This window comes from Pecten maximus, chromosome 7, assembly GCF_902652985.1.
Source record: "Pecten maximus chromosome 7, xPecMax1.1, whole genome shotgun sequence".
Classification (NCBI taxonomy): Eukaryota; Metazoa; Mollusca; class Bivalvia; order Pectinida; family Pectinidae; genus Pecten; species Pecten maximus.
This window is the reverse complement of record NC_047021.1, coordinates 21627048-21699136: the sequence shown is the minus strand read 5'-3', so window position 1 is coordinate 21699136 and position 72089 is coordinate 21627048. Positions and strand designations below refer to the sequence as shown.

Below are 72089 nucleotides of genomic sequence, written 5' to 3'. Positions count from 1 at the left end.
TAAGCGATTTCCAACGTTGTCGGAAACAGAAATCCAAAAATTACGATTCTGTTGCTGCGAATACCAGTAAAGCTACCGAGACAGCCGTAAACTATTTTCGTCAATATTTAAAGGACAAAGATATCCAAATAGACTTTGAAACATTTTCAAATCAACGACTTGAAATTTTATTTGGAGCTTCGAAACAGAAAAAGGAGAATTAAACAAAAAGTCCACTTTGATCGCATACAGACATGGTATTCAACGACACCTGGAGAGTGAGGGCCGGACTGTTGATATTTGTAAAGGTGATGAGTTTAAGCTTTCTTCCAAGTGTTTCAAATCAATGTCTTGAAATAAAAAGGCAGGGTGTAGGAAGTGTTGATCTCCATCCATCCATTGACGATGACGACATGGAACGCGCCTTATATCTGTTTTATTATTATTGTTATTTTGTGTGTGTGGATGGGATGGGGGGTTCGGTAATTGGCTTTGTCATGAGATTTATATTTATTTTCGATATCTTGCTATATCAATAGATTCATGTTTGTTTTCGGTATCTTACTATATCAATAGATTCGTGTTTATTTTCGGTATTTGGCTATGTCAATAGATTCATTTATAAGTCATATCGTTTGTGTGTTTACTGTACAGTCAATAGATGGTGCCACTATTGAACACCAAGGGTGAACAGCCTCATATTAAACTAAATCCATGAAACCACATGCAAAGTTATAAACAAAAAAGTTTTCGGATCTGTAACGTATTATCGGCGACACCCGTCATGTAAACCTCGGTCAAACACGTGCTATAAACGGGTAAAAGTGAGAACCTGGATGATTAATAAATACAGGAAAAATGAAAACATTAGACATGTATTACTGACATATAAATCAGGAACTTGTTAGATTATACCATAGAAATGATTCATACAAATATACAGTATATATAGCTTGCTCTTCTTGCTTTCCAAATAAAGAGACAGCTGCACGCATATCTGTATTGCGCGATATATAAATCATTATTTGATGGATGAGTGATTCTTATATTTTAACAACGTAATGTTTTACCAGTATGTGACCTTTATTGACAACACAAATCATAAAAAATAACTATTAACTTTTTGCGAAATGGTCACTCTTTTATTATTAATGTTTCAGCTGAAACTACTCCTATACGTATATGAGGTCTTATTCCACCTGATTACATTGGTGGATATTGCGACCTCATATCCCCTCAGCGTGTTTTTCTTGTAGCTGCCAGCGCCCTGATTCTGGGGCGCGACAAAAAAGTGTCATAAACCATCTAAAACAATAATTCATGTTAACAAATATGTGTACGCTTACTTGTTGATGAAGTATCAATCCATTTATGCACAAACTGTTGATGGACACCTCTTAAATATAATTATATCCACAATAATTCACTTGCAACCTACTGTGTTCAAATACTGGGTCACTAAAACAACTTTGCTGTTCCGGTTATTATAAAATACGGAATACAAATAAAACGGAAAGCGTAACGTAATATTTTCACAGCGTTTCGTTTGTTTCGTCTATTTCAACTCCAAATTTGGATAAACCGGAAATAACCTCGAGAGGTCACAATCAAAACAAGTATGGCGGTATATACAAATGGGACCTACGCTTAAACGACAAAAGAGGCTAATAATCACTGGTCTTGGATATAGATATGGACACACGTTGTGTAACTTTGTGTATTTATGATAGATAAATAGAATAAGGTAGGTCAGATCATATGAAATGTGAGTAAAGATAACTTTTAAACGACTTTAATTAGGTGGGTCACAGCAACAGGTTTTATGTGCGGTGGTGATTAGAGGTTACATGACAGCCTGTCAAAAGTTTCCTGTCGTGTAAACCTCTAATATTATTGGAGTAAGCTGAAACATGTTCAGATTGTTGATCCTAGAAGAATTTGAGTAGAGTTACCTCCCGTTGCACATAGTCAAACGTTCACTGTTGAAAAATTGATATATTGATGCATAACACAATGTTTCACTAGACGTTGGACAATGTTCCATATACAGTTTTAAAAGACAATCTTCAATGCAAAGTTGTGCTAGACATACTTCATAAAAAGTTACACTAGACGCTGGACATTGCATGTTCCATACAACGTTAAACTGAACACTGAACAATAATTTATATAAATTACACTGGACGCTGAAAAATGATTTATACAAGTTAAACTGGACGCTGAACAATAATTTATACCAGTTACACTGGACGCTGAATAATGATTTATACAAGTTATACTGGACGCTGAATAATGATTTATACAAGTTACACTGGACGCTGAATAATGATTTATACAAGTTACACTGGACGCTGAATATTTAGCTTATACAAGTTACACTGGACCCAGAATAATGATTTATACAAGTTACACTGGACGCCGAATAATGATTTAAACAAGTTACACTGGACGCTGAATAATGATTTATACAAGTTACACTGGACGCTGAATAATGATTTATACAAGTTACACTGGACCCAGAATAATGATTTATACAAGTTACACTGGACGCCGAATAATGATTTATACAAGTTACACTGGACGCTGAATATTTAGCTTATACAAGTTACACTGGACGCCGAATAATGATTTATACAAGTTACACTGGACGCCGAATAATGATTTATACAAGTTACACTGGACGCTGAATAATGATTTATACAAGTTACACTGGACGCCGAATAATGATTTATATAAGTTACACTGGACGCTGAATAATGATTTTAACAAGTTACACTGGACGCTGAATAATGATTTATACAAGTTACACTGAAAACTGAACAATGATTTATACCAGTAACACTGGACGCTGAATAATGATTTATACAAGTTATACTGGACGCTGAATAATGATTTATACAAGTTACACTGGACGCTGAATAATGATTTATACAAGTTACACTGAAAACTGAATAATGATTTATACAAGTTACACTGGACGCCGAATAATGATTTATACAAGTTACACTGGACGCTGAATATTTAGTTGATACAAGTTACACTGGACGCCGAATAATGATTTATACAAGTTACACTGGACGCCGAATAATGATTTATACAAGTTACACTGGACGCTGAATAATGATTTATGCAAGTTACACTGGACGCTGAATAATGATTGATACAAAGTTACACTGGACGCTGAATAATGATTTATACAAGTTACACTGAAAACTGAACAATGAATTATACCAGTTACACTGGACGCTGAATAATGATTTATACAAGTTACACTGGACGCTGAATAATGATTTATACAAGTTACACTGGACGCCGAATAATGATTTATACAAGTTACACTGGACGCTGAATAATGATTTATACAACTTACACTGAAAACTGAACAATGATTTATACCAGTAACACTGGACGCTGAATAATGATTTATACAAGTTACACTCGACGCTGAATAATGATTTATACAAGTTACACTGGACGCTGAATATTTAGCTTATACAAGTTACACTGGACGCCGAATAATGATTTATACAAGTTACACTGGACCCCGAATAATGATTTAAACAAGTTACACTGGACGCTGAATAATGATTTATACAAGTTACACTGAAAACTGAACAATGATTTATAACAGTAACACTGGACGCTGACAAATGATTTATACAAGTTATACTGGATGCTGAATAATGATTTATACAAGTTACACTGAAAACTGAACAATGATTTATACAAGTTACACTGAAAACTGAATAATGATTTATACAAGTTACACTGGACGCTGAATAATGATTTAAACAAGTTACACTGAACGCTGAATAATGATTTATACAAGTTACACTGGACCCAGAATAATGATTTATACAAGTTACACTGGACGCCGAATAATGATTTATACAAGTTACACTGAAAACTGAACAATGATTTATACCAGTAACACTGGACGCTGAATAATGATTTATACAAGTTACACTGGACGCTGACAAATGATTTATACAAGTTACACTGGACGCTGAATAATGATTTATACAAGTTAACTGGACGCTGAATAATGATTTATACAAGTTATACTCGACGCTGAATAATGATTTATACAAGTTACACTGGACGCTGAATAATGATTTATACAAGTTACACTGGACGCTGAATAATGATTTATACAAGTTACACTGGACGCTGAATATTTAGCTTATACAAGTTACACTGGACCCAGAATAATGATTTATACAAGTTACACTGGACGCTGAATAATGATTTAAACAAGTTACACTGAACGCTGAATAATGATTTATACAAGTTACACTGGACGCCGAATAATGATTTATACAAGTTACACTGGACGCCGAATAATGATTTATACAAGTTACACTGGACGCTGAATATTTAGCTTATACAAGTTACACTGGACGCCGAATAATGATTTATACAAGTTACACTGAAAACTGAACAATGATTTATACCAGTAACACTGGACGCTGAATAATGATTTATACAAGTTACACTGGACGCTGACAAATGATTTATACAAGTTACACTGGACGCTGAATAATGATTTATACAAGTTAACTGGACGCTGAATAATGATTTATACAAGTTATACTCGACGCTGAATAATGATTTATACAAGTTAACTGGACGCTGAATAATGATTTATACAAGTTACACTGGACGCTGAATAACGATTTATACAAGTTACACTGGACGCTGAATATTTAGCTGATACAAGTTACACTGGACGCTGAATAATGATTTATACAAGTTACACTGAAAACTGAATAATGATTTATACAAGTTACACTGGACGCCGAATAATGATTTATACAAGTTACACTGGACGCTGAATATTTAGTTGATACAAGTTACACTGGACGCCGAATAATGATTTATACAAGTTACACTGGACGCCGAATAATGATTTATACAAGTTACACTGGACGCTGAATAATGATTTATGCAAGTTACACTGGACGCTGAATAATGATTGATACAAAGTTACACTGGACGCTGAATAATGATTTATACAAGTTACACTGAAAACTGAACAATGAATTATACCAGTTACACTGGACGCTGAATAATGATTTATACAAGTTACACTGGACGCTGAATAATGATTTATACAAGTTACACTGGACGCCGAATAATGATTTATACAAGTTACACTGGACGCTGAATAATGATTTATACAACTTACACTGAAAACTGAACAATGATTTATACCAGTAACACTGGACGCTGAATAATGATTTATACAAGTTACACTCGACGCTGAATATTTAGTTGATACAAGTTACACTGGACGCTGAATATTTAGCTTATACAAGTTACACTGGACGCCGAATAATGATTTATACAAGTTACACTGGACCCCGAATAATGATTTAAACAAGTTACACTGAACGCTGAATAATGATTCATACAAGTTACACTGGACCCAGAATAATGATTTATACAAGTTACACTGGACGCCGAATAATGATTTATACAAGTTACACTGGACGCTGAATATTTAGCTTATACAAGTTACACTGGACGCCGAATAATGATTTATACAAGTTACACTGGACGCCGAATAATGATTTATACAAGTTACACTGGACGCTGAATATTTAGCTTCTACAAGTTACACTGGACGCCGAATAATGATTTATACAAGTTACACTGGACGCCGAATAATGATTTATACAAGTTATACTGGACGCTGACAAATGATTTATACAAGTTACACTGGACACTGAATAATGATTTATACAAGTTACACTGGACGCTGAATAATGATTTATACAAGTTATACTGGACGCTGAATAATGATTAATACAAGTTACACTGGACGCTGAATAATGATTTATACAAGTTACACTGGACGCTGACAAATGATTTATACAAGTTACACTGGACGCTGAATAATGATTTATACAAGTTAACTGGACGCTGAATAATGATTTATACAAGTTATACTCGACGCTGAATAATGATTTATACAAGTTAACTGGACGCTGAATAATGATTTATACAAGTTACACTGGACGCTGAATAACGATTTATACAAGTTACACTGGACGCTGAATATTTAGCTGATACAAGTTACACTGGACGCTGAATAATGATTTATACAAGTTACACTGGACGCCGAATAATGATTGATACAAGTACACTGGACGCTGAATAATGATTTATACAAGTTACACTGGACGCCGAATAATGATTTATATCAGTTACACTGGACGCTGAATAATGATTTATACAAGTTACACTGGACGCTGAATAATGATTTATACAAGTTACACTGAAAACTGAACAATGATTTATACCAGTAACACTGGACGCTGAATAATGATTTATACAAGTTATACTGGACGCTGAATTATGATTTATACAAGTTACACTGAAAACTGAACAATGATTTATACAAGTTACACTGAAAACTGAATAATGATTTATACAAGTTACACTGGACGCTGAATAATGATTGAAACAAGTTACACTGAACGCTGAATAATGATTTATACAAGTTACACTGATCCCAGAATAATGATTGATACAAGTTACACTGGACGCCGAATAATGATTTATACAAGTTACACTGGACGCTGAATATTTAGTTGATACAAGTTACACTGGACGCCGAATAATGATTTATACAAGTTACACTGGACGCCGAATAATGATTTATACAAGTTACACTGGACGCTGAATAATGATTTATGCAAGTTACACTGGACGCTGAATAATGATTGATATAAAGTTACACTGGACGCTGAATAATGATTTATACAAGTTACACTGGACGCTGAACAATAATTTATACCAGTTACACTGGACGCTGAATAATGATTGATACAAAGTTACACTGAAAACTGAACAATGATTTATACAAGTTACACTGGACGCTGAACAATAATTTATACCAGTTACACTGGACGCTGAATAATGATTTATACAAGTTACACTGGACGCTGAATAATGATTTATACAAGTTACACTGAACGCCGAATAATGATTTAAACAAGTTACACTGGACGCTGAATAATGATTTATACAAGTTACACTGGACGCTGAATAATGATTTAAACAAGTTACACTGAACGCTGAATAATGATTCATACAAGTTACACTGGACCCAGAATAATGATTTATACAAGTTACACTGGACGCCGAATAATGATTTATACAAGTTACACTGGACGCTGAATATTTAGCTTATACAAGTTACACTGGACGCCGAATAATGATTTATACAAGTTACACTGGACGCCGAATAATGATTTATACAAGTTACACTGGACGCTGAATATTTAGCTTCTACAAGTTACACTGGACGCCGAATAATGATTTATACAAGTTACACTGGACGCCGAATAATGATTTATACAAGTTATACTGGACGCTGACAAATGATTTATACAAGTTACACTGGACACTGAATAATGATTTATACAAGTTACACTGGACGCTGAATAATGATTTATACAAGTTATACTGGACGCTGAATAATGATTTATACAAGTTACACTGGACGCTGAATAATGATTTATACAAGTTACACTGGAAGCTGAATAATGATTTATGCAAGTTACACCGGACGCTGAATAATGATTTATACAAGTTATACTGGACGCTGAATAATGATTGATACAAGTTATACTGGACGCTGAATAATGATTTATACAAGTTACACTGAACGCTGAATATTTAAGTTATACAAGTTATACTGGACGCTGAATAATGATTTATACAAGTTACACTGGACGCTGAATAATGATTTATACAAGTTACACTGGACTCTGAATAATGATTTATACAAGTTACACTGGACGCTGAATAATGATTTATACAAGTTACACTGGACGCTGAACAATGATTTATACAAGTTACACTGGACACTGAATAATAATTTATACCAGTTACACTGGACGCTGAATATTTAACTTATACAAATTACACTGGAAGCTGAATAATGACTGATACAAAGTTACACTGGACGCTGAACAATGGTTTATACAAGTTACACTGGACGCTGAATAATGATTTATACAAGTTACACTGGACTCTGAACAATAATGTATACAAGTTACACTGGAAGCTGAATAATGATTTATACAAGTTACACTAGACGCTGAACTATGGTCTATAGAAAGTTGATGTCCGACACATTTCACACAAGTGACATGTACTGTAGACGCCGGGTACAGCTCCACACAAAGTTACAGTAGATATCAGACACATTCTACACAAGTTTGTGTTTCTTTAGAGAAGTACGCAAGCATGAAATAACATGTTAGTTAGTGGGGACATTGGTGATTTCCTTCAATATTACTGACAATTTCTTACCAATGCCTGATTAATTTTTCTTTCACTTTTTATGCGTCAAGTATTTAGCCTTCGCCTTACACCCTGCAAATATTTACAAAGCAGGTATTGAATTATAAACCCGTATGTCTGGAACACTGATTGGTATTCCTTGTGTTAAGTTAAAATCAATGAAACCAAATATTGATATAGTGTAGGTAAGACTATCATGCAACATGTTTTTAATTAAATTGTTTATTAATTTAATTTGAAAAAAAACCTCGAACACGTGAATACCGCTCTTAAATATAGATTTAGTAATAGACTTAACAGTTTTTGTCGAACTATGACTTGTTTACTGGTGTTGGTGGTGATATGGCACCACCTAAAGTATACACATATGTAACTCTGTTAGAAACATTCTTCCGTTTAACTTGTTTTGGTTTTGATAGGAAAGCTGCATGAACAACTAAGATCCGACTGATATCTTATGAAGGTACTCCATAGTATAAACATCAATAAACAAGGACATTTTGATTAATATCAAGGACCTTGGTTATCAAGAAAACATTTCATCGAGAAAAAACAAGAGATAAACTTCCATCAGCAGCAGAAATAAAACCAGCAGCAGGCAGGCCAGAAACGTCATAAAGTCCGGCCAGCACTTCGTTATCACATTCTTATCTTAATTGCTAAAATCTGATAACCGAAAATATACAGGAGTGATGATGTACGTTCCTTAACACGTGTTTTAACGAGACGTGTTGTTATAGGTACCGACTTGGTTACCATGGATATATGAACAGCGGGAGATCAACATCAAATAATTACATAAGTATTTATAAGTGAGAAACGTTATATACAAACGTACATGAAGGGTTAGCAATGCTGATGTGAGCTATTTATTCAGAAAGGTACGAAAAGCTGAAAGACTATACTGTCGGAAATGAAAGGTAATCGACCACATCATTTTCTATTTCTGTTGGTGTGTTTGACATCTTGTGTGGTAAGTTGAGGTAAATATCCCCCTTTCTGTGAGTGTGTTTTGTTTTGACATCTTGTGTGGTAAGTTGTGGTAAATATCCCCCTTTCTGTCAGTGTTTTATTTTGAAATCTCGTGTGGTAAGTTGTGGTAAATATCCCCCTTTCTGTCAGTGTTTTGTTTTGACATCTCGTGTGGTGGGTTGAGGTAAATATCTCCCTTTCTGTAAGTGTGTTTTGTTTTGACATCTCGTGTGGTAAGTTGTGGTAAATATCCCCCTTTCTGTCAGTGTTTTATTTTGACATCTCGTGTGGTGGGTTGAGGTAAATATCCCCCTTTCTGTAAGTGTGTTTTGTTTTGACATCTCGTGTGGTAAGTTGTGGTAAATATCCCCCTTTCTGTCAGTGTTTTATTTTGACATCTCGTGTGGTGGGTTGAGGTAAATATCCCCCTATCTGTAAGTGTGTTTTGTTTTGACATCTCGTGTGGTGGGTTGAGGTAAATATCCCCCTTTCTGTAAGTGCGTTTTGTTTTGACATCTCGTGTGGTGGGTTTGATTTAAATATCCCCTTTCTGTAAGTGTGTTTTGTTTTGACATCTCGTGTGGTGGGTTGAGGTAAATATCCCCCTTTCTGTCAGTGTTTTATTTTGACATCTCGTGTGGTGGGTTGAGGTAAATATCCCCCTTTCTGTCAGTGTTTTGTTTTGACATCTCGTGTGGTGGGTTGAGGTAAATATCCCCCTTTCTGTCAGTGTTTTGTTTTGACATCTCGTGTGGTGGGTTGAGGTAAATATCCCCCTTTCTGTGAGTGTATTTTATTTTGACATCTCGTGTGGTGGGTTGAGGTAAATATCCCCCTTTCTGTAAGTGTGTTTTGTTTTGACATCTCGTGTGGTGGGTTGAGGTAAATATCCCCCTTTCTGTCAGTGTTTTGTTTTGACATCTCGTGTGGTAAGTTGTGGTAAATATCCCCCTTTCTGTCAGTGTTTTATTTTGACATCTCCTGTGGTGGGTTGAGGTAAATATCTCCCTTTCTGTCAGTGTTTTATTTTGACATCTCGTCTGGTAAGTTGTGGTAAATATCCCCCTTTCTATCACTGTTTTATTTTGAAATCTCGTGTGGTGGGTTGTGGTAAATATCCCCCTTTCTGTCAGTGTTTTATTTTGACATCTCGTGTGGTGGGTTGAGGTAAATATCCCCCTTTCTGTAAGTGTGTTTTGTTTTGACATCTCGTGTGGTGGGTTGAGGTAAATATCCCCCTTTCTGTCAGTGTTTTATTTTGAAATCTCGTGTGGTGGGTTGTGGTAAATATCCCCCTTTCTGTCAGTGTTTTATTTTGACATCTCGTGTGGTAAGTTGTGGTAAATATCCCCCTTTCTGTCAGTGTTTTATTTTGAAATCTCGTGTGGTGGGTTGTGGTAAATATCCCCCTTTCTGTCAGTGTTTTATTTTGACATCTCGTGTGGTGGGTTGAGGTAAATATCCCCCTTTCTGTAAGTGTGTTTTGTTTTGACATCTCGTGTGGTAAGTTGTGGTAAATATCCCCCTTTCTGTCAATGTTTTATTTTGACATCTCGTGTGGTGGGTTGAGGTAAATATCCCCCTTTCTGTCAGTGTTTTGTCTTGACATCTCGTGTGGTGGGTTGAGGTAAATATCCCCCTTTCTGTCAGTGTTTTGTTTTGACATCTCGTGTGGTGGGTTGAGGTAAATATCCCCCTTTCTGTCAGTGTTTTATTTTGACATCTCGTGTGGTGGGTTGAGGTAAATATCCCCCTTTCTGTCAGTGTTTTGTTTTGACATCTCGTGTGGTGGGTTGTGGTAAATATCCCCCTTTCTGTAAGTGTGTTTTGTTTTGACATCTCGTGTGGTGGGTTGTGGTAAATATCCCCCTTTCTGTCAGTGTTTTATTTTGACATCTCGTGTGGTGGGTTGAGGTAAATATCCCCCTTTCTGTAATTGTGTTTTGTTTTGACATCTCGTGTGGTGGGTTGAGTTAAATATCCCCCTTTCTGTCAGTGTTTTGTTTTGACATCTCGTGTGGTGGGTTGTGGTAAATATCCCCCTTTCTGTAAGTGTGTTTTGTTTTGACATCTCGTGTGGTGGGTTGTGGTAAATATCCCCCTTTCTGTCAGTGTTTTATTTTGACATCTCGTGTGGTGGGTTGAGGTAAATATCCCCCTTTCTGTAAGTGTGTTTTGCTTTGACATCTCGTGTGGTGGGTTGAGGTAAATATCCCCCTTTCTGTCAGTGTTTTATTTTGACATCTCGTGTGGTGGGTTGAGGTAAATATCCCCATTTCTGTCAGTGTTTTGTTTTGACATCTCGTGTGGTGGGTTGAGGTAAATATCCCCCTTTCTGTAAGTGTGTTTTGTTTTGACATCTCGTGTGGTAAGTTGTGGTAAATATCCCCCTTTCTGTCAGTGTTTTGTTTTGACATCTCGTGTGGTGGGTTGAGGTAAATATCCCCCTTTCTGTCAGTGTTTTGTTTTGACATCTCGTGTGGTAAGTTGTGGTAAATATCCCCCTTTCTGTCAGTGCTTTATTTTAACATCTCGTGTGGTGGGTTGAGGTAAATATCCCCCTTTCTGTAAGTGTGTTTTGTTTTGACATCTCGTGTGGTGGTTTGAGGTAAATATCCCCCTTTCTGTAAGTGTGTTTTGTTTTGACATCTCGTGTGGTGGGTTGAGGTAAATATCCCCCTTTCTGTAAGTGTGTTTTGTTTTGACATCTCGTGTGGTGGGTTGAGGTAAATATCCCCCTTTCTGTAAGTGTGTTTTGTTTTGACATGTCGTGTGGTGGGTTGAGGTAAATATCCCCCTTTCTGTCAGTGTTTTATTTTGAAATCTCGTGTGGTGGGTTGTGGTAAATATCCCCCTTTCTGTCAGTGTTTTATTTTGACATCTCGTGTGGTAAGTTGTGGTAAATATCCCCCTTTCTGTCAGTGTTTTATTTTGAAATCTCGTGTGGTGGGTTGTGGTAAATATCCCCCTTTCTGTCAGTGTTTTATTTTGACATCTCGTGTGGTGGGTTGAGGTAAATATCCCCCTTTCTGTAAGTGTGTTTTGTTTTGACATCTCGTGTGGTAAGTTGTGGTAAATATCCCCCTTTCTGTCAGTGTTTTATTTTGACATCTCGTGTGGTGGGTTGAGGTAAATATCCCCCTTTCTGTCAGTGTTTTGTCTTGACATCTCGTGTGGTGGGTTGAGGTAAATATCCCCCTTTCTGTAAGTGTGTTTTGTTTTGACATCTCGTGTGGTGGGTTGTGGTAAATATCCCCCTTTCTGTAAGTGTGTTTTGTTTTGACATCTCGTGTGGTGGGTTGAGGTAAATATCCCCCTTTCTGTCAGTGTTTTGTTTTGACATGTCGTGTGGTGGGTTGAGGTAAATATCCCCCTTTCTGTCAGTGTTTTGTTTTGACATGTCGTGTGGTGGGTTGAGGTAAATATCCCCCTTTCTGTCAGTGTTTTGTTTTGACATCTCGTGTGGTGGGTTGAGGTAAATATCCCCCTTTCTGTCAGTGTTTTGTTTTGACATCTCGTGTGGTGGGTTGAGGTAAATATCCCCCTTTCTGTAAGTGTGTTTTTTTTTGACATCTCGTGTGGTAAGTTGTGGTAAATATCCCCCTTTCTGTCAGTGTTTTGTTTTGACATCTCGTGTGGTGGGTTGAGGTAAATATCCCCCTTTCTGTAAGTGTGTTTTGTTTTGACATCTCGTGTGGTAAGTTGTGGTAAATATCCCCCTTTCTGTCAGTGTTTTGTTTTGACATCTCGTGTGGTGGGTTGAGGTAAATATCCCCCTTTCTGTAAGTGTGTTTTGTTTTGACATCTCGTGTGGTAAGTTGTGGTAAATATCCCCCTTTCTGTAAGTGTGTTTTGTTTTGACATCTCGTGTGGTGGGTTGAGGTAAATATCCCCCTATCTGTAAGTGTGTTTTGTTTTGACATCTCGTGTGGTGGGTTGAGGTAAATATCCCCCTTTCTGTAAGTGTGTTTTGTTTTGACATCTCGTGTGGTGGGTTGAGGTAAATATCCCCCTTTCTGTCAGTGTTTTGTTTTGACATCTCGTGTGGTGGGTTGAGGTAAATATCCCCCTTTCTGTAAGTGTGTTTTGTTTTGACATCTCGTGTGGTGGGTTGAGGTAAATATCCCCCTATCTGTAAGTGTGTTTTGTTTTGACATCTCGTGTGGTGGGTTGAGGTAAATATCCCCCTTTCTGTAAGTGTGTTTTATTTTGACATCTCGTGTGGTGGGTTGAGGTAAATATCCCCCTTTCTGTAAGTGTGTTTTATTTTGACATCTCGTGTGGTGGGTTGAGGTAAATATCCCCCTTTCTGTAAGTGTGTTTTATTTTGACATCTCGTGTGGTGGGTTGAGGTAAATATCCCCCTTTCTGTAAGTGTGTTTTGTTTTGACATCTCGTGTGGTAATTTGTGGTAAATATTTCACCTTTCTGTCAGTGTGTTTTGTTTTGACATCTCGTGTGGTAATTTTTAGTAAATATTCCCCTTTCTGTGATTGTGTTTTGTTTTGACATCTCGTGTGGTAAGTTGTGGTAAATATTTCACCTTTCTGTCAGTGTGTTTTGTTTTGACATCTCGTGTGGTAATTTTTGGTAAATATTCCCCTTTCTGTGATTGTGTTTTGTTTTGACATCTCGTGTGGTAAGTTTGTGGTAAATATTCCCCTTTCTGTGATTGTGTTTTGTTTTGACATCTCGTGTGGTAATTTTTAGTAAATATTCCCCTTTCTGTGATTGTGTTTTGTTTTGACATCTCGTGTGGTAAGTTGTGGTAAATATTCCCCTTTCTGTAAGTGTGTTTTGTTTTGACATCTCGTGTGGTAAGTTGTGGTAAATATTCCCCCTTTCTGTAAGTGTGTTTTGTTTTGACATCTCGTGTGGTAAGTTGTGGTAAATATCCCCCTTTCTGTAAGTGTGTTTTGTTTTGACATCTCGTGTGGTGGGTTGAGGTAAATATCCCCCTTTCTGTAAGTGTGTTTTGTTTTGACATCTCGTGTGGTGGGTTGTGGTAAATATCCCCCTTTCTGTAAGTGTGTTTTGTTTTGACATCTCGTGTGGTGGGTTGTGGTAAATATCCCCCTTTCTGTAAGTGTGTTTTGTTTTGACATCTCGTGTGGTAAGTTGTGGTAAATATCCCCCTTTCTGTAAGTGTGTTTTGTTTTGACATCTCGTGTGGTGGGTTGAGGTAAATATCCCCCTTTCTGTAAGTGTGTTTTGTTTTGACATCTCGTGTGGTGGGTTGTGGTAAATATCCCCCTTTCTGTAAGTGTGTTTTGTTTTGACATCTCGTGTGGTGGGTTGTGGTAAATATCCCCCTTTCTGTAAGTGTGTTTTGTTTTGACATCTCGTGTGGTAAGTTGTGGTAAATATCCCCCTTTCTGTCAGTGTTTTGTTTTGACATCTCGTGTGGTGGGTTGAGGTAAATATCCCCCTTTCTGTAAGTGTGTTTTGTTTTGACATCTCGTGTGGTGGGTTGAGGTAAATATCCCCCTTTCTGTAAGTGTGTTTTGTTTTGACATCTCGTGTGGTAAGTTGTGGTAAATATCCCCCTTTCTGTAAGTGTGTTTTGTTTTGACATCTCGTGTGGTGGGTTGAGGTAAATATCCCCCTTTCTGTAAGTGTGTTTTGTTTTGACATCTCGTGTGGTGGGTTGTGGTAAATATCCCCCTTTCTGTAAGTGTGTTTTGTTTTGACATCTCGTGTGGTGGGTTGTGGTAAATATCCCCCTTTCTGTAAGTGTGTTTTGTTTTGACATCTCGTGTGGTAAGTTGTGGTAAATATCCCCCTTTCTGTCAGTGTTTTGTTTTGACATCTCGTGTGGTGGGTTGAGGTAAATATCCCCCTTTCTGTAAGTGTGTTTTGTTTTGACATCTCGTGTGGTGGGTTGAGGTAAATATCCCCCTTTCTGTAAGTGTGTTTTGTTTTGACATCTCGTGTGGTGGGTTGAGGTAAATATCCCCCTTTCTTTTGTCGTAATAGTTACCTTACTTTTACTATGTATTGTTTTTAATAGATATGAATATTTTTTAAACTTATGTTGAAGTAAATAACATACAGCCAAACCCCCGCACCCCGCCCAACCCCAACATTCAACTTCGTCATCTTTGTTATGGATTTTTCCTTTTTTTCTGTTCCCTTTTTTCTGTTTGAGATTCATCCTATTATTTTGTCCTTGGTAATGTTGTTGTTCCCTTGGTAATGTTGTTGTTCCCTTGGTAATATTGTTGTTCCCTTGGTAATATTGATGTTCCCTTGCCTTTCACTCGGTTAGATATCTCCTTGATTCCTGTTGTCGGCATTAATTAAAACTTTAAAAAGAACTTAAAATGCGTCATTTGCTATACACTTCCCCCGTAGATATGGCGCGGGAAGGATGTCATAATTAAATATTTTTGCCTAGGCAGAAATAATTTTGCCTACGCAAAAATAAAATATTGCCTAGGCAAAATTCGAATATTGCCAAGGCAAAAATATTTCAGCCTAGGCAATATTCGATTTTTGCCTAGGAAAACTTATTTCTGCCTAGGCAAAATTCTATATTCTACTTTTGCCTAGGCAAAATTGGAATTCTGATCAATCTATTAGCCAATCAGAAATAACCTTACATCTTTGTAAATACTTATCATTTTTTTTCATCTTAATTATGATGTATACAAGGTCCATGCCTATTATCATGACGAACATATTAATATGTAATTACCGTGACGTAAAATTGCAAAGAATATTGCGAGCATGTTCATGGCGTTTCTTCAGTGATTGATCTTCTGCATCATGGTAAGTATTATTCACATAAAAACAAAAGCTTTTCAATATCCCGCAACATTTTACGTCACGGTAATATGCTCGTCACGATAATAGGCATGGATCCTGTACATACGTGTAATAATATTATTAAGGACTGTTCTTGTAACTTGTGCCCAATCCTTCTGCTTTTAGTGGCATAAAATAGTTTAAACTAAACTGTTTACATATATTCTCGCGGTGTTCAACTGAGGTCCGACAAGCTGACGGAGGTAATGCCCGACAACCGAACTCGCATTCTGATTGGCTAGATTTATTTAGCAACCGCGTTGCTAGCAACGACGTGGTTGACTCGTGCTCACATCTTCTGCAAGCTAACTGTTAGAAACACTGTGCTGAAATATTGGAGATAAAGTTGTGACGTTGATTAGTCAAGGTTTAGTCGAAATATAAATTTGTGTTTTTTTTTAAATATAATTCGATTTTAATTTAAATACATTTAAAACTGAATTTATTTAGGGTAACAAATCTTACCTTTTGATATCAACGATATCTCTTCGCACCGATTGAACCAGGTCCATGCTATACTCTCTATATTAATGGCTCATTCGTCCTACATGAATGACGAGATTGTCCAGACGATGTATAGAAGAATCGATGTAGTCCTGGTAGTTGCAATCGGTGGTGACCAACCTAACAGCAGTCTGGACAATCTGGTCACACTGACCAAGATAACGGTCGTGACCAGCTGACATTTTGTCAGGAACATGATTCACTACGCTTTGAAATATAGATTTCCTGATCCGCAGAATAAACTAGTTCCCTATTTGCAAAAGTTGTTTTCATTGGTTGAAGCATTATGAATTATGCCTAGGCAAAAATAATTTTGTTTCGATTATTGCCTAGGCAATAATAATTTTGCATAGGCAGAAATCGAAGTTTGCCTAGGCAATACTTTATTTTTGCCTAGGCAAAAATATTTAATTATGACATCCTTCCCGCGCCATACGTAGAAGAATTTTGATGTGAAGTAGACAAACAGTTTTAGATCAAGACGAACCCACAATGTTCAAAAACGGCCAAAGAGGAGTGTGGAATACCTTTGGCACAAACAGGACCTGTTGACGTGTAACTGTTGTGTATGACAGTGCTGTTAATTGGGAATGTAGTCGTTACGCATGTTGTTGTATTGACGTTTGTCGTGTAGTGCATGCAAATGACAGGTAATTAAACCAATGAAATCGATTTTCTTATAAAGCCAGGCTCGGAATCAATAACCTTTCTTAATTTAAGAAGGACCATATCTATCAACAATACAGATAAGGTTATAATCTGTTGATCTATTGAACCTATTGAACAATTTAATGCAACATGTGACAAAAGGTTTCAGTAAAAATAATTACGTTGTTTAACATTCTATTTTGAATTGATGCGTTTTTAGTTATAATATTTATCCTGCTTCGCATCATTATAAATCTGTAACCGAATGTTCTATCATCATTATATAGCTGTAACCGAATGTTCTATCATCATTATATATCTGTAACCGAATGTTCTATCATCATTATATAGCTGTAACCGAATGTTCTATCATCATTATATAGCTGTAACCGAATGTTCTATCATCATTATATAGCTGTAACCGAATGTTCTATCATCATTATATAGCTGTAACCGAATGTTCTATCATCATTATATAGCTGTAACCGAATGTTCTATCATCATTATATATCTGTAACCGAATGTTCTATCATCATTATATAGCTGTAACCGAATGTTCTATCATCATTATATAGCTGTAACCGAATGTTCTATCATCATTATATAGCTGTAACCGAATGTTCTATCATCATTATATATCTGTAACCGAATGTTCTATCATCATTATATATCTGTAACCGAATGTTCTATCATCATTATATATCTGTAACCGAATGTTCTATCATCATTATATATCTGTAACCGAATGTTCTATCATCATTATAAATCTGTAACCGAATGTTCTATCATCATTATAAATCTGTAACCGAATGTTCTATCATCATTATATATCTGTAACCGAATGTTCTATCATCATTATATATCTGTAACCGAATGTTCAATCATCATTATATAGCTGTAACCGAATGTTCTATCATCATTATATATCTGTAACCGAATGTTCTATCATCATTATATAGCTGTAACCGAATGTTCTATCATCATTATATATCTGTAACCGAATGTTCTATCATCATTATATATCTGTAACCGAATGTTCTATCATCATTATATATCTGTAACCGAATGTTCTATCATCATTATATATCTGTAACCGAATGTTCTATCATCATTATATATATGTAACCGAATGTTCTATCATCATTATATATCTGTAACCGAATGTTCTATCATCATTATATATCTGTAACCGAATGTTCTATCATCATTATATATCTGTAACCGAATGTTCTATCATCATTATATATCTGTAACCGAATGTTCTATCATCATTATATATCTGTAACCGAATGTTCTATCATGAAAGTCTAGTAGATTATCTAGAATAAAGACATTAATTAGATCCCCCGTGGGAATGTTTAGAAAATCGTCTTTAACATTGCTTTGATCACTGGTGAACAGTCTAGAAAATCGTCTTTAACACTGCTTTGATCGCTGGTGAACAGTCTAGAAAATCGTCTTTAACATGGCTTTGATCTCTGGTGAACTGTCTAGTAATTCGTCTTAAACATTGCTTTGATCGCTGGTGAACTGTCTAGAAAACCGCCTCGAACAAAGCCTTTATTCCTTTTGTCTTCTGTGTAAAATGTCATTTCAACGATTTTGTTTCCACAAGTGTGTCTTTAAAAGTTATCCGGACATACCTCTATTTCCCATTATTCTGGATGGAATTGCATACTGTTACACATCATTTTCCCCAAGTATCCTTCGTGGAAAACGCGTTGGAATATAGCCTTGAATTCTGCCACTTTGTCTGGAAGAACTTACCTTAACTGTAACTTATTTTTATAACGTGGGATCTTGCCTGGTGCGTCTACGATTATCATCCGAAATTTTGTAGGGTGGATAGTTGAAATAAAAAATAAAAATACTCAAATATAAGTCTCATTTTATTAACAAACCAACAAACAACGTCATATTTATCCTCGCCAATGTTTGCATCGATGTCCAAATCAATGATTTAACAACCAAATACAACCAAACCTATTGCGGCGTACTCAAATTTTAGCTCATAACCGAATTTAAACATATTAGTGCAATAATAAATTAGCGAACTGACAACAGTTGTCATAGAAAACAATAAAAGAAACTTCAATTAGCGAACTGACAACAGTTGTCATAGAAAACAACAAAAGAAACTTCAATTAGCGAACTGACAACAGTTGTCATAGAAAACAATAAAAGAAAAATCAATTAGCGCACTGATAACAGTTGTCATAGAAAACAATACAAGAAACTTCAATTAGCGAACAGACAACAGTTGTCATAGAAAACAATAAAAGAAACTTCAATTAGCGAACTGACAACAGTTGTCATAGAAAACAATAAAAGAAACTTCAATTAGCGTAATCATAAATTAGCGAAGGCTTTCAACGCTAAACTCGCTAAAATAAGATTATCGCTGAAATGAATATATTACAATAACAAAGGAACGTTCAAAACAATGACACTTTCCTTTAAACCTCCATGAAATACATTGATATCTCGTCATTCATATTAGGTATGACCAAATTCATTAATATCTCGTCATTCATATTAAGTATGACCAAATACATTAATATCTCGTCATTCATATTAAGTATGACCAAATACATTGATACTTCATTGTTAACACAATCGTAACAGAACACATTTAATACCAATATATCTATACGTACAAACACATATATCCATGACCATCTGTGCATAACTATGGAACCGGATATCACTATGAGGCATCACTACGTCATTATCAATAGTGTTTAATTTAAACCATACAATTATTTCGGATTTCTAGAAACCTGGAAATCGTGTATCAATCTTCGCATGAACATGGAGGTGAAAAACAACTTCAGTTAAGGGTAATCTATATAGGAGAATAATGTTGAATTTAAAGTCAACGAATACATATTTGTCAGGACATGTAATTTCTCAAAATCATTCATAATTTCCTGTAGATTCTAACAGTTTCTTCTGCAGAGTTACTTTGTGGTAAGATGTAGCAGGCAATAATTCAAATCATGCAAATTATCAAATCCAAAAACTACCCATGTTGGTATACTCACAAGCACATATAGTACACAATAGGAGCAATTGTTTGAACGAATTTTATTTTATATACGTATTAATACTTATTTTGTTTTGACCTTTAAATGCAAATGGCGGCAGTGAATTATGGCATATAGGGCCTGTATCATATTATTAAGACATATGATCATATTAAGATGGGTGTTTACAAGACAAATAGATAAACTGTGGAATAAGCCAGGCCTTTTTCACAAATATGCATCTTTTACCTCAAACTCAGCTGTCGATTTTTTTCTAGAACTAGTCTTCTTGCCAATTCCAGAGTTCTTCATTGTGTCTATTTAGAGCATTTTAGATGGTTGACAAACCGATATACCATATTTGTGTGATATTATTCGCAACCGCCATTTGCATTTCAAGGTCAAAATAGAATCAGTATCTATACATACATAAATTCAAATCTAGCCATATCAATTTTCTATTGTGTGTTATGGACACTTGTGATTAAAACGGCATGGCTATTTTGTGTAATATATGTGATACCGATGAGCTAATTATGTTCCCCTGAAACATGCATTTATCGCATGTTTTGTTGAAATTTACGAACAACTTAACAAATGACATGTCACCAGCAAGGCACATGGCTAGCCACGATACACTCTAACAATTGATCAAGTTACTTCTGTTAAATTGCACCCTACTAGGGGTTTATAGGCTTTATGTATTACTGATATCACTGAATTTTCTATTTAGATGACCCTTAATTGTATCACACACATATATATCTGACACAATTACGCTCGTTCATGGGCAGATTAATTTATAGTTTATGTAAAAATGATTTCTAAAAATATTTTACATTCTGTACATAGAAGATAACGAAGGAAAAGTCAGCATCACTTTAATTGGTCCATCTGACAATGAATGTATCGAAATGGAAACCCTATAATGAATCAATAACATTTAAAAATGATAATTCAACATCGCAGCATATTCCATGTTAAAAACAGTTTCCAATACCTTCCCCTCCTGTATCTCGGCATTGGTAGACATCTCTGTAATATAGGGCTATACTTCCCTCGCGTCTAATACCTACCATAGGGGACATTGAATGATTGCTTGTGTCTTCATTCCTCTAAATACATTTTCACCAAATATTTAACATACGATTCTCAAAGAGTGTCAGTCCGACACGCACACGCACACGCACACGCATCAAGTCTCATAATATAGCATTATTCCGACCACGTTCAGATATGTTCGATACACTAACAAATATTTCTGGATGCATGCCCACATATAGACATAGAAAACAAACCGAATATATGCATGTACATGCCAGTTTATCAAGCTTATTTATAATAAGTTTAACGCATGAAAATAAAGAATGGCTTTGACGAGTTGGAGCTGTTAGTGCGAGTCTGCTGCAATCATGTATTACATATACCGATATCATACATTTGTGTTGTTAATGACAACAGTAGGTTGTGATGTCAGTATGCTGTATGTTTAGTACCTTTAAAGTGTAATGAAGGAGTAATTGACAATACCCTGCCTGTGCCAGGCTTCGAACTAGCGACCTCTCGCTCTCAGGGTAAACATCCTACCATTATGTCTGAGCTACTAAGGTGACCTTATACTCTCTACTTTACAACATAAGCAAACCTCATAGGACGCTTTGTTTGCTGATGTTGTGTGTTTAACAATACAGAATGGCCCAACCCTCTGACCATCGTCGTCCCTACGGAGTCTCTCTGTTTCACTCGTTTGACCCGTTGGAGCATTGGCCTGAAAACTTCCATTTTAACATGAATATTCATATTTTTATCAAAAAAATCAAAATGCTTCTTATTATTGGAGCTATGGTGTTACTGACATCACAAAAGTAATATCAGCATCATTAAGATGATACTAAATTCACCAAAGTCATACCGACATCACTATGGTTTAAAGTGAAGCCGATATCACTATGATGATACTGACATGAATATGGTGATATGGACTTCACCATGGTGATACTGACATGACTATGGTGATATGGACTTCACTATGGTGATACTGACATGACTATGGCGATATGGACTTCACCATGGTGATACTGACATGAGTATGGTGATATCGACTTCACTATGATGATACTGACATGACTATGGCGATATGGACTTCACCATGGTGATACTGACATGAGTATGGTGATATGGACTTCACTATGATGATACTGACATGACTATGGTGATATGGACTTCACCATGGTGATACTGACATGACTATGGTGATATGGACTTCACTATGGTGATACTGACATGACTATGGTGATACTGACATGACTATGGTGATATGGACTTCACCATGGTGATACTGACATGACTATGGTGATATGGACTTCACTATGGTGATACTGACATGACTATGGCGATATGGACTTCACCATGGTGATACTGACATGAGTATGGTGATATGGACTTCACTATGATGATACTGACATGACTATGGTGATATGGACTTCACCATGGTGATACTGACATGACTATGGTGATATGGACTTCACTATGGTGATATGGACTTCACTATGGTGATACTGACATGACTATGGTGATATGGACTTCACTATGGTGATACTGACATGACTATGGCGATATGGACTTCACCATGGTGATACTGACATGACTATGGTGATATGGACTTCACTATGGTGATACTGACATGACTATGGTGATATGGACTTCACCATGGTGATACTGACATGACAAAAGTGATACCGACATCATTACGGTGATACTGACATAACTGCTGATACTGACATCACTAATGTGAAACCGGCATCACTATGGTGATGCAGACGTAACTATGGTGGACAATTAAGTTAGCTGTCCTCTGACAATGTACCATCGACAAGTTTCCTCTTACCTCGAATCCCTATTGATAGAGATAATTTGATATCTTCTTTGAGTTCACCGCTGACCCCCCTGGTGTTACTCCCTTTAACACTTGGTATTTTGTCTAGATGCATGTGCGTCTGTCGACAACAAATTCGATATTTTAGAGATTTCAACATTAGACGAAGGCTACTCTGGAAATGTTTGCCATATAAAGCATATAAAAAGAAATTGACACTAAATGTTGAATAGTACAACAGCTGCGTGATTTCCTGTAGAAGATAGTGGTACATTTCAGTGTGTTGTTGAGTTGTCGTGTAAATAATGAGCGTATACAACCGTCGCACGTGACTTGGTAAATTGAGCACCAGGAATGTTGTCGATACTAGAATAAGTGTTCTTGTCACACGCATTTGAGGCTTGCTGCGTAATGTTCTACTTTTGTTTCTGGAATGCTCCCCATTAAATGAGTCAGTTGGTTTTAAACAATGTTTCCGTTTCCTGTGAAAGGCAGCGGCTTTACAGACGACTTTAACATTCATTAGTAGAATAAGCAGGAACGGTATGATCATTGTTATAACTGTGTCGATCCAAGTCACTTTCTCTAACAAACTTATATACTTGAACTTATGACCACAGCGATATACACCATGAACCTCAACAACAGATGTGGTCCAAAGGGCATAGTTATACAAAACACCCGCGATTACAGCCAGAAATATCACATAGATCTTCTCTCGAAATCTTGAGCATACAATTACAGATCGGAACGGATGGCAGATAGCAATGTATCTCTCAGCTGTAAAACCAACCACATACCAGATGGACAGAAAGCTCGTCACATACGTCACATACACCAGTATCTGGCATAGACTCTCGGTCTTAATGATGTTTGAAACACTACCGTCGAACCATGTTGTGAACAAGGCTACTAAGAAAACGTTGTCAACGAACGCTAGCGTAGCTAGAAAGGTTGTTGCTGAGGACTTCTTCATATGTGTGGATACGAATACGAGCATGGTAACGGTATTCCCAGTGAGACCTACGATAACTATTATTGGGAGAAAGACGTTCCGAAGTGTCCTAGCTGTGTGGTATAAACCATTGTTGTCAGTAGTCAAAAGTGCATCTGCTTCATCAGAGAAATTGTCCCACAATGGTTCCATGTAATGCTCGTAGTCTAAGTATCTGATACTATGGTTGTCACCCGTCGTATCCATCTGGAAAATAAACAATTAAAATTTTGTTAATAACGCAGACTAATGCCACATATATTATTTTACCTATAAGATAATCTTATTTCGCACAAAAACGATTTCCTGTTCCGGTAAACCACGTGTTATCTTACTCCCGCTCTTAGATCTAATTACGTATTGAACCTTGTGCAGTATTATATACTTGAAAATGTTTATATTGAAAAGCATTGTGAAGTAACATCGAAAAATAGTTTGCATAAACAATCGCGCATGGAGTTTGAAACAATAGAAATAATAAAAAAAAATATCTCAAATGTCCAGTTTTCAGTAGTCCTGTCATACATTTGTTGGAGAATAAGGCTTGATAAACAGGGTAAAATACTGGACTAGCTATAATTCATATCCCGAGAGAATTTCCTGTGATGGAATTTTCTCGCTCTAGTTCGTAACGGATACTGACGAAGTATGAGGGACTATAATCAATCACTGTTCTGAAAATAATACCACTGATACAAAAAACAACAAGAAAGCGCGCAGATGTGTAACACAGATAACTCATTCCTTCCAAAGACGTCATCCACTGAAGCGCTTACACGGATACATGTTACTGTTATAGGTTTCATAGCATCGCAATATATCATGGAATTTACTGTCTACACTAGGCATACCAGCTTACAATTCAGAGCTAACGACTCCAAATTACAAGTATTTTCGTCCCCTGCGCATGCTCTTTACACATTACATTATGACTTCCGGTACACACATTCTCTGCAAGTTAATTAAGAAATAATTAACGATGATTCGTGTATTGTTGCAGGATATACAACTCGGACGAGGATATATTTTGCAATTAAATTAATAACTCAGGCCTGCGGCCTTCGTTATTAAATAAAATTGCAAAATATCCGAGTCCGAGTTGTATATCCTGCAACAATACACGAGTCAAAGTTGATTATTTCTATTCTACCATGTACTGTTTAATTCAGAGATCGACCTCTTTCTAATAGAAAAACAGCAAAGAAACCCCGAGAAAACCTTGTAATTTATTTCTTGAGTATTGCATTATTTGTTGATGAAATATTCAGGCAAGCACGATCAAGAGCATCGATCATATGGCATTGATTTTGAAAATTAAAAAAAAAGGATAAAAAAAAAAAAAAAAAAAAGAACAAAAGGGGGGAGGGGGGGGCCTCCGTAGGATTCGAACTAGCGTCGTGATAAAAAAAAAATTATTGAAAGACTAACCCCATTAGCCCACTCGGCTATAGTAACCTTTTATAAAACGGGTGAATATTAGATATATAAAATTGTAACAGCCGTGACTCGCGATCGCGTATTATTGGCACGAGCGTGTATTATTGGCACGAGCGTGGGTTATTGGAAAATAATACATGGTTTTAAACCAATCAGAACTGGCGTTGCATAGCAAACATGGTAGAATATGGTACATAACGCAGGTGCACATACAGTATTATTAGCTTCTTCTGGTCACGGTCGTGCAAAATCAAGGATCGTTCCGATGTTTTATTGCGCCTTGATTATCAATAAATAGTTAGATACAACCATTATAAAACTATTTGATTTAGACACATATGATTTTCTCTGACATTTGACTGTAAGTACCGTTTTTACCGCCATCGAGTGTCGTAGTGTATTAATTCGATGGGTTAGAAAGCACAACAGCATCAAATCTGGAGGAAGGAATGCAATAACAAGAGGGGAAAATGCAAAAGTATTTGAAAGATTAACAACTCATTACCCCTGCTGGAGGAAATGGCAGAGAAATTTTCTCTCGAGGAGGAGATTGTTTGATGCTTGAGACAGTGAAGTGTCTTCTGTTTTGGGTGATCTGTCCATGTCCTCCTCACATTGCTTTGCATCCCATTTCCCCAACAAATTCAATTTCATTTTCAATAAATTTTATTGACATAGAAAGAAAGTCAATCTAAGTCTTCTAACAAATATAAACAATATCCTCTATGTCTGCTAGGAAACCAATGGAGTGATGGAATAAATCGTTTCGGGCCTACAATATGGAACTATTACGAGTGTATATGCTGTCAAACACGGTGAGGGCGTGTGTTTGACCATTATATTCGGAATTGAGGGCATATGGAGATAATCCAATCTAACGTGTTATAGACATCCATACGTTGAAGACCCAATATTAATGCGTAGTTATTTGTCTGGCTTCGACCTGTCGTAAATTTTAGAAAATAAACAGCAAATCCAACACGTCACTTTGATTTGGTTATGTTACAAATTAGGTGGGACAGGATACCATTACGTACCACACACAATCGATAGCGGATGTCACATCTTACATCACTTCCACACTATAAGGCATCTGGGCTTCAAAAACGTTTTCAAATTACTTCAACTGTGGGAGAAGTAATGTTACAGTCTCAAATTCATCCGACGTAAAATATAGTGCATGTACTGTAGTTATGAAATGTTACAGACATCGAACCTTAGTGTTCACTTTCTGTTTCAAATGAGGAATACAATACAAACATTATAATTGACGTTTGAATGGTTTTTTTCAAAGTAACAGCTACATGTAACAAAACAGTTGGGATAGACTAATACTGTTTTGATAATGTCATTATTTAAACACATCACGCGACGCGGCGATTGAAATATGGACACAGCGGTACACGACGACTCAAATTTCTAGAAAAAAAAATCCGATAACTCACTGTCAACAGTGCCAGCTGTGTACACTGCTTGTCTGCGGATTTCTCGCCATTATGTGGTCCAACGAGCATACCCGTGTTGTAGAATGCCGTAATTAAGATTGGTCATGTTTACGTAAAAGGGTCTATGTTTCTTACTTTGTTAAACAAGACATGTCAAAAATTATTTAAATTATTTATTAAGTTGTTTCAATATCCAACAAAGAATTGCGTTTAGTAAATTTCATTTTGTTTATGTACATATGAAATTATAATTATGCCAACGTGTTTTTGTATACACATGAGGCGGTATATCATGACACTCCTGTCGTAGATTGACTGGTCATATCTACCCCGTTCTCTTTTGTTTTGGCTTAAAATGTAACACACGATACGTTTTGATTGTTTCGGTGTTGGCTCTGTTGATGATTCCTAACACCAACAACATTTATTGACCTTTCGGATCACGCCTCCGATCATGATGTTTATGATCAGCTGTGGTCATTGACGTCATTGAGAATATTTCATTTTTTTTCTCAAATTTACCTCGATGAAGCTGCCAAACTTAATTCCATTAGTCCATGAATTTCAGGATCAAACTCTACGTTTAAAATAAAAGTGCACAAAAGCTGCCCTTTCTTCTATTTTATGCCTAATGTACATCAGATTAGGTTGAAAAGTATTTAAATGTGATTAAGGGGCATCTAAACAGCAAATCCAGCCAAAACAGTTGATATTTTACAAGGCTATACATCCCTACTAGGGTGTTATTTAATAGAAATAACTTGATAAAATTTTGACATGTATCATGTCAAACTGTGGGCCTTGCTGTTGACATTCAATTTGTTCAGTAGTTCGTAAATTTCAACAAAACATGAGAAAAATGCATGTTTCAGGGGGACATAATTAACTAATTTGTATCTCATTTATTGTGCAAAACAGTCATGTCGTTTTGCTCACAAGGGTCTAAAGCACAAAATAGGAGCATTGGTTTGACTAGATTGGACTTTATGATATGTATTAACACTGATTTTGTTTAGACCTTGAAATGCAAATGGCGGTTGTGAATAAGATCAGACAATTATGGCATATAAAAAGGTATTTCAAACGTCAAAAATGCTCATATTATCTAATATAGAGAACTCTAGACATGGCAGGAAGACTGTTTTTAGGAAAAAATGTTCATCCGTTGAGTTTGGGGTAAAAGATATATGTTTCTGAAAAAGGCCCAAAACTCACCAGTTTGACAATTTGTCCTAAAATGGTCATTCTTACTATAATCAGATGTCTTAAATGTATTATATAGGAGCATTTTTAACGGCTGAAATGCCTCCCTTTATGCCATATTTGTGTAATATCATCCACAGCCGCCATTTGCATTTCAAGGTCAAAACTAAATATGTGTTTATACCTACATAAAGTCAAATCCGGTCAAACAAATGCTCCTACCCTGTGCTATAGACACCTGTGAGCATGACATCTGGGCTATTTTTCAGGTTTGGTTATTTTTGTGGCTTAGAATTATTCCATGCTACAACTTACCACAAAGTAACTCTATAGAAGAAATTGTTAGCATCTATATCAAATTATCTGTGATTTTAAGACACTTCATGTCCAAACAAACATTTTGGTATATTACATGACTTTTTTGTGCAATTTTTAAGCTATTTATTCGTGTTTGAAATTCAACATTATTCTGCTATATAGATGACCCTTAACAAGAGATCCCAGAGGGATCTTGGCGACCACCATTGAATGATCTTTATAGGTTCTATGTCAGATTGATCTTCTCTCTACTTTTCCCTCCATTTTACTAATCTGTGCAAATTGAGACATCCCTCCAGTACTTTTCAAACAAGGGAATCCTAGTTATATAAGAAATTTGAGATTTAACGATAATGGCTGGTTGTTTGCCAGGTTGTTTTCAGGACAGACTGGTCCAAAAATGCACTACAAGGGACCAAGGGGAACCTACTTATGAAATTTGAGAAAGATCCATTCAGTACTTTGAGAAATAGAGATAACAAACTTCAATTGTCAAAATCCAAGATGGCGGTCTGTCGGCCATTTTGTTTTCCAATTGATCTCAAAATGCAATAAGCATAACGAGGCACCAAGGGGAACCTCCATATGAAATTTGAGAAAGATCCCTTCAGTACTTTCTTAGAAATAGTGATAACAAACTTCAATTGTCAAAATCAAAGATGGCTGTCTGTCGGCCATGTTATTTTCAGATTGGTCTCAAAATGCAATATGCATAACTAGGCACCAAGGGAAACTTACATATGAAATTTCAGAAAGATCCATTCAGTACTTTCTCAGAAATAGTGATAACTAACTTAAATTGTCAAAATCCAAGATGGCTGCCTGTCGACCATGTTGTTTTCTGATTGGTCTCAAAACGCAATATGCATAACTAGGCACCAAGGGAAACTTACATATGAAATTTGAGAAAGATCCCTTAAATACTTTCTCAGAAATAGTGATAACAAACTTCAATTGTCAAAATCCAAGATGGCTGCCTGTCGGCCATCTTGTTTTCAGATTGGTCTCAAAACGCAAAATGCATAACAAGGCACCAAGGGAAACTTACATATGAAATTTGAGAAAGATCCCTTAAATACTTTCTCAGAAATTGTGATAACAAACTTCAATTGTCAAAATCCAAGATGGCTGCCTGTCGGCCATGTTGCTATCTGATTGGTCTCAAAACGCAATATGCATAACTAGGCACCAAGGGAAACCTTCATATGAAATTTGAGAAAGATCCCATCAGTACTTTCTCAGAAGTAGTGATAACAAACTTCAATTGTCAAAATCCAAGATGACTGCCTGTCAGCCATGTTGTTTTCTGATTGGTCTCAAAACGCAATATGCATAACCAGGCACCAAGGGGAACCTACATATGAAATTTCAGAAAGATCCCATCAGTAATTTCTCAAAAATAGCGATAACAACCTTCAATTGTCAAAATCCAAGATGGCTGCCTGTCGGCCATGTTGTTTTCTGATTGGTCTCAAAACGCAATATGCATAACCAGGCACCAAGGGGAACCTACATATGAAATTTGAGAAAGATCCCTTCAGTACTTTCTCAGAAATAGCGATAACAAAATTTCAATTGTCAAAATCCAAGATGGCTGCCTGTCGGCCATGTTGTTTTCTGATTGGTCTCAAAACGCAATATGCATAACCAGGCACCAAGGGGAACCTACATATGAAATTTGAGAAAGATCCCTTAAGTACTTTCTCAGAAATAGCGATAACAAACTTCAATTGTCAAAATCCAAGATGGCTGCCTGTCGGCCATGTTGTTTTCTGATTAGTCTCAAAACGCAATATGCATAACTAGGCATCAAGGGAAACCTACATATGAAATTTGAGAAAGATCCCTTCAGTGCTTTCTCAGATATAGCGATAACAATCTTCAATTGACAAAATCCAAGACGGCTGCCTGATGGCCATGTTGTTATCCGATTGGTCTCAAAACGCAATATGCATAACTAGGCATCAAGGGAAACCTTCATATGAAATTTGAGAAAGATCCCTTAAGTACTTTCTCAGAAATAGCGATAACAAACTTCAATTGTCAAAATCCAAGATGGCTGCCTGTCGGCCATCTTGTTTTCCGATTGGTCTCAAAACGCAATATGCATAACTAAGCACCAAGGGAAACCTACATATAAAATTTGAGAAAGATCCCTTCAGTACTTTCTGAGAAATAGTGATAACAAGAATTGTTTACGGACGGAGGGACGGACGGACGGAGGGACGGACCACGGACCACGGACCACGGACGCAGGGCGATTTTGTATATTTCACAGGGGTAATAAGTTGAGTTGCTCTGGAGACAAATTCAACATCAAATTGAATTTGTCTCAAGAGCAACTCAATTCATTATCGCATGAAATCGACCAAGGCAATACAAAGACACAAATATATGGTGGTACATTTGTATGAGTTAATTAGGCACAAAGGTATGGTGGTTCTTTTGTGTATTAGTTAATAAGGTTAATTTCTATTGTCTTTTGTACAATCCTTGTATACATACGGTACTAGACATATACCTAACCATGCATGTTGGTACTTCGGAAACATATTGCAGTGCTACTGTACTTTGTATTTGATTCAGATTGACTGATATCAAGTGACAACGATAAACGGATAATAACGTCATTAAGCTGTAACTTTAAAGATCACTGACACGGAATTTGTGCAAAGAAGACACAGGGGGATACAGGACCCCATTTTCCTCGCCTTAGCAGAGATAGATGGAGAGACCGACGGAACAAATGAGAAGGAAACGATTCTTACTAATGATTAGGTCGTCACCTTTATAAATGTACAAACACGGAAGGAATAGCTAGAGGGAAGCGAACTCTACTTAACTACGAGTAGAGACCTATCTATACAAGGTACACGTAATCAACAACACTTTAAAACATGCCTTCAATTTCTTGTACAATTGAATCAATTAAGCTAGATTCAATAATTGAATCCCCAAGCGTAGCAAATAAGATGTCGTCTCGGAATACTAAATCGTTAATGCAATATGATATCAAACTAGCATTTTTATTGACAAATTCCATGAAGGTTTTTTTCACTTGCATATTGTTGATCGTTGTTATTCTCTCCAATGTTGACCCGGAATACATTTAACGATAGATTAACGCTTTGGCCGTTTTCGTTGTCGGAGGAGACACCACCATTTAAAGTAGCTAGAATTAAACATAATTGTATTAATGGCTACCAAGCTTCGACCTAATTCAATGTAATTTCTCCTACCGGAGTTTGAGTTGACATCCGAATCAGTGAATGTTCGTTTACGTCACACTATTTATTTCTGTCACCTAACACTGAGTAAAATTATAGGATAACAAATGCATGTTGTGTTAACAATAATTATTATCTAAACTATATTATTATCATTACATTTCTAACGACCGACTATCACAAAGGAGGCAATTAGGGTTGATAAATGGCGAGTAAAAATAGGTTTTGAACGAAATAACATCAAACGAACAAAGTGACATAACTATATCAATAAATAAAGAGTTTCCTTTTCAGCACCACACCGTCTGCAGTCCTCTAACATCTGATGTTTTTATTTTCTTTATATTTACTTTCTTTCATACTTTCCTTTAACCAATACGTCAGGTATGCTAACAGGTATTTTTATAATATTAGTCAGAGCAAAATATCTAGTTATTCCTTTTAGCCTTGAAACTTCTTAATTTTCCCCAGACGTCAATTCTTCTGTTGATGTGTATTGCCAGACTATTTTATTGTATATACACTTATTACTTAAGGGATCTGACACAGTGCCTAGCGTAAATCCTCTCTATATAATATTTATTATTCGTACTCAACTATTGTGCAAGGCGTTTTTCTGACAGTCTTAGTTTCCTAGTTTTCCTCATGTAGTTGGCAACATTTCAAGAAATTCTTATAGTATTCGTTGGTGGTATTAAAACAAAAGGCAAGGTTATACTGAATCATTAAATAAAAGTAAGCACAATACATGTAAAAATTCATACAATATCCAAAATTCTATCGAATCGATTAAATTGTGGGGTAAGTCTCCTGTCTACCCAATGAATAACCCTGTTGCATGGGGCAGACTTGTGATAAAGGTAGCGGGATTTTAATGATCGGGAGGATCGTGACAGACTTGTGATAAAGGTAGCGGGATTTTAATGATTGGGAGGATCGTGACAGACTTGTGATAAAGGTAGCGGGATTTTAATGATCGGGAGGATCGTGACAGACTTGTGATAAAGGTAGCGGGATTTTAATGATCGGGAGGATCGTGACAAAATTGTGATAAAGGTAGCGGGATTTTAATGATCGGGAGGATCGTGACAGAATTGTGATAAAGGTAGCGGGATTTTAATGATCGGGAGGATCGTGACAGAATTGTGATAAAGGTAGCGGGATTTTAATGATCGGGAGGATCGTGACAGACTTGTGATAAAGGTAGCGGGATTTTAATGATCGGGAGGATCGTGACAGAATTGTGATAAAGGTAGCGGGATTTTAATGATCGGGAGGATCGTGACAAAATTTCAAGCCAAAGTGTTTGCTACGATTACCCAATTCGTACATAATCCTATGAGAGCTCGATAAAGCGATGAAACACGACAGGCTTCGATGATTCAACGCAAGGGATCTTTATGAACTTGGAAACACGATTTCTTAATTTCTTTATTTCACAAAGATTCTAAGAACGTATACAAGAGTAATAATTCTATCAACAATTTAAAGCGACGGAGACATTACTACGACATTAGGAAGTACGAATAAAAGGACAAAACAAGTCTGACAGGACAACACTAATATTTATAATAAAATAAGTAAAATGGGAATAAGTGAGATACAATAACCGGGAAAACAAATCTTTTGTTGTTCTGTATTGTATTGTACTCTATCGTATTGTATTATATCGCATTGTATTGTATCGTATTTATTGTACTGTATGTATTATACTATATTAACATTCTGTGTTGCATTTGTCTATATGTCGTTAGTAAACCTAATTGTATTCATGAGACTGTATACTTCAATTTACAGTGATTCGGTCAGCGTAGGAATACAGCTCCAGGTGTTGTAGGTTAGACAATGGCCGCCAGTTACTTTCGGCCTAGAGAGCTTTCGAATGCTAGCATTTATTTACAGAAGCCACAACGAAAAATGAAGCAACGTCACAGGAAATGAGAGCATAATTTTTATGATACTAAAAATGTAGTCAACACGAAATCACTATAAGCGCCAATATTGATCTATGCGAAATAATCAAATTGTCAATGTCGTCATACTCACAGGGGCTCGTTTCCGAATTTTCAGAAATGAAAGACACGACAACATTAAAATCAAGTATTCATAAAAAAATCGGGAGTATCGACATAGTTTCCAGTTGTGTATGTATACTGAATTTTAGTTTTGTGGTTATTCACTGCTGTCAAAGGCCTACGTTTGTTTCGAACCTGTTTTTCGTTCGAATCTGTTTCGAACGAAATATCCTTGGAATCGTGTTCACCTACTATCAAGACGACTTTCATTAAGAATTTAAGAGTTAATAATTGTATTGTACTATATTGTATTGTACTATATTGTATTGCACTATATTGTATTGTACTATATTGTATTGTACGATATTGTATTGTACTGTATTGTATTGTACTATATTGTATTGTTCTATATTGTATTGTACTATATTGTATTGCACTATATTGTATTGTACTGCATTGTATTGTACTATATTGTATTGTACTATATTGTATTGTACTATATTGTACTATATTGTATTGTACTATATTGTATTGTACTATATTGTATTGCACTATATTGTATTGTACTGCATTGTATTATACTATATTGTATTGTACTATATTGTATTGTACTATATTGTACTATATTGTATTGTTCTTTATCGTATTGTACTATATTGTATTGTACTATATTGTATTGTACTGTATTGTATTGAACTTATTTGACTATACTGTATTGTATTATATTGTATTACGACCCATCGACAATTTGAGTGGTTTAGGCCCAACAATAAATGTCCCCTGGGTTGCGATGTAGCATCTTAAATGTGTGTTAATAACACCAACTTGAACAGTGTAATAAACGAAGGATGTCTGGGTCGTCATGCACTCCAATCGATCGGACGTGTCGCATCAATAAAGGATTAGCAGTAAATTTCCAGGTAGCATTTGATCATAAACAAGCCACTTTGCATTAAGTAGTGAACAAGGATGTTTACTTAGATTTCATCAATGTAAACGAATTCTGCATTAAATGTAAACAATGTACAGGTACAGCGACGGGTTGAATCGAGATCACTTCCGGTAGCTGTATAAATATAAAATATGACACTGGATATAGTTATGGAAAATTACTGACTCTATGTAATGTCTCAGTAAAATAAACAATTCAGACTATGTCAAAAGCATGTCCAGTTGTAACAGTTTTATCATGTTTATGATGCTGATGATGTTGCTGATGGTGATGGTGTTGCTGATGCTGATGATGTTGATGATGCTGATGATGTGGATGATGATGGTGATGATGCTGATGATGGTGATGATGCTGATGATACAAGCAGAATGATTTATGAGTAAAACGATTCGAGATACAATATGAAAGGACAAACATGTTTCAATGTGTTTTTTACTTTTATTGCTTACATCCAGAATAGTGAATTCCAATTATAATCATTCAAGATGGTACATCGACGACAAAAGCATAATTACGATCAATTGAAAGTAAAATAGGCTTATGATAGTTTATATTACCATATATTACATACTTTACGATATAATTAAAAGTTTGAACTTCTATTGCATCTATTGTTTCAATAAAACATAGATACAATACATCTTTAGTTACACTCTTGAGAAATTCTCTCCTATTCCGCCTCTTTATTTTGGAATGTAACTTACGGTTGAATAAGCGATCATTATGGGACGATGTAACGAAGTATTTTTTATTTGTTTGTTTTTAAGCAGATATATCTTTAAAGTGGATGCAAGTTTGCGCATGTTCATAACAAGCGGCGAGTAAGCTGTATAAGGCGATGTATTTCTTCTAAGGGGGATTATGGTCTTCGCAACTGTCAGTGTCAGACAGGTGTCGAGGAGATACCTATAGAAGGAACAAAAGCTCGTAAAGAGGATATTAAATATCAAGTGTTGCATGGGGGCGAAGATCTATTTTAAACTTCTTCATTATCTCGTAGATAGGCGACACTGATTAACAACCCCCTACCTTTATGAGTCCCACATTTAGACACCTTACGATCAACATACAGCGGTATACAGCACGCCTTGTCATTGGATTATACAATGTCCAATGAGTTGCGATGTAATATCTTTTACGTTAGCTAATGACCCACGTGAACGGTGTCATAAAACAAGGATTTATGTTAATTACAGTCTCTTACGGTACGCGCACATATTCTCGTTAACAGGTGATCGTGTGTCAAAAGCTGTGTAGACGGAACCGCATATTACTGATTTAGAGCAACCTCTTAATGTGGATCCCAGTGAGGAACACCATCGTATTTGTTATATTCTTGAGCACGATAATTCCTTTCAGGTTAAATCATAAATTATCTTTTGTGTAGAACACGTTGATGCCTTTATTGTTTGTGTACATTCTCCATTCATCAGTTAATGTCTCAAATCAATATTATTGGTTAATGGTTCTTGTGGCTTTCAGAAAACATACGACGGTCAGTTTTTATTAGTTATATATAACACCCGCTCAATAAACATGTGTTTAGACTAGCCAACCGACACTAAACAATACTAATTGCAATGAACTTGCTGTTTTGACTTTGCAGCTCCATTGGAGTACTGCTGTATACACATATTACCGTCAATAACCTGTATAGTGTAATTAAACATGTCATTGTTTTGGGTTTCTGTGATATAGTAACAACCACCTACAATATAGGTAAATGGCCTCCAGCAGGAGCTAAACTCACATAACGCAACCAGAAGTTGTCATCCGGAAGTCGAAATAAATAAAAAAAAAAATTGTGCAGGCGTCAGATAAATACTAATATAACACAGTTTGCTGACTTAGCATATAACGTGACGTATCTGGTATTCTATGCAGCCTGAAGCATCACGAATATCTTCATTAAAATGGGTAGAATACTATCCTAAAATGATGCGTTTTAATCGATTATTGTATCTATATTTTTTGAAAATCTGATTTTGATAAAAACGATCTTACAATATCAGAAATATAACAATAGCACCTCCTGTTTCGAATCTGAGTGAAATTATTTCTGTGTAACCTAAGAATGTTCCGCAGTGCGACGAAAGTTATAATAATCAGACTACAGGAACAAGATACATATAAAAATATATGTGTGATATTAACCTTAGATCATGTTTCATAGAGAGCAGGTTTTATTTCCAATAACTCTTAATCAAAACCCGAAATTGGAGGAGCGAATAAACAACATCGTTATCTGTGGGGTTGCCAGCACAGCTGATGCCACAAAGCGTATTTATCCAAGCCTAGACCCAGGAACGAAGTAATATGGAAGGAATGCATTTTCTGATATTAACTATCAATGCGTTTTTGATTCGCACATTTTGAATTTGAAAAATATGTCTTTTTTATTCAATTACCAGGAATGCTTCAACAGAACAATGATGTATACCGTCCAATGAAAGCGTACCTGTGGGATGTATGGTATCATTAACGAAACATCGAAACAGAACACAAGCCATGGATGTTTCTGATAAAACAAATAATTACAATTTACAGAATCTCTCCAAGTCTTTTATAAAACTAGTGAGACATAACGACATGTGCACAAAATTCTTAATCAACTCAATCAAAACATGCGAATGAAACAGTGTCAAATTATACTCAAGAGAAATTATTGAATAAAACATATGATAATGAGAATAAGACCAGGTGTTTCGGCAGGGTAAGCGTTATTTGCTATCGAAGGAATCCGTCATAGAAAACAAGCATTCAATGAAGGAACAGAAGAACGAAACAATTATAATGATCCTACATCCGTGTGTAACACAGAAAACGTTTGTATTTACACTTTCAATAAATGTCAATGTTATAAAATCGAACTATTTATTATCCTTTAGCCACGAACATAACTCTTGCCTTAGCTTGGACATCAATGGTAGTCAGCGTTCCTATCTACATGAACCCATACAAATGACTAAATGAGATTAGCGATACAGTGTGGCTGAGGGGTTGATATCGCACAGCCTGTTCTATGCGGGTAATAACTTCCGTAGACTAGGTGAGGTTTTCATCCTTCCTGTATAGAAAGTGATATATAATGCATTCACGTATGGTTTCGAGAGATGCAGGTTGAAGAAGGAAATGGGAAAGTTTAATGGCCGACATCATGAACTCATCAAGAATATTATATTCCCATGTGTTAATATGGATATGCCCATTAGTCCCATTGTCACGACCTTAGTTTTCTTTGTTTGATACTTTTACCTAACCAGTATTTCACTGTGTCCAAGCTCCAGATTGGGGTCTCTAAACTGTGAACACGAGGGAGTCTGTTCTGTAGCGGTAGAAAGTAGGTCAGCTAAAGAAAGGTGTTTCTTGTGCTCCAAATATAATACTATATTCATTTACTTTTAACATAGCGCACGGACCGCAGATTTTTACGTCCACGAAAGTGGTTGAGTACTGCATGGTTATTTCAAACACCTCTGCACAGTTTGGCCAGTCGGAACAAATTTTCACATTTCACTTTGAAAACCGCATTTTCTCTTTTACGTGTACAAAGCAATTTCCCCTGGCAAAATTATGTTGTACAAGTCGACTTTTGTAAGTTAAAAATAGCATATTATGTGTCGTGTTTCTTATGGCTGTATAATTTCAGAATAAGGAATGTTTATTGTCTGCTTTTCATGTTGACATGGGGTCTCTTAACATGTGAACAACGGGGTCTCTAAACAAATAAAAATGTCAGCTTCTCCTTGCCGATATTGCCAAATAGACCGATTATTTTCTGTTATTATGGATACTTTAACTTACAAAATCGTCTTACAGGGTATTATCTATACAAACCTATGTTAATACAAGTCTATATCAATAAATCATAGCCGCATAATCTATGTATTTTTGGCATTGATGAGCGCATTTTAGCGGAGAGAATTGGTACTGCACTAATTAAAATTCAGTCTAGTATTAAGAATGGGCAATGATGAGACAAACACTTAGAGACTTGTTTGGACAATGATTTCTCTCGCTTCAATCAACCAGACACTTCAAACGTACAAGACGTACGTAGAATAAAAGATCTGTTAATAATTTATTAAATTACACATATATTTTACTCACGAATGGATATTCATTAAATGTATCCGCCGACATGTTTATGCGGATGGTAATAAAATCAAAGCAATTGGTTTGATTAATTCGGGACCGATCCAGGAACTAATGTGTCGAGGGGGCAAAGTTTAACCTTAAAAATCTGAGGTCTTCTTACAGGCATCGGGTTTGATGGCGAAAATACTCGTAAGATTCTACTACATCTATATTCGCTAATGCATCTATGAACCCTAAACAGCTACATATAGACATCTATATCACTCTTTAGTCCCATTTGTTAATATAATAATTCAAGATGCTTTATCGCCGACAAACGACTTGCTATGTTCGTTTAAAATAAAACAATGTTGTATATATAGAGTACTGACAAGCTAGAAAAGGTCTCGTCGAGTGGCAAGGTATATTATAATGATCGTGAACTCGTAGACAACCAGGAAGCAAAACATGTTGTATACATACAGCAACTGTAAAGCCCCTTTGTTGATCATTAGTAGTTGTGATTGTTTTTTTACCTTGCCCTCTGAGCCAGTGACCTTGATCTTTGATTAGTTGACTTCTTGTATAACTCCGACCAACTTTACTGTGTCAAAACGAAACATACAAAGTGAAAAAATGCAAAAATGGATCTTGACCTTTGACCCATTGACCTTAACATTTGCAGGGTATGACTTCAGCTTGCTTACTAAAAATTGCTTCGTTTTTAACTTCTAATCTTATTTTCAGTATTTAACGCTACATGGACTTATCATTGACAGAAGTTATACCAGTGGCTCAACCTACCGCATTATATCCAGATTAAAAAAATAAATGCGACTGCATAACCATTCGCGAGTAAAATATGTGTAATTTAATAAATTACTAACAGATATTTTAATCTACGTACGTCTTGTACGTTTGAAGTGTCTGGTTTATTGTAACGAGAGAAATCTTGTCCAAACAAGCACATATAAGTGTTTGCCGCATCATTGCTCTTCTCAATATTAGACTGAATTTTAGATAGTACAGTACCAATAATTATCTCCGCTAAACTGCGCTCATCAATGCCAAAAAATAAATAGATTATGCGACTACGAATAAAATGTTATTTTCGTCACATTTTAGATATTTAAGATGGAAAATCGACAAACGTGCCCTGTGTTGTGCTACAAGGTATATTTTATTTGATATAGTGACGATGATATAGACTTGTATTAACATAGGTTAGTATCGATAATACACTGTAAAACGACTATGTAAGTTAATAATAACAGAAAAGAATCGGTCTTTTTGGCAATATCGGCAAGGAGAGGCTGAGATTTTAATTTGTTTAGAGACCCCGTGGTTCACATGTTAAGAGACCCCATGCCAACATAAAAAAGCTGATAATAAACATTCGTTATTCTGAAATTATACAGCCACAAGAAACACGACACATAATCTGCTATTTTTAACTTACAAAATCCGACTTGTACAACATAAAGTTGCCAGGGGAAATTGCTTTGTAAAAGAGAAAATGCGATTTTTTAAAGTAAAATGTGAAAATTTGTTCCGACTGGCCAAACTGTGCAGTATTAATTAAGCGACATTCCTGGAAGTAAAAGATCACTGAAATATCGCTGTAGTCCGTGCGCTATTTCAAAAATAAATGAAGATACGATTTGGAGCACAGGAAACGCTTTTCCTTAGCTTACCTACTTTCTAACGACAGAATAGAGATCCACGTGTGCACAGTTTAGAGACCCCGATGTGGAGCTTGGACACGGTGTATTTGAACTATAATTCTATGGCAAGTGTCGCTGATGACGTAAATGATGCTGTGTCGCTGATGACGTAAATGATGCTGTGTCGCTGATGACGTAAACGATGCTGTGTCGCTGATGACGTAAATGATGCTGTTTCGATGATGACGTAAATGATGCTGTGTCGCTGATGACGTAAATGATGCTGTGTCGCTGACGACGTAAATGATGCTGTGTCGCTGATGACGTAAATGATGCTGTGTCGCTGATGACGTAAATGATGCTGTGTCGCTGATGACGTAAATGATGCTGTGTCACTGATGACGTAAATGACGCTAAGTCGCTGATGAAGTAAATGATGCTTTGTCGCTGATGACGTAAATGACGCTGTGTCGTTGCATGATGACGTAAATGGCGCTGTGGCGGTCCACAAATCAACAGAAATTAAAATGTGTAAGGGAAAACAGCAGACATACCGTCGAGAATCAAAACATATCTAACCCCACACCGCAAACACTAAACATATGTATTCAAAAATATATTCAGTGATTATCACGATTAAAATCCTGTTAAGTTTTATCTAGGCCACGTCTATTTTACGAAAATGCTGCAGTAGAGTTCAGAGCCTCAGCTACAATTATATCACAGTTAGTCAATTGAAAGTAGCCGTCAAAGGCCTTGATTTGAACCTTTATAACACAATGGAGTGGCGATCCGTAGGCGTATCGACACAGGAAGGAAGGAATTCATATACCTTTTCATTAGTAATAACCTTTTTCGGCATAGCCGTATAATATTCTTTTGGCCCCGGATATGAAGCGACAGGTGGCGTTACTGGTCAAGATGAAGTATGTGATTGGTCAATGTAGCGGTAAATGCAAAATGCAGATATGTAGTTAAAAATGAAACAAAGTTAAGATTGGTATGCAAGCTGAATGAGTGGATGTATCTTTTCAAATGACACATTAATACATGAAAATTATATTACCGATTCAAATGCCGTCTTATTATCACCAAAAAAGATTCAAACTGATATAATTGTGCTATCCGTGCTGAAACGCATTAATTGGTTAATTTGTTTCACCAGCAGTTTTACATTATAACAACAAGCATTAAAACTATGCCGTTTATTATTTTTTTTAAAACGACATTCATTGTTTTAATTGATAATGGCGAAGAGTGTTGTCAGGGATTGTTATCTTTCCGAGGAATGTACAACAATTCATAGGATGGTCATTCAAAGTACATGTTCATCATTCGCCCTACATCAATGATGTATCAGCAACATTGTAAGATACCCACGATCTAAGTACAATACCATTTTCTGCACTAAGTACACTGCCGGTAATTTGTCCGCGTTATTATCAGGTAATTTGATAATGATAATAACCGTATCGTTACAGAGAGCTATGAGAGTACGTTTTGATACGAGTAATTGATGTAGAAAAATAACCTCGCGCTGAGATCCACAGAACATTTCGATAACATCATAACTGTATTTCAGTAAGATGTTTGAGAAAAGTAAGAGTGGATGTGTTGTAAAACATCATCATGGAATTCAGTTTCGGCCTGCATGAATGAATAGATGTTTAGGTGGGCATTGTATCATAACACCAATAATAGAAATAGGGACTGTATCAAAACATGAATGATAGAGATAGGGACTGTATCAAAACACAAATGATAGAGATAGGGACTGTATCGAAACACAAACGATAGAGATAGGGACTGTATCGAAACACAAATGATAGAGATAGGGACTGTATCGAAACATAAATGATAGAGATAGGGACTGTATCGAAACATAAATGATAGAGATAGGGACTGTATCAAAACATAAATGATAGAGATAGGGACTGTATCAAAACACAAATGATAGAGATAGGGACTGTATCAATATATAAATGATAGAGATAGGGACTGTATCAATATATAAATGATAGAGATAGGGACTGTATCAAAACACAAATGATAGAGATAAGGACTGTATCAATATATAAATGAGAATATATTAATCGATGCCGAAAACTAAGCAGGAAGTGAAGGAATGCTGGAATGCTATAGAAGAAGCGGAGACATTCCAGTCATACATGGACACTTAATGCAAACATGGACACCAGTCATACATGGATAGCAGTCATACATGGATACCAGTCATACATGGATACCAGTCATACATGGCCATTTAATGCATACATGGACACCAGTCATACATGGACATTTAATGCATAAATGGACACAAGTCATACATGGACACCAGTCATACATGGATACCAGTCATACATGGATACCAGTCATACATGGATACCAGTCATACATGGACACTTAATGCATACATGGACACCAGTCATACATGGACATTTAATGCATACATGGACACAAGTCATACATGGACATTTAATGCATACATGGACACAATTCATACATGGACACCAGTCATACATGGACATCAGTCATACATGGACACCAGTCATACATGGATACTTAATGCATACATGGACACCAGTCACACATGGACACCAGTCATACATGGACACTTAATGCATACATGGACACTTAATGCATACATGGACACCAGTCACACATGGACACCAGTCATACATGGACACTTAATGCATACATGGACACTTAATGCATACATGGACACCAGTCACACATGGACACCAGTCATACATGGACATTTAATGCATACATGGACACCAGTCATACATGGATACCAGTCATACATGGATACCAGTCATACATGAACATCAGCCATACATGGACACTTAATGCATACATGGACAACAGTCACACATGGACACTTAATGCATACATGGACACCAGTCATACATGGACACCAGTCATACATGGTACCAGTCATACATGTTTTAAGAGGACGTAACATTATACAATACAGTTCACTTATTAAGATCAATTCAAAGGCATCACGTTTTTCAAAAGAGATACGGGATAATGACAACGAAACCACTTTCCTATCGATCACTGGATTATTTTGGTGATCATAAATCATTCCCAGTCTCTACAACCTGCATCTCTTGAATCACGCTGTACACCATTTCCGACTGGTTATCAACGTATATATAGAGGTTACACAACGAGTGGTTGTTGGATATGGAATTTATTTCCACGTGTGGTATAAACAGATTGTTAATCAACAGCTGTAATGATTAACTGATGGTCTGAGAGTTGAATAACACAGGGTATTGTGGTAGAAATTATAATACATAAGTTATAAATAATATATGTTTTAAACTTATTAATCCTTTTCGCGGAAATATCTATTTTAGATGATGTACTCTCTATATTTAGGTTTTCAAATGTAAAATCGAGACAGATGTATCGCTTCATTTTGACCTTGTCAGAGTTCGGTAATTATATGTATATATATATATGTATGTATGTATTTACTGCACCAAGTGACTTGTTCTCATTAGTAGAACTGAAGGTGTAACAAATGGAATAAAAGCCAAAACTGTTCCCACATAAAATGTGGGGACTTTTCCAAGGACACCATTAAAACTGATACTCACAGTCATTGGCTACAGCGAATAATTTGATTATAAAATAAATTACACAGATTACAGACTGGAATAAAACTTAAAACAAATTAAATATCGGATCGATACGAGAAAAGCAGCTCTAAACTTGTTAACATACTGATGTTAGACGTAAAAGTGATTAATGAAGATAATCAGTCGAGATGTAAGGTACCTCGTAGTTGATTATGATGATGCTGGGAGGATGTTAAATACAATACAGATAAAATGAGGACGGTGATACTTTTAACTCACAAGTACACAAAAAACCCGTAAACAACATGATAAAGCCATTACTCTGTGAGTGGAGGACACCACGTTATCAATGGAGATGTACCACAATTAGCGTGTATATAGCGATATAAGTAGGTTAGAGTGGCCTATATTACATCCCTACTGTTACCTTGTTACGTTAATGATTACATCACACAACAAAAGATTGTCTTTGAAGTTGATATGTCAAGGTCATCTGGTTCGTGACCGCTAAGGGAACCTGCGTGTAAAAAGTAAATGGCCTTTCCGTATCGAGAAAGATAATAAATCCTTCATGTTAAAAACTCCCTCGAGGTTCGCAAACCTTTTAAAAGTTAACTGAGAAACTTGTTTCCTTTTAAATCTCAGTGCATTTAGATAAAATTAGGTTTAATGGGGAGCTGATTTCGTTTTAAATCTTAGAATATTGCAAATAAGATTAGCCTTAACTGGAACTTTATTTCCGTTTAATTTCATGCAAACTGTAAATAACATAATATTAAATAGTGCCAGAAGAAATATTACATTATAAATACGTTGTCTGATGACTCGTGCAACTCGCCAAATCGTTCTTTACACGCGAATTTGCACTAACGATGTAAAGACACTCACGAATACGAGAATACAGTATAAAACATTCAACTCGCGCTTTGATATTGATGCGTTACAAGATCAAAACTTTTATGAAGCAATGAAATATAAAAGTCCACTTCTAATTTTGCCAAAATTGGAACAACCATTTCAGACACGAAGTTTAATGAATCAATAATCTCGTCAGAATCAGAACAGATAATAAGACCCTTCATTTTTATTTTTAAAAGATATCAATTTTAAAATGCTGATGATTGATTCTCGACTTTCGTTGACTAGAGATTTGGTTATCATCACCCCAATTCTCACTTAGAGAACGTGTCATTATCTGTGTTTGACCTTGTGTATATGGCGGGTTTGGTCAATGATGCAGAAAAATGTTTACCTTTCATTGATCTTAAATGTTTCCTTCGTTTCTTCATGTCGACATGTTCTTGTTTTCTGACAAAAGCAATATATATATATATAAAGAAAGAAAAAAAAGATTGGTTTGAATCAGAACGAATATCTAAGATGGCGCTCTCGCACTTCATGACGTAAGTTCAAACTATCAGCTGTTAGGCGCCAAGTGAGACATTAACATCAGTTTATTGAGAAAAAATACTTTCTCGTATAAAGATACGGTGCCACAGTAACTCATGATTTCATCATATTAATTGGTAGTTACGATACATGCTACTCAGTGTTTCTAATTGTTCATAATTGAGTTACGAAAGCAGGAGGAAATAACACAGGAGTCAAGACGAGAACTTAAATGATTTCTGATCACACGATAGCATTAATCTTTATTTACATTGTACGTGATAATACCTTCCCCGTCGGTTAACTGCATGTGATACCAATCAGGCGAGATTTCATCCTTCATCGCAGTATTTCTGCCTGTGATTGGCGCCTATAATGTTTATACAAATATACAGATGGGTATTCCACATATTGCTTGTTTGTTAGAAGTATGATAGAAAAAACACCTGTACAGTAGACCTAGATTGTTTTTTATGAACCAAAAAGGTACAAGCTATAAATGAAATAATTGTTCGTACGTCATTGTAAAACCTGTGGAATGTTTGACCTCTTCGTGTCGGTAAAGATATTTCATGGTGTCTTTGATTTTCCTATAATGCCTTTTGGTTTGTTTGTTTCTGTTTAACGTCCTATTAACAGCCAGGGTCATTTAAAGACGTGCCAGGTTTTGGAGGTGGAGGAAAGCCGGAGTACCCGGAGAAAAACCACCGGCCTACGGTCAGTACCTGGCAACTGCCCCACGTAGGTTTCGAACTCGCAACCCAGTGGTGGAGGGCTAGTGATAAAGTGTCGGGACACCTTAACCACTCGGCCACCGCGGCCCCTCCTATAATGCCGCTTAACCAACTAATTAAATATGCTTTCACATAAAAGTTGGGTTAAATTAAATAAAGCTCTGAATTGTAGTCTTAAACTCCCTTCAAATATGACAATTCCTAACTCCATATACTTGTTTGATCAAATTTCCAACTAATTTGGAAGAAAGAAGCACCCATGTTATCCATTACGTCTCGAAGAGATTTGCTAGATAACAGGGAACTGTTTTAGGGGTGTTTGTCCCGTAACTTTAAGGATGTGACCCAGATTCGACCAATATTGTCATGGCGGCTGATGGAATAGAAGACGCTTACCCTTCCCGGATCTCTGGTCTTATTCTCATTGAATATTTATAAGGTTTCCATGCAGTTCTATAATTCGTTCATACTCTGCCTTCATTGTATTGATTGTGGATCAGATGTACGGTTCCAAAGGCATGTCTGTTTGTTCTGGAATACAACAGAATTACATATATTCTGGTTGCCGTTTTGACAGAACATCAAAGACTAACTATAATTAATGAAACCACAACATTTCTTTAGAAGATGCCATCTGATATGTCTATCACACTCAATACTGGACAGCCAGCGCCATGCAACTGGAATCCATAATACGTATTCCATAATGGCATCTACCACATATCGTTCTAATTGCATCAACAGCTAAACAATTAATTTGTTGGGTTATTGACATTTTGGAGAGTTATCAGAACAAAACTGGATAAATTTGCCTTAATGATAGATAATCTACAAATAATGTATAGATAATGTACAAATACCTGGCTAAAGAAAGGTTAATGCCGGGCTGTTAACCTTTACCGAAGCGTTGTCCGTCCTTATGTAAATTGATGGCGGCACGCGACGAATTAATGTTTGGACTGAAATGTACGTCTGGCATCTTTTGCATGGTTTTGGTAAAAACATTAATTGGGAAGTAACTGATTCCAATAAAACTGATCTAGATTATAAAGGTAGCCAGGATTTTCTGTGATTATTTTTTTTCAAACTGTTCATAATTACCATATTGTTCACATATCATTTAGCATTTATAACGAAATCAGTGTTCATTCATTATATATATATACAATACACGTGTTCTTCCATTCGAAATATACCGGCTATTTACAGGGTCTTCGCGTAGTGGACTGGAGACCTATAGTAGATACCAGTTTTGACGATCTCTGATTGGAGCAAGACTGAAATTTAACAGAGAGAGACGGGTATAAATAACTTCTATCTGAACCGCTGATATTTATTATTCAGACTAGCATTTAGATTGTCGGTTGGCACATGGTAACACACTTGCCTTTCACCTAGGCGTTTAAACATTCTTGAGACCGAAGTCGGCCAATATTGATAAAATTACCATAACTCATGCTTGCCCGACTTTCAACTCGGCCAGTGCATTTAAAAAATCTCAAGGTTGTTAGTTCTTTTTTTAAGGTACCATACCGTTTCAAAGACAAACAACGACAAAAGAAGTGGTTGGGAGTCGTTGCACATAATTGATAAACATGTCCAAAATGATGAGGATAGCCGGGGGTATTACTGTAAGTCATGGACAGATATAATGATCTGTATTATTATGGTTTCTGTGGACAAAGACCTATGTCAACAATATGCCAAACTGAACCCAGGGCTCCCCAACTCTTGTTATTCCTATCAATTAATCAATATATATACATAATATACAATTGTTACATAGTTCTAAGTATATACATTTGTACAACTTATCTACTATCTACTGCTAGGGGAATTAAATACTTGCACCGTTAAAATGATAAAAATAACAATAAGAGTTTCATAAATGAGCCGATATCTAATTAATAACCCCAAAGCATAACTTATTTCGCAATTGTTGCAAAATAAACTTAAAATTATCCTTATTACACAGAATCCTGTTAATGATCTCTCCCCAGTGGACACAAAACGTTCGGAGAACGTTCGGAAAACGTCCTATTCAGGTCACAACGTCCGGGACTTTCCTACAACGTTGTGATAACGTTTCATGTCAAACGTTAGTGCAACGTTAGCTTTTGACGTTGTAACAACGTTGTAACAAGGTTTTAATGCAAACTTTGTGTATTTGTTGTTAATTTTAAACGGCTTGCAAGTTTACACAAATGCCAAAGACATACGGAACGAAAACATCAAATTTCATGATAAAGATAAATTTAATTATCTAATTTGCTCGAAATTTTATTTGTCAATAATGAATATGTTCAGATTGGTTTAAAAGCAACCTACGTCGCCTATAATGTGCCCTAATGATATAATATCGATCATTGATCCTTTCCTGATCCAATTTTGCTGTAAGACCTCCTTTTATACAAATAAATGTGATCAAACGAACTTACAAGGTTACGATAACAAATCGGTGTTACCTCCCTTTATGTTGCAATATATATCCGCCAGGGGGCAATACAAACATTCACATTCATTTCAAAAACATTTTTTTTAAACGACTTTAATTTCAGTTTTAACTGCATGAAAATATCATGTTTTGGTTGAAATCGTTGCAATTTTTTTCGGGAAAAGAAATAGATAGAGAGAAGCAAAAAGAGCATTGATATTTGCGCGGTAATTTTAACTTCCGGTTCTTTGTTCCTCAAACACACGTGGGCCGTACACACACACATTTCAATCGGACTGTTGACTTGCTATACTGGATTATGTATTTGCTTTCAAAATAACATAAGGAATCAGCTTTCTTCCCGAATATAGATCAGTAATTCAAGGTAAGTTCTATATATGATTCGTATTTTGTTTATTACATTGCGTTTGATTTTGACTTGTGTTTATTTACAAACAGATCGGGCATGTTATGATTTATCTTCATGTACGTACATGTACGTACGTACAACGGATGTACGTTTTTGGTATCACCGGGCATAAGTTTAGTTTCACGCATATTTGTTAACCGAGCACGTTATGATATATTGCCGAAAAGTTTACGGTATATCAATAATAATTGTTTTGATTGTTTTTCTATTTACAGATTAAATGGTGATAACTGGATGCACCGAGGTAATCGGAGACATCAGAGATATGAGTGATGGGAGGAGTGCAAGCACATGGACACATGGAAATAAAGACATTAAAATAATGTTTAAAAAAACTTGAGTTTTTGTTGTACATAATAGGTAACAATAGTAGAAAATAAAATAATACAACGTTGTGACAACGTCTATACAACGTAAATAAAACGTTGCCACATCGTAACTCAGTAACGTTGTGGGAACGTTGTATGAAAACGTTCCCCAAACTTTCATTAGCAACCTAACTACAACCTAAATGCAACGTTGCATCCGGACGTAACTGCAACGTTCTCCAGACGTTGTGTGCCCACTGGGTCTGATGAACAACAAAACAATAACAATTGACATTGTCGATTAACATATGCTGAACTACAAAAAGGTGTAAGACTAATACAAAGTTGTCTCGACCTAGTTTTGTTAAGCTCGCATTACATGCGTTACAGTTATCATCATGTTGGTATTATTTCTGCTTACACAAAACTTACACTGTACTTTCTAATATTTATAAAGTTTCGTACACAAAACCTGTCTGTGAAGCATTTTATGTGTTTGTTTTGTGTGTGTCAGATATCGGGCCGACCATCAATGCGCCACTGAAACGTTTTTTAAGAACGTGGATGTGGCGGAGGTGTATAAGCTGCACGTTTTTCTTGCTATGTGATTAGGTGCCGTAGATCGTGGGTTCGAGACCTGTTCAGGGCACGAATCATACAATGGTCTTCCTTTGTCACTTGTTGCTAAAGGTTATATATAACAACCAGTTAATTTAATAATGTTTTCTAGCATGTAGATATGATTGCTACACAGATAAGCATGGGTGGTTATTATAATTATATTAAACACATCAGTGAGCGGCGATATTATCTAGACTCTTGGCGATAGTTTTACGGCGTCAGGTATCATGCAAAATCTTACTAGTCTGACCGTCTTTAAATGAATACACATGACTTTAAATTATAATTTTCTAAATCATTTTCATCTATCAGTTGAACTGCGAACAAAACGCAATCCAACTTCCTGCTTTCGACTAAAACATGATTATTTCTATGATAACTATATGAATTATGATAAATATAAGCAATTGCGTGTACCGACCCTGATATTCTTATCTAGAAATTGGATGGCTATCAATAAATTGTTGTATTGCCTCAATTTGCTTTGTTGTTATTTTACCGAATTTCAAGCTTTTCATCCTAAATTATTTAGTACACGATACTCTAAAGGATTTCACTTTCCTTAAAACATTTTTCATACAACGGGATCCATGATGGACCCCTAGATATTGTGAACATTGAACTACCGAACAAGCGATATTAGGAACTCACTTTGGAACTCTCAATATTTCACAAAAGACTCCAACATGAGAAAGTCATTTGGAAGAAAATAAGTTAAAGATACAATAAATGCATTATATGCATCAGTTCATTCGCTTTCCTAGGACTGTAATGAAATGAGAGCATGACGTGCACAATAGAGTTTCAGTTAACAAGCGCGTATAATAGGAATTTTGCCATCATTCGTAAGAGCAACCATATATCTTTCGAAAATTGAGTTAGAGCTTTCTCATAAAAGAAAAGTAGATAATTTTGAAATCCAGAGTAAAAGAAGAAAACGTTATGTATTTCAACATTATAATTCAACGGTATAATTTGGAATTTGGAACTTATTGTCATGGAGTGGTCGCCCACAAATACAACTTCCGTGCTGAATATCGGCTGCGTAAGGAAACCTGCATCAGGATGAAGATGACAGTAGGGTTTAGGGAATATTCTATGAAAAGAACATGCAGGTACAGTACATGTATTTTACCTGGAGTGTTCTCAATAGGAATGACACGCTTACCTTTTAACACACTTGTTGTTTTCTCCTTTCAAATTCTCTTATTTCAGTATAAATATTGCCGTGGTTTATATATCTCTTCGTGTTGCTGCTTTCTAATTGGAATCACGTTTTCCTTGCCATGGAAGTGTGAAGGACAACTGTATATAATTGGAAATGTTCTCCTGATGTGTTACAAGCGTACGGTTTTACAGTTCATCTCCGATGTTCCCGTCAGGACAGTAAAAATAAGAGCTTCACAGTGGTAGCCTACCAGAGCAAATAGAAAAATAGAATGCCCCGTTGTGAATTTTACCTATCGTAAATTGACAGTTGTGTATTGCATTTACATTTTAACATGATCAACCTTGTCAGGCTTCCCTGTGTATTCGTACTCTTGTTCACGGCCCGTTATTTTGCTGATGGCGAGTTTACAGGTCTACCTTTATGCCCTTATCACTGACAAGTTTTGACTATGCTACATTTTCATTTGTATTAAATGTGCTAATATTTTGTGTGTTTTTGTACAATAATTTGTGCAACGTGACAAGATACTGATATCCTATGTGTGTTGTTTACAGTTAGACGTCAGTAGGATCTCCCTAGTGACCAGACTACAGATACCAGTATAATGATTATCAATCTCACACCTCTATCATAACATGTATGTGTTATGAAAATGATTACTTAACAGCTATTTTACGTGGAAATTGATAATTCATTCAGTATGTCAGTGTATTGGAATAACATATTTTATCTAAAGTAGGAAAGCAAAACCATATGAGTTTTTTATTATGGCAAATTACCTTAAATTATTAAAATCGAAGCATAAACATATTTCTATGTTTTTATGTCATCGGAGTTATTGTTTTGACAAAAGTCAACGTTTATATTGGCGTTTAGTCGCCCCCTTAATATTTTCATTTCAGCCTTTGTGAGCCGTATAGAAATAACGCAATGCAAGTTACAGCTTCAAACTCATGATGTACGTGCACGCACGATGTACGTGCATCTTCAAGGGGTTGGTAAAACCAATAGCAACACACTTTATACTACTGATTCTAACATTAAAATCAGAGACCAATGCATATATATCAAAGTTCCGGAAATATAAGCGATGCTAACTGACATACAAGTAATTGCATAGTATCGAAGGTTAGAATTGGAATATCGGTTAATTTTGATATATATACTGTCATCTCTGAGATTAAATATGTATCAGGCCTATCCAAGAGATATAAGTAGACAGACATCTGACATTAGAGGTATAATTCATATATCATCAGTCATGATTTAGAGGCGGATGACCATAGACGTTTCATTCCTATCTGTGGACATATTTCTACACTAACTCGTCAGAAGAGTTGATTTGGAAAGTTTTCGCGCTGACGTGATTCCCTGTAATTATCCTGTTATTCACATTGTAAATGACAGCGAACACAATTTGCGCGAGTCTGATTCATTCCACTCAAATATCACATAATCACAATATAATTGCCTTAGAGTATGTTCTATCAGATACATTAGTTTATATAATGTACATCTTTTTTCTGGGGATTTTTATTTCATTTTTGTTTTATTTCTAGCATTGTTGCAAGAGGCGCAATAACGTGCAGATTAATTTTTATTTTTATTTACTAATAATATACCTTAACGGTTTATTAGTTATTTTGTCACGAGCTAATGATCTTTATTTATATTCATGCCAAGTTAAATAGAGTTTCTTGTATCTAGTATATAGCCCAGAGATAACTACAGCGCCATTGTTCAGGTGACGTGTTGCCACTGACATTTTCCCAGCTCCTTCATCTATGTAGATATCTGTCTACACTCCCTAGTTCTTCTATATACCTGTATATCACTTCGACACGAACTCTGACAGGAATTCGAAGCTGTACAGTCTACTGCTCCTGGTATGTTTAAAATGTGAACTTACATTGTATATATCCTATGTAATGACTATAGCTGACTAAAGGTCATTTTACATTGTTTAGAGTCAGTGAAAATGACCATAAGAGCAGTTATCTTAAACAGTATCACACAAATTTAGCAAGGCTAACTGATGTTTGCGTCAATTTTCAAAATTTAGATATATTGAAGCAAGAAAAGATCTACAAATTATTGTTTAATTCATTTTGAACTCTGAAAATGTCTTATAGTACTTAACCAAGTTATTCCAATTCGAATGATTTTAAAAAAGACAACCAAGATATTAACACTTTTCAATACAACTTTATAGGTTGAACTGACATTGCAGCGTACAACTGTTTTGATCATGTAAGGCTCGTCATTGATGCTAGGAGTATCATAGCATGGTTACTACCATGTATATAATCTATCCACACACAGTTATATAATGGTCTAACACAAATGCCGGTGTTCTGATCGTTAAGGCATCATTTGTAATGTGTGGCGGTCACACATAACTCGCCTATTGTGGCTTTATTAAGGAAATTGTATTGGAAGTGCGCCTATATACCCATCGTCTGGATATTGAATGCGTAGAGTAGATGTACCATTATAAGTGTTTGTCAAACAACACACTGCGATGGTTCTCGTGATTACATAAAAATACAGGAAAACAGTATGCTGCTAGCCATATAAGCTGAATATATAAATTGTCAAAAAAAACTAGGAAACAAATAAACACACATTGCAATGCGGTAACAAGGGGATTCATTGAAAGCCTCAGACGTATGTACGATGACACAATAAATGTTCTGCTGATGAACTTTCAATAGTCTGTGTAAAGAGAGATGTATTAATTTATACAGAGGAGGTAAACCTTGGAAACATAACATAACAATATGATAATTTATTATCTGAAGAATAATACACTTCTTTCCATAGACTAATCTTCATTTAACATTCATTATCAACATATTCTTTATTTACGCTGTAATCGAAATCCTCGAATATATTTTTGTTTCTTGATATGGAATGAGTGGTTGGTTGTTACAGTGGTAGAACACTTGAATTTCACCTTTGTGGCCGAGGTTCGATCCCCCGACCTGACGTGAAAAGGTATGGGGTCATATGCACCTGGGTTTTCTCCGGATACTCTGGTTTCCTGTCATGGTAAGGTAGCAGGAGGGTAGCCCTGGCAAATGTATTGTGCTGCCATGTATAGTGTAATATCTACATTGTAATTCGCGTTGTATTTTAATGATGGTATAAGGTTTACACCCATTCCCCATTACTTTCCTCTGCTGTGTTCTTTTACGATTCCAGCTTATTGTGGGAAATAGGACAATATAATAAAAAAGTGAGGATGCGGCAAGGATAAGTTTAAGATAAATATTTGTTAAACTTGGTCGAATTTTTATGGCGATGCCTTCAATGATATCTTTTATAAGAAAAGTAAAGGGGAATTAATCCAATCCCCAATCACGATAAAGGGGAAATAATCCAATCCCCAATCACGATAAAGGGAAATAATCCAATCCCCAATCACGATAAAGAGGAAATAATCTGAAGAAACAGAAATGCACCACCAAATATAGAGTTAATTACTGGAAAGGGAACTAAAACTATAAAACCTAAAATTTATAGTATATATAATTATTGACTGGCAACCTAGCTATTTTGCATTATCCCAAACAATGATCGATCCATAACAATGCATCTACAAAATGAACACGTGCTGTAAGAGTGCAGGGAGCCAAACTCTATCTGAAATTTAATAGTTTGATTAATTTTTAACAAGTATTGTTAAGTAAATCAGATTTAAAGATGTGAATTTAACAATGATAATATCCTAGTTCGTAATGATTACTAATTATCGGCGGCCGTACCTTCTAGGCTGACCCCGTCACAATAAGACCCCCCCTGTGCTTCCATCAAAGCCGAAAAGAGTTATTGACATAAGTTGCTATAACTTGTTTCGCAGTTGTTGTAGAACGAATCAGGTTTACGTTTTGACTTCAAATGAGTTGATATGCAAACAACTCATTTTTGCTACGTATCAAAACTTAATCAAAAGTTTATTTGCTACAAAAACGTTATTTCAATTTTTTAGCTTAAATTGAAAGTGAATGATCTATGCCAATCAGTGAGTAAGTTATAGAAACATTCTACAATAAGTACCACTCAAGCTTTTAAATCAATTACACAACATATACCACATAACGTCAGTCAATAATGTTAAAATATAATTTACGTTTGCTGATAGCGGTGACTAAAACACCTTGAATAGCTAGATTTTTGTTTGGTTTGGGTTTCATTTGTTTAACGTCCTATTAACAGCTAAGGTAATTTAAGGACGGCCTCCCTGTGTTTGCGATGTATGCGTGTGGTGAGTGCGTATGTGTGTTTATGGAGTCTGCGGTATGTACGTGTTAAGTCTACTTGTGATAGGTTGGAACTTTTGCCGATTTATAGTGCTACCTCACTGAAGCATACTGCCGAAGACACCCAGCAAAACATCCGGTCACATTATACTGACAACGGGCCAACCAATCGCCCCACTCCCAAAATGCTGAGCGCTAAGCAGGAATAGCAACTACCATTTTGAATGACTCTGGTATGTCTCGACCAGGGGACAGAACTCAAAGTCTTCCTCACAGGGGTGAACGCTCAACTGAAGACCAAAAGTGAGACATTTTCAAGGGAGACATTAGGAAGAAGAAAGTTGTCCAGAAAGAAGAGAAAAGATAAAATCCTAAATTTAGTCGCCTCTTACGATCATGCAATGGGGGCAGCAGGTACAATTCTTACGCCCTACCTGCAGGGCAGGAATAACTAGATAATAGATCGCATGGTATGGTGTCGTTAAGATGGGAACATATACACAACTGTATTGGGATTAAGTTTCGTCATGTTTTATGATCGCTATATAGTGTCAAATAAATAGTTTATAATGTTATATAGAGGATATCTAACAGTGTCTTCAGTAATACCAAATATATTTCACGAGTGGGGCTAATATTTTGATATTTTTCACGAGTGCGCAGCACGAGTGAAAAATATCAAAATATTAGCCACACGAGTGAAATATATTTGGTTTTACTGAAGACACTGTTAGATATTCTGTGTATTACATTTTTATCAACGAAAACCCTACCCCGTATGCTAACTAGGACTACAGCGATAATTTGTAAACAAAAAAAGTAGTTTCCCCTGTCCAGGTGCTGACATATATGTCGGGCTTTCTGATTGGTCAATTATTTTGGTATTTTCTAATCATTAATTTGATTGGTCAAATCAGCAAAAGTGATATTTTTCACTAGTGAAAAATATCACTTTTATAGAATGAATAATTTTTGATATTTCACTGGTAAAAATGTAATAAAATAAGGTATTACAAAAGTTGGCTGATATTATGAAAAACAATTGGAACAGTAGCAGAATCCTGTTACTGTGTATGGAAACACGTCCTAGCTTATAACTCGAGTAGGTATGACAGTGTCATATAATTTTATCGGTCAGTCGACATCAAGTGATTTTTAAATATTTTCCCCATAACAATAAAAATCCTCTTACAGGAATCCCTACGTTGTCTCCGGGGGCGATATGTTCTATTGGAGTGTGACTGGTAAAATCCAACAATGGCAATACATCTGAATATGACTGGAAGTAAAGTACATATTTAGATAAAATACGCTGTAGTCAAGTACACATTATTCAGAAGATTGAGGTGATTAGCATCTTTATAAAATACGTGTATCAAGGTTTATTACATACGAGTCAATCTTAAGGAAAATCTGTTGTGGCTTTCTGACACTGCTCCGTTGTAGTAATGATTTGAGTCTTTTTAAGGTCGTTGACTTTGTAAATGCATCTGATAGCACTTGTTCATAAGTTTTTAATGGGAAAATACTTCACTGTCGTCTGAAGATGGGCCGCTTACAAATGTCACAGAGATAATAATTTGACAAATCGATAACACCGATTACATTAGTATCAGATCCAAAATGATTGTCAATAAGAGCCAACATAGTTATTGCCGTTTTGACAGATGTCGCAGACTGCAAACCCTACAATTGTTCCTGGTAGCATATCTTCGTCACATAATATTATAAGGGGAGATCACTTCATCGTTATTTGAGACTTTAAATAATCTTCGTATACAGAACAGTAATGATTCGCATGTAAATACATCGCTTTCAGCCTTAGGGTTCAGAACACTGGTGCTGTCCTCCGACCCAAACCAAAGTTGATAAAATTGGTAGTTGCTGTTACCTGCATTAGTGTTGGCCTGAACAGTAAAGGGGTCCTGCTATATTGTCCGGGTATATAATTGCATTGTGTTGTTAGCATTAAAGTCTCTGTCAGTCATAGATCATGGACAAGGACCTCTGACCGACTTTGCTCTTTGCTACAAAGACATAAAGACCAAAACAAAGCAAAAACCGCCCCACAACACATGCTGTAATTATACTGGTATCTAAAAACTTTTTTTTTTTTTTTTTACTTTAGTTGTCACTATAAAAATTACATTTATTTGATATTTTGCACTGGTGCTTTTGATTTTGAATTAATTTTATGGTTTTGTTTGCAATTCGTTTATTCTCTTGTTGTTTTTATAAATACCGTCGCCTCAATTAGTCCGTCGTAAAGTGTGAATCGCGTATTATCATTGCCATCAGCTAATGGGAAATAACTGTATCCTGTAAACGGGGGACTATCAATTAGAACAATGGCCCATACACAACTATAATTTGGCACCGATAATATGAAAGAACAAGAGCTGGAAATTCATATTTCGCAATACCAGGTTTACTGTCATCTTAAACAGTACGCTATTTTTCTCATAATCTTTACCGTAGTGTGGTAGTTTATATTTTATTGAATGTTGATTCGGTTGATGGAGACTAAAGTTTTGGTCGTCGTCATGATTTCTTGGAAATATTCTATTACCTTGTGCGATGTGTTAATTGACCCATTTAACACTGGTATACAATGCTTATATGTATTGTGATTTCGTTTGGTGTCAACATACCAATTTACATTTTGAGATAAATCACATTGCCATTGATAAGTGTGGCTAACGAAGCAGAATCTGTTCTCCTTAAGGGATATCTCGTTTATTAATGGTAGTTTCACTGGACTATCACTTTTGTTTAGAATTATGATTTTATTTCAGCATTCCTTGGTTTAATTGATACATACAGCAATTGTAACGTATTACAAATGTTTCTTAGAAACCCAGGAACCTCTATTGTTGTTTGCGCTACCGTGAATGATAAAGTAGTGTTGTAATGCTCAATATCATGACTTACCAGCATGACTGAGTTACCCCAGGTGTTACGGGTCTTGAACATTACCGTGTTAGTATTATAAGATATAGCCTAGTGATAACCCTGGGGCTTTTCACGTGAGCTGAATTGACGTGTAGAAAGGAGAGCAATCAACACAAAAGGTACGACAAATTGTGTCTTGTCTACAGCTTTATTTAATTTCCTGCTGGGAGGGAGGGCGATTTTCTACAGGGAAACAAGAACGCTGTCTGGATAGACATGCTAACGTACGTGTAGACAGAAATGATGTAATTGGGATTTACGGTTTTGTCCTAGAATGCACGTACGCTACATGGCTATGTATTGCTTATAACGCTTGCAATGATTAGCAGGAAGCAGGCGACCAACTAATCATGACTATACACTGTAGAAGATTCTGGCACACCACTATATGCTTGTGGAGTGGGGTATATTGTGTGACGAGGCAAATGTTTAAAGTACACTCATGGTAGTGTAATATGTGGGCATTGTACTAAGTATGCTAATTGAGCAATGATTTGAGCAATGCTTTTCTATACGGAATGATGGCGGATATATGGCAGAGACAATGAGACATGCTTCCATGTTTAAAGTCTATCATCCACCCATAAGATAAAATCCACTGTTTCTGATAAGATAACTGCATCTATATCAATGTTTTAACCAGTCATATACCGATTGAATGTCTTCTTGATTTACGTTTAATTGGCGTTAATGGTCATAACACACACATATTATACAGATTTTGAAACAAAACAACAATTTACAGGTAAAAGAATTAAAGACCTTTCTGTGATAACCGGGAAACAAACAAAGGAAAATTACTTTCAACATACTACGACACTGTTTTGCGAGATGCTGATCTTGAAAAATTCTGAAAACAATTTGGAAGAGCTTTTAATATACACTTCCATTCCAAAAACAGAGTTAAAACTCTAAACTGTTTATTTATTGGTATGTTGAGTACAAATCCAATAAGGAACAGATTACAACATACAACCTTTTCAGCTTTCAGAGACTGATGCTAGTATTCTAGGTTTGACACAGAAGAAGAGAGCTAGAGGGAGCTAGAGAAATTGTTTAAAGATAGAAGGTGAGTTTCTGTATAACACTGTCAAACGAAAACAAAATATTCGTTTCGTCAATAGAAGGAAACATTATTTTCGAAACCATTTTAACGGGAGAAAATTACCATCATCAGTGTTTGATCGACTTTTCCCATTTTAGTTCATTATTATTAACCATACCTTTTAAATAAACCCAGAGTACATTGATAACAAACAGTTTTCAATGTCTACACATTTCACTGGTGTCCTCGCGTCTTTTGTCCATAATATCTAGGAGAGTAGAAATGTCGAAACCTGGATGTGTTTAAGACCTATCCTAGTGCACGCGGACAAGTACCTTTTCGGGCCTTTGGTGGTTGGCTTGTTCAATGAGAAATTTCTGTGTTATATAAACTTGAAGATATTGATTGAAAATTCAATTCTAACTTATCAATGCAAATTTCGACTGGTTGCCATGCCAACCTGCTATCTACCATTGGACATACGTATCCCAATACTGATATCGGGGAAGAAAACGTGAGTCGAAAGAACAATCGAAGGGTTCGAATATAAATGGATTTGCAAATGGAACATACATTATCTGGTCGTTTAAAGACACGACCCTATCTATCATTTACGGTAGTTTTTAGTAGTTATGATGTCCTAGTCGTGTGGTCCCACAGTATAATACTAGATATGACAATTAAACCAATCATTAATATAGAAACGCATATCAGAGAAAGGAGAGGCTGGTACCAAATATAATCAAAACATTTACCTGTTGTAATATGACATAAGGTTCAAGTTGTTTCATTCCTCATACAAGAATCATGCGGAACACACTTCTCGTAATGTCGGAGGGTAAATCCTTATATAACTAAATTCAATAAAATTACATGTACTTATTATGATTACCAAATACAGAATCATAAGTCTTAACATATTAACAAGCGGGTGTATTGGTCAGGAGGTAATGACTATAGTTTATTATGGTAACAACAAGGAGATGTCCCAAAACGGCAGGACGTATAGTCTTTTCCATGAAATGAGAATCAGAGTCAAAAAAAAAAAAAAAAAAACTACCTGTAAAACTAACTTTTTGGTACTCGGACACTGGGACAGATAATCCATCAACTAAATAGTTGCAATCATTGTCGGAAACTGAAATGCTGTGGCCAACCTTGGGACCGATATATCGAGGACTGATGATCCAACAGCTACAAGGTTACTAAAAACGTCAGGAATTGATAGTCATTTTAGACAGATAATTAACAAAATGAAAGGTTGTGGTCAACCTAGGGATTGATAATCCTCAAGCTAGACGTATTGTCAACATATTAGACTGATGATCCAACAGCTACAAGGTTACTAAAACGTCAGGAATTGATAGTCATTGTAGACAGATAATTAACAAAATGAAAGGTTGTGGTCAACCTAGGGATTGATAATCCTCAAGCTAGAAGTATTGTCAACATATTAGACTGATGATCCAACAGCTACAAGGTTACTAAAACGTCAGGAATTGATAGTCATTGTAGACAGATAATTAACAAAATGAAAGTTGTGGTCAACCTAGGGATTGATAATCCTCAAGCTAGAAGCATTGTCAACATATTAGACTGATAATCCACCAGCTACAAGGTAACGGCTAACACCAGTGATTGATAATCACCGCAGACAGATAGTCCACCTGTACAGCTACCGCCAATCACCCCGACTAAAGTTCCCTGTAGCAATATGTTTATGTAGCGCATGTAAGTTTACCTCAATCATCGATGCATCCTTTATTATGTGACCAATGAAGCATGTGTTGTTTTAATCATGCATGTGAAAGCTTGCATCCCTAGCCTAAAACAGTACAGTTACCTGTATGAAAAATATTATAATTTAGTAGTATTCATAATTGACAGAGAGCGAGCGAGAGACTTTGAGCGAGAGACTTTTCTATTTTCAGAGATTGACATCGGAATTCAATCTAAACCGATCTCTATGTACTTCTATATCACAAACAAACTCGTGTTTGGGTCATCATAGAAATATTCAGTCTTTTTAGCCAGTTAAGTTTACACAGTCGAGCTAGTCGATGCATCTGACGATGTATTCAACTGTATATCGGCTTTCTTCTTGATCGTTGTGAGACAAAAAAAAAAATTTCCTTTCTCTTATATGCAATTATCTTCAGCTGAGAAGGGCTTTAAAACCGCTAACCGAAATGTATAAAATATGTCACTTCTATAGTAAAAACTGACTGCCTATCATCATCACGTGTCAAATATAAGATACTGGATGTTGATGTATGGACATGTTAACACTATACAACATACAAATTACCTTCATAATCTACAAAATGACGATAACGTCAGCTCCAATATAACCCCTTTGTTTTATGTAAGTAATGTGATGGAAAATGGGGATGGTTTTAAAGATAAACAGTTAGGTTTTCATACTGTTTTATATACACACTTTTGATAAAATGATAAGATGATCAGGCTACATTCAAGTATGCCTCCATATACAGAACTGTATCGAACACGAGTTCGCCCAAATATATGATTATTTGTACACCAACACAGATACTCTAATGATAAGGGGGTACAGAAACGTTCTAGGATGTTTAAATTGTATATTTTAAGCGATTTTAATCGCCGACAGTAAAAGAAAGATGTAAAATATCTATTCAACCTATACGAGTATTAAATACTGGTGTTCCAGTGATATTGAGATTTACAGATAAACCCGGTCTTATTCGGGTTTGTTTTCCTATCGTTGAAATATGTTATTTCAAGATTAACATATTTACGACCAGCCTCCGTTGTGTACTTTAAAAGTTATTGTTGATGTTGTTATTATGTGCGATGCTTTGTCTGAGTAGACAGACAGCGCGACAGCTGTTGTAGACAATATTGCTACCGAGGGGACATGATCTGACGAGGCCGCCCGATGCCAGGGAGAAGTTAAGCTGTTGTGTGTTATTTAGTTTAAGTATTTAAGTGGAAAATCAATCATTGGATTCTATCGTGATATAAATTGCCGTTCCGTAGAGAAGTATTTAAGTTAAGATACTCCCTACCAAGCATTGGTGTGCCGAGGTTTGATTTATAGAGAAAAGAAATTGGCATACACGTATATATAGTGTTAAGAAGGCAAATCGCGTGTTGTGGTTCAGTATACATAATTGTAGGTAAAGCTAACCAGCGGATCGTGATTAAGTGTGAAGTATAAGACAACTGACATATAGTGGTTTAGTGTATGTGAGTAAGTCAAGTCCCCGGGTGAACAAATAGAATACAGACCTCCTTTTAGTCCTGAATGACTCCAATTGTCGATAGGTCATACGAAGTTGGGGGAAACCCCTTTATAATGCTGGCGTGTTGTTTTGTTTATAATATATGGGTTGTAATTCTCGATAAAACACTGCCGGATATATCTATAGCTTAAAGTGCATGGAAAATGGCATGTATTTTGTAGTTTATAGGGTAAGGAACTCCATATACAAAACTGACGTGTCACGGTAGTCTTTTAAATTATAAATACACTCGACTATTGTAATATTTTAAACCCCCTTTTCCATGTTCCGTATCAGAGAAATCATAAGCTCTATAGTAAGGATTATTGTTAATGGTTTGCGTGAGAAGATACGAGATAATACTCGTTATACCAACCATAACCGTTTTAACTAGTTATCATATGATTTGGCAATATTAAGCAGAGGCTTAACAGTTTCGTTGTATATTGGAAATGTATTAATTGGAAAAAGTATTGAAGTATAGGACACTAGATTCGGCCGCCTCTTGGTCGAGTACAGAATATAGGATGAACTGCGCCAATACTAACATGAATATCAGGATAACGTAGATCCTCAAGGTTCCATATATAAGCCAAGCTTCGCGTATATATAACATCTCCTAAATCTAAAGGCCAAACAAGTCTGTAATATAACGGTTTAGCTGGCATCCAAAAATATCATCTATTAACGGGTTAGCTGGCATCCAAAAATATCATCTATTACTATATCGGGCATCCCTTGACTGCGACCCTATGTGAATGGTTCAATACCTCTAATGTAAGCCCATGTGAATCTCTGATATCCCTATCTCACCAATGGAGACGCTGGATATCCATCGATCTCAACCTAACAAACTGTAAAGTCCCTGATCTCACCTCAAGGGGATTATATTTAACGGTTTCAACCCCAAAGGGACGACTGACATATCTTGATCCCACCCTAAAAATTAATTTCACCCGATCCCACTCCAAAATGAATGTCATTCCATCACCCGATCCAATCCTAAAAATGAATGTCCTAGTATTCACCGATCCGCCCCCAAAATGAATGTCCCAATATCTCCCGATCCGACCTCCAAACAGCTGTGTTAATTTGCCATTCATACTCCAAGCAGATTTCTGACATCCAATGATCTCACAAATGCATCTCCAGAAACGTAAGATGCTACGCCTGCTTTACGCTCGGCATAATGGGAGAGGAACGACTGCTTCGCCTGTTATTGTATAATGTACCAAACCAACCCAGGTCTCGTTTTACCCTGACCTAAATATGAAGGACTCCTCAGAAAGGTCTGAAATCACTATGTACAAAAAAGTAAGGTCTTCGTCATTAGGTATGCTATTTTGGTTTTGATTCAATCCAATTAAAATTCTATGTCCTATCTAGAAATATAATGTAAAAAGGTATTGGTATCATTGTATACATATATGTTATCTAATGTATGCAAGCCGTCGTCTTTTTAACTGTTAAAGCGCAATGTTTGTATATAACGTATATCGTATACCTACAGAGGCAATCCATCTGGACGCAGTTCGATCTGGACTGAAGATATTGATATATATGTAATATATATAATGCTATGTCTTAGATTCCCTGTAATACACAATCACGTGTTATTCGGTAATACAGGGGGCTTTGTGCTAAACCACATTGACATCGGTAGCACTTAATGAGATCCGTGGTATATACTTTGATCTATATCAGAGATTTATTAATGTTTTAAATCGTACAAATCAGCGTGATATATCTAAGTATACAACAAGCACCATTGTTTGTGTTATAAATGATAGCATACATATTACCTTTGTGACGGAAAAATAAAAGTATCAACTCCTTTATATATCAGTATCTATATATCGTCTTTTGTCAACTTTTATTTTCATTTGCGACCTAATTATATACATGTACGAATTACATTACAACACGAGCCTATTACACTATAGAACATTGTTATGCTGTAACATCATTACATTACACTATGTACAATTATTGTACCACAACATCATTACACTATGTACATTTGTTGTACCACAACATCATTACACTATGTACATTTGTTGTACCACAACATCATTACATTACACTATGTACAATTGTTGTACCACAACATCATTACACTATCTACAATTGTTGTACCACAACATCATTACACTATGTACATTTGTTGAACCACAACATCATTACACTATCTACAATTGTTGTACCACAACATCATTACACTATGTACAGTTGTTGTACCACAACATCATTACATTACATTATCTACAATTGTTGTACCACAACATCATTACATTACACCATATGCTATTGTCATATGACAACATCATAACATTGCACTCCGTAACATTGCTGTGTTACAACATCATTATATTTGTGCTGCAATATCAATACATTGTACTATGTAACATTGTTTCTAATCCATAAGAGAATTAGAATAACAATTAAAGGAAAAAAAACTGAACGTTGATTTTCGTATTACGCCAAAAAAGCTTAAAAAGTAAATTCACTAATCCAAAATTAAGAATTAAAAGCATGTGATAAATTCAGTATTTTTTTGAAGAAGCTCGCTTACCTTTGTGTGTCTGCGAAGACTACGGACACAGAGTCCGTCATACACTTCGAAAATGTTAATCCTAGGAATCGGCTACCCTTGTATAGGGCTCCTATCAAAAGGGATACGTAACTTTGGTCAGTACAACTGTCCTCGACACAATGGTATAGATAAAAGGAGCCAGTACATACGTAAAGCCATGTGGCTGAACCGGTAATTAAAACACACTAACAACGCCTTGATCAAAGCATGATGCCAGTATTGTATCAATATCGTCTACTTCCAGTCGCTACTTTTTTCACCTTTACCACGAACCTAGTGACGCACGGACCGTTACGTCGACTTTAATTCTCCTTAGACTGTACAGTAGCTGGATTGTTTTCTGATCACCTGACCTGATGGGGACGGTATTGAATTGTTATCACAATAACATGATTGTTCCATATACTGTTCAATAAACACTCGAACATCCCGTCAAGTACGTCTACCGCTGTAGCCTAAGCAGATTGATAAGTCTTACGGAGTTTCTTTATTCACCAGCTGGTTTGATGCCTGCTATAGTAGTTCCCGAGCAGTGATGTTCCTATCTCGTGAAGGGCATGACAGCAGTAGCCAATACACGCGCAGTTCACGCAAAAGCGCCCATCAATCAGCACATATCGATATTAAAGGGATGCATATAGCTTACAAAACACCTAGTCACGGACATGTCCATAATAATTAACACACATCACTATTACGAGGATACACATACCTTTCCTAATACCTCGAAAAGACAAAGATAGTCTGTCAACATAGCTCGGTATAACGGTAAAACACCTAGATATCACAATGGTACCCACATCTGTCGACATACCTCGATAACACGAGCATACCTATAGCTGTCAACATACCTCGATAACACGAGCATACCTATAGCTATCAACATACCTCGATAACACGAGGATACTTATAGCTATCAACATACCTCGATAACACGAGCAATACCTATAGCTATCAACATACCTCGATAACACGAGCAATACCTATAGCTATCAACACACCTCGATAAAACGAGGATACCTATAGCTATCAACACACCTCGATAACACGAGCATACCTATAGCTGTCAACATACCTCGATAACACGAGCATACCTATAGCTGTCAACATACTTCGATAACACGAGCCTACCTATAGCTATCAACATACCTCGATAACACGAGCAATACCTATAGCTATCAGCACACCTCGATAAAACGAGGATACCTATAGCTATCAACACACCTCGATAACACGAGCCTACCTATAGCTATCAACATACCTCGATAACACGAGCAATACCTATAGCTATCAGCACACCTCGATAAAACGAGGATATCCACAGATATCAACATACCTCGATAAAACGAGCATACCTATAGCTATCAACATACCTCGATAACACGAGCATACCTATAGCTGTCAACATATCTCGATAACACGAGCATACCCACAGCTATCAACACCTCTCGAAAAAACGGGCATATCCACAGCTATCAACACATTTCGATAAAACGAGCATACCTATAGCTATCAACACACTTCGATAACACGAGCCTACCTATAGCTATTAACACACCTCGATAAAACGAGCATACCTATAGCTATCAACACACCTCAATAACACGGGCCTACCTATAGCTATCAACACACCTCGATAACATGATCGTACCTATAGCTGTCAACATACCTCGATAACACGAACATAACTATAGCTATCAACATACCTCGATAACACGAGCCTACCTATAGCTGTCAACATACCTCGATAACACGAGCCTACCTATAGCTATCAACACACCTCGATAAAACGAGGATATCCACAGCTATCAACACATCTCGATAAAACGAGCATACCTATAGCTATCAACACACCTCGATAACACGAGCCTACCTATAACTGTCAACATACCTCGATAACACGAGCATACCTATAGCTGTCAAAATTCCTCGATAACACGAGCCTACCTATAGCTATCAACACACCTCGATAACACGAGCCTACCTACAGCTGTCAACATACCTCGATAACACGAGCCTACCTATAGCTATCAACACAATTCGATAAAACGAGGATATCCACAGCTATCAACACACCTCGATAAAACGAGGATATTCACAGCTATCAATACACCTCGATAACACGAGCATACCTATAGCTGTCAACATTCCTCGATAACACGAGCATACTTACAGCTATCAACACACCTCGATATAACGAGGATATCCACAGCTATCAACACAATTCGATAACATGATCGTACCTATAGCTGTCAACATACCTCGTTAACACGAACATACCTATAGCTATCAACATACCTCGATAACACGAGCCTACCTATAGCTGTCAACATACCTCGATAACACGAGCCTACCTATAGCTATCAACACACCTCGATAAAACGAGGATATCCACAGCTATCAACACATCTCGATAAAACGAGCATACCTATAGCTATCAACACACCTCGATAAAACGAGGATATTCACAGCTATCAATACACCTCGATAACACGAGCATACCTATAGCTGTCAACATTCCTCGATAACACGAGTATACCTACAGCTATCAACACACCTCGATAACACGAGCCTACCTACAGCTGTCAACATACCTCGATAACACGAGCCTACCTATAGCTATCAACACAATTCAATAAAACGAGGATATCCACAGCTATCAACACACCTCGATAAAACGAGGATATTCACAGCTATCAATACACCTCGATAACACGAGCATACCTATAGCTGTCAACATTCCTCGATAACACGAGCATACCTACAGCTATCAACGCACCTCGATAACACATGCATACCTATAGCTATCAACACACCTCGATAACACGAGCATACCTTTAACTATCAACACACTTCGATATAACGAGGATATCCACAGCTATCAACACATCTCGATAAAACGAGGATATTCACAGCTATCAACACACCTCGATAAAACGAGGATATTCACAGCTATCAATACACCTCGATAACACGAGCATACCTACAGTTATCAACATACCTCGATAACACGAGCATACGTTTAACTATCAACACAATTCGATAAAACGAGCACACCTTTAACTATCAACACACCTCAATGACACGAGGATATCCCCAGCTATCAACACACCTCGATAACACATACATACCTATAGCTATCAACACACCTCGATAACACGAGCATACCTATAGCTATCAACACACCTCGATAAAACGAGGATATCCACAGCTATCAACACATCTCGATAAAACGAGCATACCTATAGCTATCAACACACCTCGATAACACGAGCCTACCTATAACTGTCAACATACCTCGATAACACGAGCATACCTATAGCTATCAACATACCTCGATAACACGAGCCTACCTATAGCTGTCAACATACCTCGATAACACGAGCCTACCTATAGCTATCAACATACCTCGATAACACGAGCCTACCTATAGCTGTCAACATTCCTCGATAACACGAACATACCTACAGCTATCAACACACTTCGATAACACGAGCCTACCTACAGCTGTCAACATACCTCGATAACACGAGCATACCTATAGCTATCAACACACCTCGATAAAACGAGGATATCCACAGCTATCAACACATCTCGATAAAACGAGCATACCTATAGCTATCAACACACCTCGATAAAACGAGGATATTCACAGCTATCAATACACCTCGATAACACGAGCATACCTATAGCTGTCAACATTCCTCGATAACACGAGTATACCTACAGCTATCAACACACCTCGATAACACGAGCCTACCTACAGCTGTCAACATACCTCGATAACACGAGCCTACCTATAGCTATCAACACAATTCAATAAAACGAGGATATCCACAGCTATCAACACACCTCGATAAAACGAGGATATTCACAGCTATCAATACACCTCGATAACACGAGCATACCTATAGCTGTCAACATTCCTCGATAACACGAGCATACCTACAGCTATCAACACACCTCGATAACACATGCATACCTATAGCTATCAACACACCTCGATAACACGAGCATACCTTTAACTATCAACACACTTCGATATAACGAGGATATCCACAGCTATCAACACATCTCGATAAAACGAGGATATTCACAGCTATCAACACACCACGATAAAACGAGGATATTCACAGCTATCAATACACCTCGATAACACGAGCATACCTACAGTTATCAACATACCTCGATAACACGAGCATACGTTTAACTATCAACACAATTCGATAAAACGAGCACACCTATAGCTATCAACACACCTCGATAACACGTGCATACCTTTAACTATCAACACACCTCAATGACACGAGGATATCCCCAGCTATCAACACACCTCGATAACACATACATACCTATAGCTATCAACACACCTCGATAACACGAGCATACCTATAGCTATCAACACACCTCGATAAAACGAGGATATCCACAGCTATCAACACATCTCGATAAAACGAGCATACCTATAGCTATCAACACACCTCGATAACACGAGCCTACCTATAACTGTCAACATACCTCGATAACACGAGCATACCTATAGCTGTCAACATACCTCGATAACACGAGCCTACCTATAGCTATCAACATACCTCGATATAACGAGGATATCCACAGCTATCAACACAATTCGATAACATGATCGTACCTATAGCTGTCAACATACCTCGATAACACGAACATACCTATAACTGTCAACATACCTCGATAACACGAGCATACCTATAGCTATCAACATACCTCGATAACACGAGCCTACCTATAGCTGTCAACATTCCTCGATAACACGAACATACCTACAGCTATCAACACACCTCGATAACACGAGCCTACCTACAGCTGTCAACATACCTGGATAACACGAGCATACCTATAGCTATCAACACAATTCGATAAAACGAGGATATCCAAAGCTATCAACACACCTCGATAAAACGAGGATATTCACAGCTATCAATACACCTCAATAACACGAGCATACCTATAGCTGTCAACATTCCTCGATAACACGAGCATACTTACAGCTATCAACACACCTCGATATAACGAGGATATCCACAGCTATCAACACAATTCGATAACATGATCGTACCTATAGCTGTCAACATACCTCGATAACACGAACATACCTATAGCTATCAACATACCTCGATAACACGAGCCTACCTATAGCTGTCAACAGACCTCGATAACACGAGCCTACCTATAGCTATCAACACACCTCGATAAAACGAGGATATCCACAGCTATCAACACATCTCGATAAAACGAGCATACCTATAGCTATCAACACACCTCGATAACACGAGCCTACCTATAACTGTCAACATACCTCGATAACACGAGCATACCTATAGCTATCAACATACCTCGATAACACGAGCCTACCTATAGCTGTCAACATACCTCGATAACACGAGCCTACCTATAGCTATCAACACAATTCGATAAAAAGAAGATATCCACAGCTATCAACACACCTCGATAAAACGAGGATATTCACAGCTATCAATACACCTCAATAACACGAGCATACCTATAGCTGTCAACATTCCTCGATAACACGAGTATACCTACAGCTATCAACACACCTCGATAACACGAGCCTACCTACAGCTGTCAACATACCTCGATAACACGAGCCTACCTATAGCTATCAACACAATTCGATAAAACGAGGATATCCACAGCTATCAACACACCTCGATAAAACGAGGATATTCACAGCTATCAATACACCTCGATAACACGAGCATACCTATAGCTGTCAACATTCCTCGATAACACGAGCATACCTACAGCTATCAACACACCTCGATAACACATGGATACCTATAGCTATCAACACACCTCGATAACACGAGCATACCTTTAACTATCAACACACTTCGATATAACGAGGATATCCACAGCTATCAACACATCTCGATAAAACGAGGATATTCACAGCTATCAACACACCTCGATAAAACGAGGATATTCACAGCTATCAATACACCTCGATAACACGAGCATACCTACAGTTATCAACATACCTCGATAACACGAGCATACGTTTAACTATCAACACAATTCGATAAAACGAGCACACCTATAGCTATCAACACACCTCGATAACACGTGCATACCTTTAACTATCAACACACCTCAATGACACGAGGATATCCCCAGCTATCAACACACCTCGATAACACATGCATACCTATAGCTATCAACACACCTCGATAACACGAGCATACCTATAGCTATCAACACACCTCGATAAAACGAGGATATCCACAGCTATCAACACATCTCGATAAAACGAGCATACTTATAGCTATCAACACACCTCGATAACACGAGCCTACCTATAACTGTCAACATACCTCGATAACACGAGCATACCTATAGCTATCAACATACCTCGATAACACGAGCCTACCTATAGCTGTCAACATACCTCGATAACACGAGCCTACCTACAGCTGTCAACATACCTCGATAACACGAGCCTACCTATAGCTATCAACACAATTCGATAAAACGAGGATATCCACAGCTATCAACACACCTCGATAAAACGAGGATATTCACAGCTATCAATACACCTTGATAACACGAGCATACCTATAGCTGTCAACATTCCTCGATAACACGAGCATACCTACAGCTATCAACACACCTCGATAACACATGCATACCTATAGCTATCAACACACCTCGATAACACGAGCATACCTTTAACTATCAACACACTTCGATATAACGAGGATATCCACAGCTATCAACACATCTCGATAAAACGAGGATATTCACAGCTATCAACACACCTCGATAAAACGAGGATATTCAC

General features: G+C 36.5%; 1 protein-coding gene across 1 annotated transcript; it reads right to left on the bottom strand.

Annotated features, from left to right (window-relative positions):
* Window positions 1-22827: 22827 nt before the first annotated feature.
* On the bottom strand, window positions 22828-65657 carry LOC117330710 (cysteinyl leukotriene receptor 2-like). The gene is made up of 2 exons (XM_033889162.1): window positions 65234-65657; window positions 22828-24328 (listed from the first exon to the last, which is right to left on the bottom strand). Exon 2 carries the CDS (start codon window positions 24326-24328, stop codon window positions 23096-23098), a length of 1233 nt encoding a protein of 410 aa, XP_033745053.1. The 5' UTR covers window positions 65234-65657; the 3' UTR covers window positions 22828-23095.
* Window positions 65658-72089: the final 6432 nt, after the last annotated feature.

Bases quoted from the DNA above. Each gene is read 5' to 3' on its own strand.
- LOC117330710 (XM_033889162.1), bottom strand. From the start codon at position 24,328: ATGGATACGACGGGTGACAACCATAGTATCAGATACTTAGACTACGAG.